The sequence below is a fragment of the Lucilia cuprina genome, chromosome 2 (genome assembly GCF_022045245.1).
Source record: "Lucilia cuprina isolate Lc7/37 chromosome 2, ASM2204524v1, whole genome shotgun sequence".
Classification (NCBI taxonomy): Eukaryota; Metazoa; Arthropoda; class Insecta; order Diptera; family Calliphoridae; genus Lucilia; species Lucilia cuprina.
Genome location: NC_060950.1, coordinates 22,263,241 through 22,335,329, shown reverse-complemented (window position 1 = coordinate 22,335,329; position 72,089 = coordinate 22,263,241). Strand labels below are relative to the sequence as shown.

The window sequence follows — 72,089 nt, the reverse complement described above, 5'->3', positions numbered from 1 at the left end:
TAACATCGAGCAAAGCTATAAGGGCATTAAATTAATAATTTTATTAATTTTCAATTTATAGAAGAAGATCAATTTGTTGCCGATGTATATGGTGTAAAAATGCGTGGCACCAGCAACGGCGCCAGAACTCCACCTTCTAATCAAAAAACCACAACTAATGAAGAAGATGACTTACGATGGGTAGAGGAAAATATACCCGAATCAATGGCTGATGTTACACTGCCGGCACTAGATTCGGACGAAGAAATCATTAATACTAAATTTGAAGTTTCAAAAATGCAATAAAGCGAAAAACAAATTAATGTTAAATTACTAATCACATAATTCATTGTTTGCACTAACAATGACAACGACTGTATGGCTTATTTAGGAATTAATATTGTTTTGTGGCTTCTTTGTTTTTTTTTAATAAAAATTTTATTTAATTTTTAGTTCGTTATAGCAATATATTCTTTAAAAAAAAATAAAAACACTAATTAAAACTAAGTTAAATTAACTTTAACTAATCAAAAGTATTCTATTTTAATTAACAACCATTTGTTTCATTTAATTTTCTTACTATTTAGTTCTAACTTTAATTAATTCTCATTTTAATGCATATATTGCTGGTCAATCTGATACAAAAACAATCATTATTCTTATTATCTATAACGCTCTTGCTTCTTTTAAATTGTTCCTAAAACAAAACAAAATAATTTACATTAACGAATATGAAACTCAAAAAATTGAAACAAAAAACATTGAATGTAAAATATTGTAAAACATATTTTATATCGTCTACACTTAGTCATCAATATATATATTTTTTTTTAAAAAAATTATTTAATCAATCTTTCTCCTCATTCTTGCTCGTATATAAAATATAATTTAGTTTTTAAATTGTGTAGATAAATAATTGAGAAAAAAAGAGAATAGTATGCTTTTTCATATTCTTAATGATAATTAATTATTAATATACTTTGTAAATATTTATAAAATATTATTAATAAGTTTATATAAGTTTAATAAAACATTTCTTAGATGTGTAAAAAAAAGTGAAACAAATTATTATTTTCTCTTTTAAAACACACGTAGAAGTAGACGAAATTAGTTTTCAACATAAAAAGAAAATCTATTTAAAATTGTCTTTATAAACCAAAAAATATATATAAATAAAAAAGATATAATTTTATATATAACCCAAATCATTAGCTGTTTTTAATTCAACCCAGGAAAAAATGGTATTAGTTCTACAACTAGTTCTAGAACACATGATTTTAGCCTGAACTCGTTCTAGTTTGGCGTTGAGACCAATGATTTTTGTTCGAAATTGTCACCTTCGGAACTGGTACTGGGGAAGTGTTATGCAGTCGACATTCGTTCTATGGAACGCTTCTGGAACTAGTTCTTTAATCAATGATTTTTGTTTGAATTTGTCAACCTCAGAACTAGCTCTAGGGAAGCTTTAGAGAACGTATAAATAAATATTTCTTTTTTAGCGTTTTTGTTTCAAATTATTAAGTTTAGGAGCAATTTTTAGAAACTGTTGTTTACAAAACTATGTTATTTACAAAACCTACATACATATACATTTTAATAAAATTCTTCTGCACTTCTAATCTTTTAAAATATATTCTGAAAGGATAGACGTTACAAGCAGCTAACTTTCGCTTCTCTCGGTACTTTAATATCTTGTAGTTCTGTGGAATGCAAAAATATACATTTAAACGCGTTTTATATTTCGATAAAAATAAGTTTATACATTTTTAATTTTTTGACATTTTTTTCAATTGATTCCAAGAAGTTTTTTCGGAACTAGTATGCGTTTCCTTGAACTAGTGTAGTAGCAATGTATAACTAGTTTCAAAGAACTAATTCCTTAAAAACTTTTCAGAAGTATTTAAGAACCACAACAATATTCCAAAGAATGGGTTCCAGAAGTAATGGCGACACTACTAGTTCCAAGGCTGTTGTTTAAAAATCTCAAGTGGTTCTCTTTCCACTCGTTCTAGAACTAGTAGTTTTTAGAACAAGTTCTATAATTTTTCTTGGGAAGTTTATTCAAAATTTCTGAAAAAAATTATTAAGTCTTTTTTCTACATAAAAAAGTAAGAAAAATAATCCTTATTCGTATATTTTCGATTTATTAATAAAAAATAAAATTATTAAAATTCCACTCGATCGTTGACCAATTTTTCTTCTCAATTTTTCATCTGCCTTCATTTCGGAATCAATCCTAAGCAAATATCATTTTTCTTTCTTATTCCAACCTATTACTCTAGCCGCTCGACAACAAGTGTTGACTGAACGTCCTAATCGAGTCAATCAACTTTAATGAGAACTCGAAACTTGGTCTTGGTATAATCCTTTGTCACTATGCTTTTACAAAGGATGGTGAAGATTCACTAGGATCACTGGGATACAAAGCTACCAATAATTAAATTTTACGATTTCCAATCGTCTTTCTTATTCCAACCTATTGCTCTAGCCGCTCGACAACAAGTGTTGACTGAACGTCCTAATCGAGTCAATCAACTTTAATGAGAACTCGAAACTTGGTCTTGGTATAATCCTTTGTCACTATGCTTTTACAAAGGATGGTGAAGATTCACTAGGATCACTGGGATACAAAGCTACCAATAATTAAATTTTACGATTTCCAATCGATCCTACCGAGGAATCCAACTAACATTATATAATCTTTTTGTGGCGCTCTAGCAAGGAAAAGTCTGTTTACTGATGAGTAAATTATCATCCCTATAACGCAACTTATCTTCAATAAAGCAGAGTTTGTAAAGCGAATATAGTGACCCATAATGACCCTGTTATACTGTTTAATTTGTATCAATTTATGTTTCAGAGATTTGTCCGAAAACTAGGTTTGGGTTTTAGGTCCGAAAATATTCAGCAGTACTGTCTCTGCTCAAATCAATATACTTTCTTTACCATAATTTCCAAATTCTAACCTTATCACTTCTTCCCGGGTCCATTTCACCTGCACTATTTCTCTACCACCAACTGAACTTTTTGCAGCATCAAACAGATCTTCTAATCCTCCAGAACGCCAAAAAGCATCTTTAACTATCTGTAAAAATCACTGCCTTATCAATCCTTTGAGCTTCAATAGATTTGTGTACACCGATCTTGGATAAAAGACAGCAGCTGTGGAAAGGAGTTCCTTTACAGGACCAAAATGAACTGTCGTATAGTGATAAAATAAAAGTGGACTCACAAAGATAAATAGATCGATCATTCAACGATCCAATCAATCAGGTTGTCAATGCAATCTATTCTCCTAAGTCGAATCTTAAATTTATTGTCAAAATCATTAACTTTACTAATATCTAAGCCACTACTACTATTAGAGGTTAGCCGCATCTGTGCTATTGTACAATATTGAATAAACAGTTTCCTTTAAGGAAATTCTGCTTTTTCAAAAGTTTAATACAATCTTGCACTCTTATGTCGGCTTTCACAGTCCTGGAGAAATTTTCAAAAGTCTTAAATCTATTGTATTTGAGTATAGCCGCATGGTCAATTCTATAAAGTTTCGTGGACTCCCCAATCTTGCATTTTTGGCCGAATTGTTGCGCCCCGATTGCATTTTCTGTAGTCCACGATTTTCTATCGAAAACTGACATTGGCTTTGAAGTAATGGTCAGAAGCTGATTTAGTGTTATCCGAAGTTGTTAACAATGTCGTCAACTGGATACGATGTTCGAGTCGATGACAGACTACATGTTGTTGATGTATTGAATTTTTGCATCTTCAGAAAAAGAAATAAAATCAATTTTAGTTTTAAAGTGGAATTGAAAATTGTACATACATGCAATTAAAGTTTCAATAACAAGAACTTTTAAATACAATGATTTTTAAATAAAACTTAATTCGGAGTTTGAAGACGCTTAAACAAAATCGATCGGAATAATAGTACGAAACTAAAACTATTCCGATTAAAATGTGTGTCATACCTGTATGTACGTGTAATCTTGGTGTGGCTGCTACAATAGGCATTTCTTATGGTGAGTATTATCGTGATTCACGATATATACACGATTATATTATATTCTTTTATTTAGCAGTATTGTTGTACTACCACCAGTGCCAGAAGATTACTAATAAAATTTACAACAACACACAACACCTTACGAAGCAAGATAGGTAACATTAATTGCTAGTAAATTATAAACCAGAAACATCCCATGAATTAAAAAATAAATAATGCGACTGTACCGAATTTTATACACCCAACACATAACACCTATATATACCTCCCGACTTGGGCTTTTTATAATTACATCAAATATTCTATTATCTCTCTAAAAATTGGCACAAATAAGTTTTATATAGATTTTCGTAATGATCGGCCCTTATTTGACCCGAGCCCCCATACAAACCCCCCTTCAAAAAATGCCTTAAACGTCTGAAATTGACTTGTAACCATTTGTATCGCAATGAAACTTAACAAAACTAATTGTTATTTAAAAATATATCCTTTTCACAAATTTACCGAGGAGCGGCCATGTTTGACATATACTCCTATATAAAGCCTCATTTAGAAAATTTTGTTTTTATCTATAAATTGCTAAAATACTTTGGAATTTATGTAAAATTCAACATAAAAGTTTCTTTATGAAAAATAAAAATTTTAAAAATATACTCAATATATAGTCGACCATGCCCGACTATACTTTCCTACTTGTTTATTCCACCTTGATTCAAAGAGAACTTTTTATACCATTCACACGAAGGTGAAGGGTATAAAAAAATTAACGGTATAACATTGTTTTTGAACAATTTAAATCAATAGAGAAAATTGTATCCCCCAGAATCCTCGCATTAATGATCAATATTATAAACAACTGAACAGATTTTCTTGAAATTTTCACTCTGTGTTCCTCTATATCTGGAGGGGACAGCAGGCTACTTTTTGTTTTGAAATTTCAAGTTGGCGAGATGCCAAGCCCATATTAAGAAAATATTAAATCCGTATATTTGAGATAATATATGATCAATATGATTATTTAGGACAAAAAGTGGGCGAATTAATATTAGGGGGCGTGGCACCTCCCATATAAATGAAATACAAAAATTCGTTAATCTTGGAAACTATTACAGTTAGAATCTTAAAAATTTACACGATTAAGTTTAACATCCATATTAACATTTTAGGAAAACGGCACATCCCATATTAGTAAAATACAATAATTCGTTTATCTGGGAAACTAATTAAACTAAATTCTTGGAATTTTGCACCAAGAACATCGGCGGACTATCAAAGGGGGGGGGGGGCTTTACCCCTCCCATATGTATTAAATACAAAATTTCGTTTATCTGGGAAACTATAAAACAAGATTCTTCAAATTTTGCAAGAACTTCGGACTTTCAATAGGGTCTTTGCACCTTTCTATATGAATTAAATACAAAATTTCGTTTATCTGTGAAACTATAAGATTTTGTTAAAATTTTCATCGATTACATTAAAATCTTCATAAACATCCTGAAAAATTTGCGAATTGTTACAAATGATACATCTGGAAAACTATTACAGTTAGAATCTGGGTATAGCTAGTCTAATATATAATTCAAGGGTGACTGAAAATCGAATTCAATGGAACTGTTCGTGATGTTCTTTTCCATTGCGTGCAAAATTCTTTTACACAATTCATAAATTACCATAATATTGATTTTTATTAATTTTTTATAATTTTAATTGGAATTATATAGGTATATAAAAAATGTATTATAATTTTCTGTGCTGTATCAAAAAGAAAAGGACACAAAATGGATATTAAAGGAAAACTTCGATCATCTTTCCAAAAATGTTGGAAATGGTTTAATAAAGAACATATATATTATAGGTAAGACATATCTGGTGGATTATTTTATAATTTGTTGCAAGAGAAGTTATTTAAATTATTAATTGTTCTTTCCACAACAAAATTTAGATTATTTTGGGGCGTTGTAATTATCATTTCGGCATGGAATATAATATGGATATTTTTGTTGACTCTAACACGTTTCTTTTCGGATTCAATAAGTATTGGCATTGAGACAACCTATCTACGTTGGAACAATACATTTCCGGCCGTCAGTTTTTGTTTGACCAAAAATCGTTCCAGTAGTCGTGTTATGGAATTTGTAAAAACGGAAAATATAACACATAAAGTGTCGGCAACAAATTATGTTAAAAATCTTCACGATTATATGTTTACAAATCCGAATCATATACATTTTAAGGAAGATTATTGTGATGGTTTGAATAGTACTTGTGGTGTGGATATATTAAGAGTGAGAAAAGAGGTAATTTTGAAGTGGGTAGATTTATAGACCCACTAGATTTATCTATATAATATAAATATAATATTATTATTAGTTTTTCTAATTAAAACAAAAACAAATTTTATACATTTCAGCTTTTACCCAAATCGTGTGAGGATTTTATGACAAATATTTCATTTCGAGGAATGTTGTACGAAAATTGTACGGATATTTTTACATTTCATGAATTGGAGATGGGTTACTGTTATTTATCTAATAATTTAATTGACTAGTAAGTGTGCAAGACAAAACTTAATCATATATTGAAAATAGATCAGACTTTGTAATTCGATCAATAGCATTAGTCCATACCATAGCTGTAAAATTTCAATTACTATTTGTAAGGAAATATCTGGTTTATAAAAGTGAAAAGTATGTTATCACATTTTTAGATGTGATTAAGATGTAGTTTGTAAAGTATGAAATCAGGTTACACACTATTCGACATATTGAAAACAATATATTTATCAAGTTTATACCGATCGAAAATATTGATCTCAGTACAACTTACATATTAAAAAAAAAAATACTGCAATCTTTTCGAAAAGGATCTCAAAAAATCCGAAATTCCGTAAAACCCCTACCTTTATTATTGGAAAGACTAGGGATACTTTTCAACAAGTTCTTTAGGGTGCTAACACATTGGTGAGATGCTCATCAACATCGCCACTATGCACTATATTATTGTTCACCAGATTTTCTACCTTACTCTGTTGGTCTATTGCAATCTTGCCTGTCGGATTGCCGGCATCGTATATTGCATAGCCAGAGATCGTCCCTGTGTCTTCTTCTAGCAACTTTGGCATATGATGACGGCTCTTTACCTTTTCCACTGCCTTGTCTCTATTTTCTCGCCTGTCGGGGATTCTTTTGAGATACCCGTACCTTCAAGGTTGATTGGCATTGTCACCCTTACTCGCAGGATTCTGACGTCAGTTTTCTATGAGTGAAGTATGACTTGGCATCGACTGTATATTATAAGACAGGAAGCTCTTTTTCTTCTTAGGTTTATTCTCAGTTATCAACTCTTCTGGAGACCTGATCCTCTTTGCCTCTGATCTTGTGAGAGAGTCCGATTTTGGAGTGTCTTTGGGTTGACTAACTATGATTCCCTGAAGCATCTTTTTCAACTTCCTCCCCTGTACTACAGATAGTAATTTCTTAGTAAAAGGTAGTTTAGCTACGCTATCACTCATCTGTATCACCATTTGCTCTACTACATCCTTTTTGGGATTTGCTATAATGGTGTTGTTAATATCATATGAGGATTCAAAGTCGGAACCAACATTTAAAGGCTGAGGTAGCTTAAAGCTCTTTCCGAGTACACCATTCTCTTTCTCCCCTGTGTTTTTGCCAATGGCATGCTGTACACACGGACGCATTGTCCGCCACGGAGGCCAAGGTAGTATTTTGCTCACGATTGCATGACGACGACACGTAACTGGCGAGTGGATCAACACTTTTACCTTCTGTGGAAGTGGTGTTTATTGACTTCCAAAGAAGAGAAAGGAATCTATTTATTTTAAATTGACGTTATTTTATACCCTTCACCTTCGTGAGAAGGGTATATATAAGTTTGTCATTCCGTTTGTAATTTCTATAATATAATTTTCCAACCCTATAAAGTATATATATTCTGGATCCTTATAGATAGCGGAGTCGATTAAGCAATGTCCGTTTGTCTGCCTGTTGAAATCAATTTTCTGAAGACTCCAGATATCTTCGAGATCCAAATCTTCAATAATTCTGTCAGACATGCTTTCGAGAAGTTTCCTATTGAAAATCAGCTAAATCGGTCCATAAATAACTGTGATATGGGTAAAAATCTGAGACTACCTCTGAAAATTTCCTCAACAAATTATAAATAAAAGCATAAAAACAACAAGGAGATAAAGCAGAATTATGTTGGTAATATAGCTCATATTTGATTGAGGGCGGTAATACAGTTTGACTGTGGTAGTACAGTACAACGGTTAATATTTCTTTCTGCTACAGTTTATATTTGTTTGTGTGTATGTTATGTGTGACATGTGTGCAGAGATACAAAATAAATAAAAATTGTTTTTTAAAATATACTTGGTGAAGGGTATATAAGATTCGGCACAGCCGAATATAGAAATCTGACTTGTTTTTACTGAAATTGTTTGAATTGATTGAATTGGTAGTAGATTTTATAATGAACCCAGCAAAAAAAAGTGTGGAAAAGATAAAGTATTTCCATCACAACTAGTAACCAGAATGTGCTCTAAAGTCGGGTGAAAAACTTTGTCATTGGAGGAATGTTGATCATTTTTGGCAACTCTGAACTACATCTAATCTCAGCTATAGAAGCGGTAAAAATCCGATATTTGTATGTCAAAAATAAAACTCATTCTCTTAATGACACGCTTTTGTGAAAATCATGTTCTCTGCTTTTGTTCGACTTTATAAAACGAAGTTCGAGATATGGATCCCGATACGGAAATATGACTCAAGATCCAATAAGGTCTAAGCGATTTTGTTTCAGAATACAATTATAGCTTGTCTTTATTTCTCGAATCGTTTTTGTTTGCCTTTAAAAGCTTTGATTTGAATTTATCTGTTTGTATAAAACGTGTTCAGAATGTAATTTAAAATATCCAAAATATACTTTGTTTTGATTCAAATATTTTATTTGTTAGCTGCTTGTAAGTCGATTATTATATTTTAACTAAAATACTTATTAATTTCAGTGAATCAGTTAACAATTTACCTTTAAAATTTGATATATCACATACCGACAAGAGCATGAAAATATATTTAAGAGGTGGTTTCTTATGGAAATATGAAGTAATTATAATAATTTATATGTATATGTTTTAGACTGACTCACAGAAAAGGATTAACTTATGCTAATCCTGCCAAATAAAGCAATAAAAGATTTGGTCTAATGTGTATATGTATTTGATTAACTGATTAATACCAATTATTTAAAATATAATTTAACATTAGATGTACGTACATAGTCCCGAGGATTTGCCTTATTTCAATTCAATTACATATGATTCGTTTTCGGATCCTACCGTATATAGATTCAATGTTGAGGAATATGATAATAATCCAGATGTTAAACATGAATCGATAAAACAGAGATCATGTAAATTTCCAGATGAACGAGATCCTGGATCACCATGGCATTATAGGTAAGTTTTTAATTATTATTAACGAAAGGAAGAAATGCCTAAAGTACAAACGGTTCTTAATTAATTATTTGGTTTTGCAGTTTCTCAAATTGTATGTCTTATTTAAGAATACAATTCGAATTGGAGAAATGTAATTGCACTCACTATACTTCACCCAAAATATGTAAGTTTATTTCACAATTTTAAACAAAGTTTGTAAATTAGCTATTAAAATTAAGATTTATAATTTTAGTTTTAAATCAAATGAGATTTATCATTTGAAATTTCTGATTCGGAAAACAAAAGCACAGTCCAACGAAAGAAACATTTGAAAAAACTTTTTAATTCAATTTGACTTGAGGTATTTTTAGTTGCTGAAACCGAATCTCATAAAAAGAATATAATATTGAGAATTTAGCACATATATTTAGGACATTTTATATAATTACAAATACATACAATATATTTACGTTTAAGGGTTAATATAGAAAATTTTCGTTGTCGTTAAAAATATCTGTCTTTATTATATATTTATTTCAAGTTAAATTAAGTTTTCAATATTACGTTATGAAGGTAAAAACTCAAATATTTTGGTTTAGGTTAAGTGTTATACACCTTTAAAAACGGTGTATATCCACTAAGAGACCATAAGGTCTATTGTGATTCCCGTCAAGGAATAAAGATTCAAAACAAAGAAAGAAAGAACACTACAACAAGACAAGAAGATAAATAAAGAGGATATATTAATAGAAAACGGGTCTATTCAAAAGGTAATACAACTTAGAATATTTGTGAAGTTCTTACCCTAAGAATCGACTCGTTTTCTGAGTCGATTTAGCTATGACCGTCCGTCGTCTGAGTGGCTGGTTGTCCATGTAAAACTTGTGCTCAAGGTACAGGTTGCAATTTTCAAGATAATTAAATGAATTTTGGCCCAAGATTTATTATTTCGCCTAGTCCTCATACAAGCGTACCCCCCAAATTGGGCATTTCTGCTCATAATTAAGATTAATGTCGGCAAAACTTAGTTTTATAGAACTTTTAATGACACTACTGGTTTTTGTAATGATCGGGCCTCATTTGACCCATACAAACTCCCCTTTAGAAGTGTGTCTTGAAGCTTAAGATTCACTCATAATAATAATAATAACACTTTTAAATTCTACATTAATAACTTCGAAGTAGACGTGAATTCCTCTAGGAACATTTTTTTAGGATAGGCCATATTTTGCCCAACTCCCCTATGAGCTCTCTTTTAAAAAATCCCTTTTTTTAAATAAGTTAAAATATTCCCGAATAAAGATAAAAAACAAATCAAATGCTTTATTATACCCTTCACCTTCGTGAGAAGGGTATATATAAGTAGTTATTCTGTTTGTAATTTCTATAATATAATTTTCCGACCCCATAAAGTATGTTTATTCTAGATCCTTATAGGTAGCTGAGTTGATTAAGTTATGTCCGTCTATCGTCTCTCTGTCCGTCTGTGTGCTGTTGAGATCAGTTTTTAGAAAACCCCAGATATCGGCAAGATCCGAATCTTTAATAACTCTGTTAGACATGCTTTCGAGAAGATCGCTATTTAAAATTAGCAAAATCGGCTCATAAATACCGGAGATATCAGCAAAAATCCGAGACAACCTCTGAAAATTTCATAAAAAATTTAGATTTTTTATTCATGCACAAACAGAAATTGCAAAAAACAAAATACATAATCATACGGTAAATTTTGTTATTGTACTCTTGTTTATAAAAACAAGGCAGACCGAGAGCAGCAGAACAAGAGTAGGAGAGCGAGAGCACTAGTGACTAGTGTGTTGTTATTGGCTAGAAACATGAAATTAAGTTTGTGGAGCCTGGCTTAAGTTAGAAGCCATAAAAAAGGGAACTTTTTTGTACTTTTTCGTTTTTCAAAAGGTACTTTTTGAATATTCTATAATATTTAACATAGGAACATGAAATTAAGTATGTAGATTCAGAATTTGGAGAGAACACATAAAAGGGTACTTTTTAGTTTTTCAAAAGGTACTTTTTGAGATTTCTATAATAATGAAGAAACATGAAATTATGTATTAGACGAGAGGAAATCATTGGGATTTTTTGGTACTTTTTCGTTCCGCAAAAGGTACTTTTTGAATTTTCTATAATATTGAACCTAGAAACATGAAATAAAGTATTTAAAATCGCAATTATGTGAGAACCGTAAAAAGTGAACTTTTGGTTACTTTTTTGGTTTTTCAAAAGGTACTCTTTTAAATTTTCCATAATATTGAATCTATAAATATGATATTAAGCCTGTTGAGCCCAAAAAATGTTATGTATAAGAGGACTTTTTGGTACTGACTGCCGTTTTTAATACACCTTGGTGAAGGGTATATAAAATTCGGCACAGCCGAATATAGATTTCCTACTTGTTTTTTAATAATCCCTATTTTTAACATAATGACTGGTGTAGGGTATCATATGGTCGGCTATGTCCGGCTATTCGTTCATAATTGTTCTTTTTTAACAGATAAATCACAATATTGCGATATTAAGGGTTTAAAATGTATTGAAGAAGGTAAGCAATTGTAAATTCTTTTTTTTCTCAAATCTTTTTCTAATTTGTTATACTAATACTTTTAATAAAGCTCAAATATCTACTCAAACAAAGGAATATGTGGTTAAAAATAATGCATGTTATCCGTCTTGTTTGGAACAGCAAGTTACATTAGTTGGGTAAGATTAAACTACATCATCTACAACAACATATTCATAAGAAAACATTAACTACTTTAATCTGTTACTCATTTTTTGCTATAAATATTTTAAAGTTTAACAAATTGTATTTTTTTAGCTCTAATGAAATTGGAAACATGGAAATTCCCAATATGTTTTATGTTGAAGTAAGTATAACAAATTTACCCACTGTACGTTATAATCGTGTTGTTACACAAACATATTTGGATTTAGTAGGTAAATATTTTAATCTTTAGACTTATTGTATGGAATGTTTACAATTTTATGTTAACACTATTAATTTGTTTTAGTTTCAGTTGGAGGCGTTATTGGACTATTTGCGGGAGCATCAGCTTTAAATATTTTTGAAATATTTTATGTAATATTACGAAGAAATTAATGGTATTGTGTATTTGAAAGAGTTTTATGACAATAAATTAAGTTAATAATTATAATACTTTACTCACCTATGTCCATGTTTTAGTTTGCTTTAGTAGTTTCAATATAGTTTTCCACTTGATCACAAAACTGCAGTAAAAAATTATAAATTGCAATTGAATGTTTTGTTTTTTGTCTCAATTCAATTAACATGTATGTACTTTTTATTTTCTCTCTCATTAAACTTTACAACTTGAAGTTTAAAGTGTTTTTTGTTTTTTTACTTTGTTTTTGTTTTATTATTTAAATATTACGTCTATACTATTTATGTTTTAAATAACTAGGCCTATATAATTTTGTTTTTGTGTTTTTTGTTCATGTAATTGATTGATTTCCTAAACAAATAAAATACATATAAAAAGGTGATTTTTTATAACATCTTAATGCCCAGTCATGTTGAATAATTTAATACTTTCGCTTACTTTCAACATGCATAAACTTTGTTTTCTTCTTGTACAACTTCTCGTCTCGCCGTTCCCAACCATTATCATCATCTAAATTGCTGTGTGTGGGTGGCTCTATGAGCCTTTTTAATTTCAGTTAGAATCAGGTTTAACATTGCGTCTTAAAATAGCCGCAGCTAAATCTTGTTTCATGGCTACTTGTTGTCGTTGATCGGCCAAAGGTTGGGTGCTACGCAAACCATTAACGATATCTTTGGTCTTACCAAAATAGATTTCGTTTAATGTGTTGCGTATTTTATTTTCCATTTCCTCGACCATTCGTCCAATGTTAGCAATGTGTGGTGAAGACTCACTAACATTGGCATCCTGTTCAGTTTGCCGGGTTAAAGAGCCACCCAAGTTCATTGTGCCAGAACCTTGTTTGTTCGTTTGCAACCATAACATAGCGGTGGATGTAAGTTTATAGTGTGCTGTACGACCGGTAGGTTTTTCTTGGACTTCCACAACATGTATAGAATCCCAACAGCCACGAATTTTTTTACTGCCATCGCCCGCTTTTTTAATAAGTATAACAGCAGCAAATCCATGATCTAAATCCCATAGATAGACTGAAGACACACCACCCTCATAGTACATTTCGCGATATTGATCGAAGGCATAGTTGGCTTCAATTTCCAATTTACGCAAACGTTCCGAGGGCATTTGACCATCTTCTAAGGGGGGATAATAGGTATTAGACCAGGGAGATCTATATGAATCACCATCACGATTATAGTCACACAATAAATAATCCTTGCCATGTTCCTTATCTTTGGCAATTTTCAATGGTTGATCTACGGAGGAGAGTAAATCTTCACATAGATCGGGTGCCAAGTCAATAAGATCACTTAAATTCTTTTCGATTTGTTGAGGCGGCAAACGACGCATTAAATCTAAAGCACAATCCATTTGTAATTCAGACTAAAAATATAGAAAAATTACTTTATAAGGTAAATAAAAACAAGATAAAAATTGTTATCATTTATATTTTTTTTTTGTTCTCAAAACTAAAAATTGACTCATCGTTTATTTTGAAGGCCTCTTCAAGCAGACCGGTAGTACTCCTCCCTCATAAACAAAAGACTTTTAATACCATTAAGCACTTATAAAAATCCATATAATTAGCCTTTTATTTATGCATTTGTGATTTTTATTTATCATTTTCATTGTACTAAACTCTATTTGCATTTTTGAACTCCATAACATTGTCTTCCTATTACTCACCATTTTTTTGTATTTCTTCTTTCTACACTTTATAGGTTGAAGTAAGTTTTATATAGCTTTTCTTTGTGGATATTGTAGTGTTTGTTTTTCTAAAAGTTATTAACAATTTTGATAATTTTTAAAGTATAATACTTTATTTTAAAACGTTTTAAAGGTTTTCCCGAATTTTGGGGTCAGGAAAATTGCTGATGAATCGGGAATGGCTTTTTTTCTGCAGCTAAGAAATTTTTTCTATTTTCTTTATTTTGACAGTTCGTACTATATGATGATGACAAATATTTACAGGGTGTATCAAAAAAAAAATAGTGTTTGTAAAAAAACTGGGCAGCACTAAACATTCAAACATAATACAGGAAAAGGCTTTTTCAATAATTTTCACTAATTCCAGTATTATTTTGTTTTCTGATAACAAAAATTAAAATCAAAAGGCATCACCCACCCATTTTACACATTTTGATCTCCTATATATTAATTTTGTATAATTTTACAGAATTTATTAATATTTTCTCTTGTCTTATATTATATTAGTTTTTATCATAATTAACGTAAACCGTATATAGTGACAAAGTCGGACGGCAGTTTAAAAATTAAAATTTTTGACTTTTAAAATTGTATTAATCATAGAGAAAATAGTTTAGTAACCGATTTAAATGGAACTTGAGAAATGTATATAATAAAGATCCATTTTAATGATATAAAAAGAATTGCACAGAAAATAAAAATGTATCCTCCTTATTTTGTAAAACACCTTGCGTTGAAAATATTTTCATATAAATTTTTGAAAATACAAAAACTATTTATATGAAAGATGAAGTGAAGTGAGGGAAATATATTTACAATATAATGCCCTTAATTAAAATATATTTTGTATATCTTTTGCCGCAAGTGTAAATTGTTGGTGATACCAAGTTTGCTCTTGTTATTGATTTCACATCAGTCAGCTTTTATATATGAGCAATTTAGTACAATATTTTACACAGCAAAGAAGTGATGGTAACTTAAAATTTTTCCTATAAACTAAATTTTTTAATATTTCTTATGAACAATCGTTTGCAGTGCTACTTTGTCATTTAATTCAAAGCTTTTCCATTTTCTTTGTTATTAAGATAAGCTATTTGTTGTTATTAATAAAAAAATATTTAATCGCTAATATGAGTTGTAAAATAGTTTTATTTTTGTAGCGTTTTTAGCACACGATAAGTGTTTTTATATTGAAACAGTTGTCAACACTAGCTGAGAGCAAAAGACGTCGTCTTTTTTTACATTTCATTCGTTGCAGTGCAATAAAAAATTTCACTTCTTAAAATTTTTTTTAAATTAGTTTTTAAACCTTAAAAAACTTCCATTTATTAACAAAATCTATATAAAATGATACAAAAATAAATAAGCTTTAAAATTATATAAAAATTACGTGGTTAAAAATAAATTTATAGCAAGAAAAATGCATTTGAAAATTGTGAAAAAGTGTTGATCAAAGATGAAAAAATGTATGACGGGTTAAAAAAATTGAGAAAAGTGTAGAAAAAAAAGAAAAGAAAAAGTATTAAAGAATGAAAAAATAGATGAATGAATTAGAAAAAAATAAAATAACAGTAAATGGAGACGTAAAACGTCAGTTGCTGGCTGGTGGATGTCATTGTGGGTTTCTTTTGTATCGGAATTTTTGTTGTAAATAGTAGAAAGCCAAAAAAAGAATGTGAACATGAAAAATGTACAATATTTTTAGTGCGGTTTTTCTTAATTAATTGTGTTAATTAATATCAAAGTTGTTATCATATATTTTTTTTTATTGATAAGACTGAATATTGTTGTTCAGTGAAAATACAATCTACTGGACTGATTGTGTTAAAGTGCGTGTACCTAAAAAAAAAGAAAAGTGCGAAAAGAGAAACATAAAAACAAACGTCATTAAATTCGCCTGTTGCTTTACATATTTGTCACCTGTTCTATTGAAGGAGGTGTTAAACAAAGTTATTTTGCTACACTTACCTATAATCATCACATCCGCAACTACATCTTATAATAATTAGGAAACCAACTTTACTTTCTTGTTCGTTTAAAAAATAACCTTCGAATCGTTATTGTTTTTTTTAATTTTTGTCAGTCTTTGCCGCTTTCTTGACAGGTTTTTAAAAGAAACAACAAAAAAAATATAAATTAAACTTCAACTCTTTTTTTGAAACAACAAACAAGTATTTTTTGATAAAAATACATATTTTGTGTTTTGTGTACCTATATGATCATTTTTTATTAGTTTATTCTTTTTGGCAAGACCTTACCAAGTTTCCCACTGTTTTTTTCGGGGTTTCTATGGTTTTTGTGTTTGTGTGTGAGAAGGTCTTGAAAGCGGTTTACACATAAAGTTAAAAGCTGCTTGTTTACTGGCAGAGCCAAAGTGCTTAATTTTCACGCATTTAATTGGATTTTAGTATAAGAGGTAAATACATATTTTTTCATTATTTCATTACAATTTTAATTATGTATATATGTATGTAGTTTATTGCCTATTTTATTTCTAAGTATTCTAATGTGTATGTAGGTAGCTATGTATGCAAGATTTTCTGTACATATTTTGAATTGGTGAAACTGATTTTTAGGAACTTGTTTCGGCATCAATGCGATATGGTTCAGTGCAAATACACAAAATGAATAAAAAACATATTATTATTAGTTTTATAAAATGTAGAAGAATTATCTTCGTTTTTTATTATTTTACCTTAAGAAGTTGTATACAACAAGAATTACTCATTAAGCTCTAAATGACAAGTGTTATTAACTACTTATTTCTAAGTATATGGAGGCAAAAACAGTTTAAATACTGTAAGCTGTTTACTCTAGTTGAATTAATATGTAATAGGTTTCCCGTTCCCACGACAATTGGATCTTCGCTCCGGAACGACCCGAGTCATACTCGGCCAAAGATTGTCAACCCAGCGACAGCTGTATCAACCGAGAGTTTTTTCCCCAGAAAAGAACTATCGGCCACAGTCGAGCTGTTACAACAACAACAACAACATAATAGGTTTCCATCTAAGATGCAATATAATAGTTGTAGATCATTTGAACTTAGACTCAGAATGATTCGATTTCTAAAAGGATTGGTATACTTTAAGGTTAAAATTTGTTTACCCTACACCACTTCTTTTGGCCCAAGGACGAATCCTATTGTAAATGGTTAAAATCGGTCCATTATTTCGAATTTCCTTCATAGAACCGTACTACCAAATAGGGCCTTTGGGCTTATAATTAATTTAAATGATCTAGGGTAAATGCACCTAATGTCGGCATGACCCAGTAGTCGACATTTTTTAAATAAAATTGTAAATAAATACGAGCAACAGTACAAATTTATTAAGATTCCAATTATATTTGATAGAAAATATGGTGTTTTTGCTCCATGAAATGAGTAAATTTGGGTAGGATGAATAATTTCGTCTCTATTTGACGTTATTTAGTGACACCTTTTCAGCTTTTTTCAGCACTGTCAGTTTTCTTAAAAAATTAGTTTTAGTGCCACCTTAAACAACTAAATATTAAGATTAAATTAAATGATTTATTTGACAAAAATTGGTTTTAATGAAAGAAAACAGTTGAAATATTTATTTTAAAGTGAAAAAGTTATTTAAAAAATACATTTTTTTTGTAATTTTAATCCCTGCCGCCATTACGGACAAAATTTTAAGTTTGAACATACGTATTCTATAGTCTGCACTTTAAAATTTCTAATTTCTTCATAGAAAATTGAGTATATTATTATGGAAAATTTGTATAAAACTATTTTTTTTCAAAAATTATATGTATAAGAGTTATTTTTGTAAAGAAAATTTATGTATAACACTTTTATCTATAAAAAATTATGTGTATTACAATTTCCTGTATAGAAAATTGATTGTACAACATTTGTTTCTATAGGGAATTATGTGTATGCATTTTTTTCTATAGAAAATTTTATGTATAACAATTTTTGATACAAAAATTTTTGTGTATTACAGTTTTTCTATTAAAAATTATGTGTATACCCTATTCTTTATATAGAAAATTTCTTCAAAAATAGCTTTTTCTATAGAAGATTAACATTTTCTCTACAGAATATAATTTTCTATACAAAAAATATGTGCATAACAGTTTTTTTTCAATTAAAACTTTTGCATATTGAAATTTTGTTACCAAAAATTGCTTCTCAACTGTTTTCCTACAAAAAAACATTGAGTATAACAGTTTTTTTCTATAGTAAATTTCTAATATGACAATTTTTCTATAGAAAAGTGTTCTTATTATAATATCCTCTACGAAACTTATGTTTAATTTTTCTTCCTATAAAAAATTTCATATTTTTATACCAGATTTCCTTTAAAAACAGTACATATAAGACTTTTCCCTATAAAAATTTACTTATAAAGATACAGACACTTTTTTCCCTGTTTGGGGTTACCAAAATCAGCATAAACTGATAATACCCTCCCCATTATAGTGCTGTAGTGTATAAAATTAGTATTGTAGAGTATGGGACAAATTTCAACAGTATTAGACCACAGATATTTTACCACAAAACCTATCTTTTGGTTTGCAAGTTAATATATTTTATTATTGCAATATACATACACATACACATACACATTATACACATTTTAATTTCACTAGTCTAATGCAGTTTTCCGCAAATTTTTTTTATTAATATTATTTTGATTTGTTAATTAGCGAAAGTGCACAGGGAGTCTAATTTAAGTTTGTGTCTGTCTCAATTGTGCAGACAGTGAAAATTTAATTATTTTTCACATGAAATGATTATTTTCTTAACCAGGTCATGAGAAAAGCTGTGATTGATGAATATACACATAAGGCCAATGTTCATTAAATTAATACAATTACATTTAAAAAGCAATAAACATACAATTTAGAATGTTAAATGAGAAATTTGTTAATTAGACATTAGTGAAATATGTTGAAGGTTAAATTGGATATGGTAACTAGTTGGTAATGTATTTTGTATGTAAATCTATAAGAAAAATGTTAGAATGAAATTTTCAAATTAACATAAAGTGTGTTTGAAAAATTACTAATACAATTAGTTCTAGACTTATACTAGTACATACTCTTATTCCCAATTGGATTCTTTAGAACCAGTTTATTACTAGTACTAACATTCACAGAACGTTCCCATATTTTTTTTGTTCCTTTGTAATAGAGACAGAAAAAGTGAGAAAAGTAAAAAATTAACCCAAAGAGAAAAATCTACATTGTTCGTTAACTGATTACCCAATATATTCGCCTGATGAAACCTAAAATATTGCCTAAGTAACATCTAGCTACAAGATTCCAAGATGAACTGGGAGTTTATCTTGGAATCTTTTAGCTAGCCATTTCAGTTTTAGACTCTGTGCTCTTGGACTTCTGCATAAACTATGACCTACTGTTTTCAATTAATCTTCGTCCTCACATAATCTACAAAAATCATTCGACTTACCGACCCTATTACCCCTAAATACTTCAATTATACTCTTCTTATTAAAGTCCTGAAACTCTACCTGTACATTCTTAATAGCATTATGGTTACTTTTAGATCTAATTTTGTTTATAAAGCCCTAGATACCCGCCAATCCCAACTACTACGTCAGGATTGGGTGGTAGAGTTTTTGAATTTTTCAGAGAATATAATAATAGATAGGTGGTTTCACAGAACTTCCTCCAATATTTAGGTCATGCTCCGAAGCCTGTCTGGTCAATTCATGTGCGATCTCATTTCCCTGAATATCATAATATCTCTCACTATGTAGAACGTTTCTTCTGCTGCCAGTTTATTAGTTTTATTAAATAATAAAAGGTTTTTCAATGCAATTTTGAGAATCTATGTTCTTAAATTTTTTTTTTCAAATCCGTCAAAAACTTCTTTACTCTGACTTCGACCGGGGGTTTCAGATAAAGATAATCTACATTCCTTGTTTAAAACTAGTTTAATATATGTTTTGTGTTTTATTAAACAGTAACGTTACTTATTATTTTAGTTTAACTGAGGGCGAGTTTTTCTGATAAAGATAATCTTCTTTCTTTGGTTAAACATGGTTTAATATATATTACTTATTATCTTAATTTAACTGAGTGTAATTGGCCAATTAAACTCTAGTTATAAGTGAGAAAACACAATTAACAAAAACAATAAAACTATGATTTTGGAAGAACAAAAACTTAATATTTTAAGTAAATTGCATTTTTCGAATTTGTTTTGTTTTATTTATTATTGTTTTAAATGTTTATTTGACATTTTTTTCAAAATTTTCCATTTTACAAAAGTATTTTTTGCAAAAAAACATCTATTCTTTGTTTATGTTTTTGAGTGAAAACTTGGCAATACTAACAAAGTTAACTGAGCTTAAATCTAAAACTGAAAAACACAATCATCGGTTAAAGTCCGTCTAAATTTGTTCCGAGTTTAATCTAACAGCAAGTTAAGCCTAGTTTAACTGAGTAGTAAGAAACCCGCCCTGAGTGTTATTCGCCAATTAAACTTCAGTTATAAGTGAGAAAACACATTTAACAAAAACAATAAAACAATGATTTCGAAAGAACAAAAACTTAATATTTTAAGTAAATTGCATATTTCGAATTTGTTTTATTTTATTTATTATTGTTTTAAATTTTTATTTAACATTTTTCCAAAATGTTCCATTTTACAAAAGTATTGTTTGCAAAAAACAGCTGTTCTTTGTTTATGTTTTTGAGTGAAAACTTGGCAATACTAACAAAGTTATCTGAGCTTAAATCTAAAACTGAAAAACACAATCATCGGTTAAAGTTCGCCTAAATTTGTTCCGAGTTTAATCTAACAGCAAATTAAGCTTAGTTTAACACAAAGGTATTATTTGCAAAATACAGCTGTTCCATGTTTATGTTTTTGAATGAAAAGTTGACAATACTAACAAAGATAACTGATTCTAGATCCATAACTGAAAAACACAATCATCGGTTAAAGTCCGCCTAAATTTGTTTTAAGTTTAATTTAACAGAATGTTAACCATAGTTTAACTAAGGGCGGGTTTTTTCCGATATTCTCTCTAAAGATTATTATTCAATGAATACTCCAGTTGTAGGGTATTTGCAAAGAAATATATTTATATTTGTTTTAATACTTAAACTTAACCAATACAGTTTGCTTTAATAATTTTTGTTCACCCAACTAACACAAATATTGCAATAGTATAAAAACATTATTTTTTATATATATTTTTTTTACAAATAAAACAAAAAAATTAAGTAAGAAACAAAATTAAAAAAACAACATATTTATTATTGCCAACAATTAGTTTGTTCAGTGATGTTTAAAATAAACTTTAACTAATGCTACGCATAGCTTTATTTAATTAGTTATTTTTTTTTATTTTATATGTTTTATTTCTTCTATTTTTAAACATGATTTGATTTTTATTTCTTAAACAAAATAAGAAATGTTAGTAATAATTGTTTGCTATTATGGTTTAACGTTTTTTTTATTTTTACAAAACTAAGTCACCCGGATTTAAAAAAAAAAAAAATAACAAATAAATAATTATAATATTAAATACATATACAAATATGTATACAATTTGGGATTTTCCCTTTGCAGATATTTAGTTTTGGATACCTTTGAATGTAAAAGTTTAAATAAATAATGCAGTAAAATAAATAATATATTTTATAAATTACATAAAAAAAACGTCTACATCTAAAAACTCTAAAAACAGCTGAAACAAGTAATTTAAAACTTTGAATGATGACCTTGTCATAATACTTGGTTGATCTGTTGTATGTACGAGTGTTAGTTTTTATTTCAAAAAACTCTCTGCCAATAAATAATATATAATAAAATTTTGTTAATTAATTATTGATGTTTATTATTTATATTTTATTTTCTTATTTGTATGAAAAAGAGTTAATTTTAAAATATTTTGAGTTATAGCCAAGTTATTATTAGAATTCGTTTACTTCGGAAATGGCTCAAAAAGTAAGAAAATTAAAAAAAATATGTTTTCTTTAAAAATATCTGATTAAAAGGTAATGTAGATCTAATTTTTGCGGCGTGTTTTTCTGATAAAGATAATCTACATTCTTCATTTAAACCTAGTTTAAAATATATTTTGTGTTTTTAGTAAACAGTAACGTTACTCATTATTTTAGTTTAACTGAGTGCGAGTTTTTCTGATAAAGATAATCTTCATTCTTTGGTTAAACCTGGTTTAATATATGTTTCGTGTTTTTCAGTTATAAGTAAAGATACTAATTATCTTAGTTTAACTGAGTGTAATTGGTCAATTAAACTCAAGTTATAAGTGAGAAAATACAATTAACAAAAACAAAAAAACAATGATTTCGGAAGAACAAAAACGAAATATTTTAAGTAAATTGAAATTTTTTGATTTGTTTTGTTTTATTTATTATTGTTTTAAATGTTTATTTAACATTTTTTTCAAAATTTTCCATTTTACAAAAGTATTGTTTGCAAAAAACAGCTGTTCATTGTTTATGTTTTTGAGTGAAAACTTGGTAATACTAACATTGTTAACTGAGCTTAAATCTAAAACTGAACAACACAATCATCGGTTAAAATCCGCCTAAATTTATTCCGAGTTTAATCTAACAGCAAGTTAAGCCTAGTTTAACTGATGAGTGTTATTGGCCAATTAAACTTAAGTTATTAGTGAGAAAATACAATTAACAAAAACAATGAAACAATAATTTTGGAAAAACAAAACCTTAATATTTTAAGTAAACTACAATTTTCTAATTTCTTTTATTTTATTTATTATTGTTTTAAATATTTATTTAACATTTTTCCAAAATTTTTCATTTTACAAAAGTATTATTTGCAAAAACAAACAGCTGTTCATTGTGAAAAGTTAACAATACTTTTCAAAATACCTATTTAAGAGTTATGGTTTCATGCGTACTAGGTGAAATAAAATAACGATTTTAACCGTTTTAAAAAGGCTTTGTCCTTGGGTCAAAAGAAGTGATAATGTCAAGTTGCATCAAATTGCGATCTGTAGTTTGCAATAAGTGGACAGGCAGACATACAAATAGACAGACTGAGAGACGAATATAGCTAATGCGATTCATAAAATGATTCTTAGCCGATTAGTATACTTTAACAATCAATACTTCATTGTGTTACATATATCAGCACAAACCCAACATACCCTCCCCAGTAAAGTGATGTTGGGTATAAAAACACAATCATCGATTAAAGTCCGAGTTTAATCTAACAGCAAGTTAAGCCTAGTTAAACTGAATAATAAGAAACTTGCTGTTTGTCCTGGAATCTTTTAAAAGTGCTTCATAGTAGATCATGTACTGATTTATGCCTGGTTGTTCCAAAAACTTATCACACTTTATAATAAAAGTTTGTTTTTATACTTTACTTAAGATATGACGAAGGGGCTATCGTACGAAATGCATTAATCTAGCTACAATAGCATTGTTGTTTCATTGTCATAAAATGTGTCCTGTAGATCTTCTTTTACATGAGTTTGCATTAGCTTTAGTTAGTAAAAACATAACTTTTGGAACCTTTTTGTTTAAATATCGTTTATTCGTTAAAATACTCTTTATATACATATTCTAGAGATAGTTTTGAGAATAATAAAGTCTGCGCATTTGCAGAATGGTAGCAGACATTTTTCGATGGTGATCTTACCGAGACTTTGCTTGTAATCGTTAGTGTATTCTAAGATCGAGCTACAATAGGATTGTTGTTTCATTGTCATAAAATGTGTCCTGTAGATCTTCTTTTACATGAGCTTGCATTAGCTTTAGTTAGTAAAAACATAACTTTTGAAACCTTTTTGTTTAAATATCGTTTATTCTTTAAAATACACTTTATATACATATTCTAGAGATAGTTTTGAGAATAATAAAGTCTGCGCATTTGCAGAATGGTGGCAGACATATTTCGATGGTGATCTTACCGAGACTGTGCTTGTAATCGTTAGTGTATTCTAAGATCGAGTTTTAAACTGGAGCAGCAGCGAAGGACTGCTGCCCCAGTTTAGATTCATCTACACTCAGCTTTATGTTTTCATAATAGTTTATTGTCCAACTTTACTCTACATACGCCAACCACGTAGATTTTGTCAAAAAAAAGATAAAATAGTGTATTTTTATTTAACAAGTTACACACTTTAGTTACTAAAGTGTAGATATATGTATATCTCCTCAAAACCACTGAAAACTAATAGGGTATACGTGTTGTGGCGCTCAAAAGTTATTTGGAGGAATAATTGTTCGGACATGGAAATACGGTTATCACCTAATTTTGTCTCTATATACTTAATTTTATGTTTCTAGGTTCAACATTATAGAAAATTCAAAAAGTACCTTTTGAAAAACGAAAAACTAGTGCTGCTCTCGCTCTGCCTTGTTTTTATAAAAAAGAGTACAATAACAAAATTAACCGTATGATTATGTAATTTGTTTTTTTTTATTACAATTTCTGTTTGAGCATGAATAAAGTATCTCAATTTTTGATGAAATTTTCAATTGTTTATAGATCGATTTTGCTGAATTTAAATAGCGATCTTTCCGAAAGCATGCCTACGGAATTATTGAAGATTCGGATCTCTCCCTCTAAAAACAGATTTCAAGAAACATACAAATAGACAGACAGACAGACAGACAGACATGGCTTAATCGACTCCGCTTTCCATAAGGATCCAGAATATATATACTATATAGTGTCGGAAAATTATATTATAGAAATTATAAACGGAATGACAAACTTATATATACCCTTCTCACGTCCCCCCGGGGGCATGTTACCTTGGCGAGACCTCCGCCATGGTGTTATTGCAATCCCGGGGTATAAATAGGTGGCCAATACCTCCAGTCTGGCCGGGACTGAAAAATTGGTTACAGTCTACTGCTTGGCTTAGTCCTTGCTGTGTGATGTGGCTGTGGTTTAAACCCAATTTCAAAGTCAATATTTCGGTATAAGTTCGGTGCTGTTGCCGAAAACAACAGATACCCTACAGAGGAGTGACTGTGGGACTAAGCGTTGGAAATGCGTTGGTATTAATTGTATATGATACGGGATGAATGTGGGGTACGGCGGGCCTAACCCACCCGTCTACCTATAATAAATGTGTCGTATGTTTTTCTCTTATGAATGTGTCGTATGAATGAGATGTGTGCTGGGTTAAATGATGATGTTCAGAGTATACTCTGTTCATATCAGAATTACCACAGTGTGAATGTCTGAGTAAGAACAAAATCTTCGGCTTATTGATGTATCGTACTTCGGTCCATCGGCTAGTTACCGAATCAACAATGGTCATAGATTATATAGCTCGAGTTCTCCAGCATTGAAAAACAAAGGGGTGCTCACGTTAAAACTCTCGACAGTCATACCCTTCTCACAAAGGTGAAGGGTATAAAAATATGTATATATTTTTATTTTTACTCTCACTTCTATAATTACTATAATTTTCTTCAACACTGTTTTACCCATTACGTATACTATTATGTATATCTGTTGTTGTTTCATTATTTAGGCCATTGCTTCCTTATCATATCTTTCAATGTTCTTGCATATAATACTTTTAAAATTTATCTAATTCAATTATACAATTTAACAGAATTTTTAATACTGGTTTCTAATTACATTTGATTATGTCACTTATTTTTTTTTTGTTTTTACAGATTTCTTTGTTCGAGTGGATTGTTAATATAAAATAAATGATGTGATGGCTAAAATGGCTTCAGGAGATCTCTCTTTAACCAGTACTAGTAGTCAAGAAGGTAAGTAATGTTTTTATAAAGCACACAGTCATACATAAATATATATGTATAATGTGTTATAAAGTAGGTTAACAAATTTGTGATAGAGAATAGGGTAATGTTTATCAGAATAGATTTAGTTTCTGTAAATTGCACAGTACCCAGCATTTCGACAAAGAGTCAATGCATACGAAAAAGACAGTAATTTCCACTAATAGTTAACCACCTGGATGATCGTAATTCATATGTTTTGGGTCATTCGTCCGAATGTACCCTTTGTAATCGAGAATGAAGACAGTCGTCACTTTAGTGTCCCCTTTGTAAGCGGGAGCGGAGACAGTCGTTTCTTTACTGTCCTCAAGTATACTCTTAAAAGTTGTTTTTTTTTGTTGTACTTCCGAAAGTAGTTATTTTACCCATCTTTTGGAGAAATGATTATTACTTTCTACTAATATGCCACCATCTGGTGGACACAAATTTATATCTTTTGGGTCAATTGTCACACTTGAAATTTTTAAATTTTAGTTCCATTAATATCTTACCACCTGGCAGAATCCAATTCGTATGTTTTTGTCTTTCGTCACAAATAAACACTTTGTAATCGAGAATGAAGACAGTCGTCACTTTAGTGTCCCCTTTGTAAGCGAGAGCGGAGGCAATCGTCTCTTTACTGTCTCTTTGAAGGGTGTAAAGTGACGATTGACTTCCTCGTAGGACAAGCCCATGTTAAAATGGTCGGCCACCTGGGTAGTCAGGTGGCTAGGGGCCACCACAAGTGGTAGGTTATGTGGTCAGTTCGGGACTGTCCCGTCGAACTGCTGGGCAAGTAAAAGATAACAATCTTTGTATTAAATTAGTCTTTTTAAATTATGTTGTCTTTTTTAATTCTAAATCAAGAATTCATTCATTCTGTAATATAGATTAACTTGATTAAATAACCTTCTTACGTTTTTCAGAAGAAAGTCCTGAATATGCCGATTATGATCGTACACTACGGCCACCATCGAACTCTAGTGGCAGTACAACAGCAGGCAACATGAATAATAATGCCAATAATGGCAACGGTAGTGGCGGTGTTGGATCTGGTAATCCAAAAATTTATGACACCATTAAAATACAATATGATTCCGCACTAATGGAACTAAAAACACTGAGGCATCAACATGCTGATACGGTGCGAAAATGTGATAATCTAGAAAATCAATTGGCATTTTATCAAGAGCAATATAATGCAGCTATGAATCAAATAAAAAGTTCCGAACGCAACAAACTAACAGATGTGGCTGCGGAGAATGTACGATTGAAGCAACAAAACACAATGTTGGAACGTAAATTAATGCGTTTGGAAAATGAGAGTGCTAATCCGCAAGCGGAGAGAAATGCCAATTCATATTATTGTGATTATAATGATGGCAGTAGGGGAGGTCCTGGGGGTAATGGAACGGCGGGGGGCAAATGTGATGGCACTTGTCCGAAAAATGATCAACTCAAGGAAGAGCTTATCCTCAGCACGGAGAGAAATAATGATTTGATGAAGGAGAAGGAAAAATATAAAAAGAATTATAATGCTGCTTTAATGGATTTCGATAAGGAGAGGAAATTCTTTTGTGATGCACGCGATCAATTCAATATGCAAAGAGAACGCTTCCAGTTGCAGCGTGAAATTATGGAAAAAGAAAATCAAAAGTTGAAAAGTTTATTAGAAGCAGAATCCAATAAAATATTAGTGATTACAATGCAGAAGGGTCGCATTGAGGAAGAGCTAAATCAATTATTGTCGGAGAAAGATAATGTATTGCAAGAACATCAGAAAATGTCCGATGATTTGGCTGCGGCCAATAAGGAGCTGGAGCAGTATAAAAAGGATGAAATTATGTATAAAAACGAACTGAAAGCTTTACAACAATCCATAGCTGATTTAAAGAAAAGAGATTTGCTAAAATCACGTGAAAGTACTTGGTCCAAGGAATTCTCTGACAGCAAAGATGATTTCAAAGAAATCGAAAAATTGCGTAAAAGTTTAGAAAAAGCTCATGCTGAAGTAGAAAGAGCTGCCCAAGACACCGAAGAAGCGAAGAGAGTTAGAGATTGGGCCATTTCACAGAGAGAGAAAATTGTACAAGAAAGAGATTCGGTTAAAACATTGTGCGATAATTTACGTAAAGAACGTGACAAAGCCATTTCAGATTTACTCTCAGCCATAAGGGATAGTGAGAAAATTAAGAAACAAAAAGATGAAGCTCAAAGAAAAATTGATGTTCTCAAAGAACAACTGGAGCAGAACCAAAATAATGATTCATCTTCGCGGCGTAGTTTCCGCATGAGCACTTATGAGGCTGAAGATATAATGGAGATTGAGTTGACCAATTATCATGCAGATTGTGATATTGGCATTATCATAGATGACAGCCAGCAAAGGCAATTGGTGTGTGGCGTTACAAATGTTTCACCAGCCTTTGGCAAATTAAAAATCAATGATGTTATAGTTAAAGTCAATAATTTAGACTGCCAGGGTCTCAGTAAACGCATGTTAATAGATGAAATACGCTCTTCAGCTCCTCGCTGTAATCTTTTGGTGTCACGTACTCGCCAGAGTAAGAGGCATTTCTATACAGTGCATTTGAATTTGCAACAAAATCCGAATCATGGTCTGCACTTAGACACAGGGGTGTTTATTTCCAAAATTGAACCCAATTCGTTGGCAGCATTTGAACCGGAACTGGAGGCCGGTGATAGAATACTATCGATCAATAACAAATCCATGGAGGGTATACAATCTGTGGAAGATGTTATGTCCATTCTAAACGATGATCGAAATGAATCAATAACGATATTTGCTTTGAAAAATGTACAGGATTCTAGTAATTCCGAAACCCAAAGAAGAATGACTACGTCGGCCGCACAAACAGACTCAATAGACTCGATGCATCGCGTAACTGGCACAAAACATCCTTCAAAAATAGCCGAAATGTTAAGTAAATTTAAGGAGAAGATACACATTTCCAAACCAGGTTCCGATGGTGATCATTTTGCCCAAGAACATGATGCATTAGCAGCCTTGGATTCAGTATTAAGTGAGAATTCTTCAGAGAAAAGTAAAGAAAATCTCTTTAAACGCAATAAGAGCAAAAAGAAGGAAAAAGAAGCGGCTGCCAAAAGCATGGGTACTTGGCCCAGAACTAATATACTGCAAGCTTCACAAGAAAATCCCACAGGCACTATCGTACAGAGGGAAAAGAAACGTGCACCTTTATCTTTGTTTACGGCAGGACCCATTAATGTAGACAAAGACGATGAACATGTTGATTCAGACGAGGCACCGCCTCCTCCCCTACCACCTGTGCAAAATAAACCTCAAGCACATATACGCAATGGTGTAGTGGGTTCTAATGTTAAGCACAATCCTAATAGAAATTCAAATCCTATACCCGCTTCTGTATTGTTTCAAAATTCAAATTCTTCCTCGGGAAATGGCAACAATAACTATACAGTAAATAATTATATGAGACATTCGGTTTATGCCACACCTTCTGGTATGGAGTCGGAACCTCTAGTTATGGAACAGTCGAAACCATTGCAAAGACCTAATCCCATAATGGCAGCTGCTCCCAATATGAGAGCAAAGCAGACCGACAAATACGGTAATCCTAGAATACAAAATCACAACTATCAAAACCGTTACTCGTTAAACATCACCCCCACAGAACTGTATAAGACCACAGGACAACAGGCCCAGCAGCAGGTTATCAATAATGGTGGTCAACATAATTCACAGCAACAGCAAATTATTGTAGGTGGTGATTTAATATCACGTAAACAACATTTATTTGACATGTTCCATAACAATCCGTCTGCGAACAGCAAATCTGCTCCACATCCAGCGCTGTTTGTGCCTTTACAACCACCCCAACCACCGCCCCATTCAACGAATTTCATGCGATCAAATTCTTCGAATCAACAGCAACAAAACTCTTTAGATATGATATCGATGAAATCTCAAAATTCAATAGACTCTATACTCTCCACTAAAAGTCCGCCAATAAGCGAATATGCTGTACTTGCCAACTATCCTAAACGTGGCATTCCCATGCCACAATCGGCTCCCGGCTCGGCCTCGAAAAATGTGTCAAAATATCCCAGCGATAGCGAAAGTATTGCCTCTGGCATAACAAGCGGCGCTGGACTCTTTCACTCGTCCAACAATGGTCCACCCTCTAGACACATGCCCCTCTTTCCCTCCTTTACCCAGTCCACACATTCGGCTATGAGACCTTTACGCCACTCTAGTCCTTTAACATTGCCCTCCCCACCACCTCTGCATCCGGGAAGCGGTGGTTCAACATCCAATGCTCATCCTCATCACTTAGACTCGTCCATTGGTATACCCACTTCATCGGTGGACAAATTCGATATGGACTATATGAATTCTTCTACCCATAGCCAACATCATCAACAAACACATCCCCATTATTTGAATGACTACCCACCTAATATACCCAACCACAATGCCTATCATCCTCTGCCCAGTATTCCGTCGTCGGGACAAGGCGTCATCTATGAAGGCGGTACTTTTCCTCGCAAAAAAGATCATCAGCGTTTACGCATACCCTCCAATCCAAGTGTAGCTAGTAAAAATAGCGGTGTTAAAAATAGTTCTGGTTCCATTGATCATCATTATGCCTCGGGTAATAATCCTTCAGGCCTAATGTCAACATCTGTAGCCGGGTATCCAAGTGTTGGCGGTGGTGGTGGTATTATGACGCATCATCATCATACGGCTTTGGCAAATGTGGCCGCCAATGGTGGAAATAGTGGTCGCGGTTCACCCATGCCACAGGTTCATGTTGAGGTGTTGTCGCACGGCGGCAGTAAACGCAATTCGAATGTGCCGTCGGATTTTTTATGCCCTGGAGATCTTAGAAGAGTCACGATAGAAAAGAGCGATAAATCGCTTGGTATTACAATCCAATGTAATAATAATGGTGGTGGTATTTTTGTATCAACTGTAGCCGACAAAAGTATTGCCACTCGTGCTGGTCTTCAGGTGGGCGATCAACTCTTAGAAGTATGCGGTTTGAATATGCGTTCGGCTACAAATGATATAGCAGCTAATGTCTTGCGTCAATGTGGTAACTCGATAACTATGTTGGTGCAGTACAATCCAGAAAGTTAGTATTTAAAATAGAAATTAGTCTGAATTAATTGATTGATTTCTTTATTTCTTTACAGAATTTCACTCAACTGAATATGAAGGCACTCATAATTTAGAACCTGAATCTCCGGTCAATCATTCGGGATCACCTACGCCACGTAATTCTCCCCGACCACCTATACGTCCCATGATGGCCTCCTTGCCACCGATGCCAATGCCAACATCCCCTCCCTCTTCCAATTCAATGACTCAAAGTGCAATAATGCCTCAATCATCTTCAATGATTTCACAAAAATCCATTAAAGATCAGAGTTTTGCCGATAGTTTGGAAAATCAATCCGATATAAGCAGCAGTCAAGATATACCCTCATCAAATGCCACAACAACAACTACGGCCTCCACCACCTCTACGCTGCCATACGAAGAGGAGCCCCGTTATGTTACACTCCATATGGATAAGTCAAAAAATCCGGGTATAAAACTATTTGGTGGCAATAAAGTGGGTATATTTGTACATGACGTTCATCCGGGATCACCTTCTGATCGTGCTGGCGTACGTAAAGGTGATCAAATATTAGAGTATAATGGTGTAGATTTACGTTGTGTTACGGCGGAACAGGCTGCTAATGAGATCTCGAAATTAACCGATACTGTTACTATGCTGGTGCAAAATAAGTTAAAAAGTTAGTTTAGCTACTTTATTACTTCTTTAATTATATTTATTACTACAGTTAACTTTCTTCTGTTTTGTTAAAATAATTAGAATTGAAGCAAATCAAAGATAAATCGGGTGATTCTTTTTATATACGTGTGGGGTTTGATCGAACTGGCGATTTAAATGAAGGCGATTTACGTTTTGTTAAAGATGAAGTTCTTTATGTGGATAATACGGTTTTTAATGGAACTTTTGGTTTATGGCGTGCTTGGAAATTAGATGGCAAAGGTTATCGCAAAGAATGCGGCATCATACCCTCACAAATGAAGTGAGTTTTAAGATGTGATGTATGCTGTTGATATTAATCTTAAATTTAAATTTATTTTTTTTTAGAGTGGAAGAGGAATTGCGAGCCGCAGAAATGGTAGAGTGTGAAAGTGGTAGCACGGCTCGTCGTGGGAGTACCTCTACCCGTCGTTCGTTTTTTCGTCGCAAAAAACATCAACGTAGCTCATCCAGAGATTCAACCGAAATCGCTAGTTTTAGCAACACACAATTGAGTTACTTTCCTGACTCAGGCATCCTCAATGATGATGGTGGTATTTTGAGCTATCAACGCGTTGAACGATTGGATTGTAAGTATTGAATTATTAACTATTTTGTGGTAAAATTAGCTTAAGTTCGTGTTCCTTAATTGAATAATTGAGGGATTCATTAGAAATTAGAAATAATGTTTAATCATAGATAGATTTGACCTGCTCTTTATCAAAACTTTCTTACAGACGATATACTCTGTGTTAGAATTTGATACTTTCCCTCTTGTACGTAGTTAGGTTAAGAACTTTCATGCACCAAAGAAACGTGTAACATAGAAAAGTTTTTTTTGTTTCCCGAAGTAAACATTGTTGATTTGCTCCACGATTCAAGTCATATTTTCAACTCAGCGACAGCTGTACCTACCGAACGCTTTTCCCCCAGAAAATAACTGTCTATAGGCCACAGTCGAATTGTTTCATATAAAACGATTGGTAGGTCAGTGGTTAATTCGCTGATGCAGTGATACATATAAAGCTGACAAAACGCTGCACTAAGGACTGTGGCGGGCTGTTTAAAACTTACATCGGATCATCTACACGAGAAAAAAAGTTCCTCCCAGTTAAGAAACACATTGTCATATTGACTAAACAGTTATTTCTGGAGTTTTACCGGTCATCCTAACTTTAACATTACTCATCCAAGGCATGTCAGGAAAGACCTTCGTATGTACGAGGAGAGCATACACATTTATGTGTAGGATCCCATTGATCAATCAAACAAATACGGCAGCTTAGAACGATATTCATAGAGACGTCATCATCACCTACATCAGGCACAAAAAACATGCCTACGAAAACAAGAGTATTTATATCCCCCCGGGGGCATGTTACCTTGGTGAAGCCTCCGCCTTGGTGTTGTTGCAATCATGGGGTATAAAGAAGTGGCCAATACCTCTAGTCTGACCGGGACTAAAAAATTGTTTACAGTCTACTGTTTGGCTTAGTCCTTGCATAGATTGAAAGTGGTCAGACCAGAGCACCGCATAATCTGTTACTACGGGTGGCCAGTTGCCCGCAGGACTATGTCCTAGCCGGTCAGTTGATTGAGGTTATTTCGGGATCCACGGTAGTGGCTGTGGTTTAAACCCAAATTCGCGGGGAGATTAAGTGGCGGTTAAAAAACTGATGTAAGGTAAAGTCAATATTTCGGGATAAGTTTGGTGCTGTTGCCGAAACAACAGATACCCCACAGAGGAGTGACTGTGGGACTTAGCATTGGAAATGAGTTGGTATTAATTGTATATGGTACGGGATGAATGTGGGGTACGGTGGGCCTCACCCACCCGTCTAACTATAATAAATGTGTCGTATGAATGAGATGTGTGCCGGGCTGAATGATGATGGATGAAATGTATCATATACGTATGATACCATTGAATTTTCCTTCCTTGTCCAGATATGTTCAAAGTATACTCTGTTCATATCAGAATTACCACAGAGTATGTCTGTGAGTAAGAAAAATGTCTTCGGCTTATTTGATGGATCCGTACTTCGGTCCACCGGATTAGAGAGCTCGAGTACTTCAGCAAAGTACTTGTGCATGGACCGGTCAAAGCCAATGTACAAAAATTGACACCTGAGTTCTTCATTGAAGAATAAAGGGACGATGGTAGACCGTTCTCAACTCTACCCAGTGGATGAACAAGACCACCGTGAGATAAGGCCGTCGAGGCAGGTGCTCACGTTAAAACTCTCGACATTCATGTCACAATTATGATCGTGATCGGTACGGTCACGCATAGAACGTACCGTCCCCAATGAATGTCTAGCATGTGATCAAGGTCCCCTCGATAAAAACCACATATTCAACTGATCAGTAAAACTTATTTCACTTTGTCCAATCGATTTATGGGCACATCGAGTTGAAGTAGCATGATTGATGTAGAATCCTTCATATAGATAATTGTAAAGTTTTTACTGTAACAACAATAACATTCGAATTGTGTTTGAATACACTATCGTTCTTGCGACACTCTTTTGTGGAGAAACGAATACTACTGCTGCAGAATTCTCCATCTCCGGTTATAGTTTAACTATTAAAAATCTTTATCACGAAAAAAAGAGAATTTAAAAAAAAGTGGATTGCTAACAAATTTTATTTTATTTACAGCTCCCGTTCGCCGACCTGTTTTAATAATAGGACCACTATCGGAATGTGTTATGGAACGTTTGACGAATGATTTTTCAAATCTTTTTAAATTTTGTGAAGTAACTGCCATGGATTGTTCCCAGGATGCCATGGAAGAGGGACTACAACAAAATATATTTGTTGATTATCGCAGGCGAGGCAATAAGTTTGAATGTACGACCGTGGAGACGATTAACAATGCTTGCAAAAATGTAAGAATTGTAAAAAGCATAAAAATTCCCAAAAAAAATGTTAACAATTTCTTTTTTTTTTTCTTCTTCTTGTAAAACAAAGGATCGTCGTCACTGTATACTCGATATATCCATATCAGCTGTAGAACGTTTGCAGCGTTTACAGATCTATCCAATTGTTTTACTTTTACGTTTTAAATCGGCTAAACAAATACGAGAAATTCGTGACTTTGGCACTGAAAAAATCTCAGCCAAGGCAGCTAAAGAAATGTACGAGCGGGCACTCAAATTAGAAAGTGATTATAAGCAGTATATATCGGGTAAGTTTAAGGACAAACAAAACTGTTTTTATTTGAAAATATATATTTATAACCATAATTTACAGCCGTTATTCCAGGTGTTAGCATTAAACACATGTGTACCCAAATTAAAGATGCTGTTGACAAGGAACAGGATAAAATTTTATGGGTGCCTGTTTCTAATCTTTGATAAGACAAAAACTGAATAACAAACAACGAAGCGACAATATACAATATATGAATATATCATATATAAATATCTTCTTAAACATAAATGGAATATAAATAGTATTCTTTTTTTTAATTATTATTTTTTGTCTTCTGTGCGCACATTAAACTATATTGTAATTTATTTTATTTTTTTTTAATATATACATTGAGTTGTATGTTTATTTTGTTTAACTTTAAATTGCTGTCTAACACAAGCTTAAGAAGTATTTTATTTTTTTTTATAATTTTTTTGTTTTGCTTTTTTTTAGGAAACGTAAAATGTGTTTGTTTAAGCTACTTAGCCTTACTTTAATTTTATATAGAAAACAAAAACTTGAATTTTTCTACTATTAGTATTCTTTTTTTTTTTCTTTTTTTTTGTGTCGTTTTATTTGTTTTTTTTTTCTCTCTTCTACTAAGCGCTTTAATCGAAAAGTATTTTCATTTTATTATTTTTAAATAAACACTCTATGCTTTAATATATTTTTGAATATTTTCTCTTTATTGTTTAACAGCTTAAGTTGCATTTTTTTCTTTATACATACAAAAGTGTCTTATTAATCTTTAACTTATAAAATATGTTTGCTTTGCCTTTTTTTCTCTCTTTTTCTTTTGTTGTATTTATTAAAATTTTTATTATTTTAAGTGATTTTTATTTTCTATTATAACAACAACTACTACTACTTATTAAATGTATTTTCATAATGATGAATACTTCTTTTATAATTATTTTCTTTAAAAACAAACAAAAAAAAACTTATGTAAATTAAGTGCCTTTTAAGTGTTTAATTTTCCAATTAACAATTGAAAATTGTTAAAATCATTTTTGTAAAATCTTTTATAATAGACAATAATAATAAAAATTTTATATTAATATATATTTTCTTTATATATATCCTATATACACACACACAACACATATAATCTGGGTTACAGGGTTCTATTTAAATAAAAAATTTTTCATATTTTTAATTATTTACATTTTATATACAAAACTATAAATATATATTTGATGTTTTTATATATATATTGAAATAAACAAATTGTAACCTAATATTTATACAATTACAAGAAATACATTTTTTTAAATAAACATTTTTAAATATAAATAAAAAAGTATTTTATGTGTTTTTTTAATGAAATATTTATATTTAACTAGCATACCCTGGGTGCTTAGTTACCCTAACTTAAATTAAATACATTCAAAATTTTGTTTACTTTTATAGAAAATTAAAATTGATAAAAAAATTTTGTTTAATGTTTCAATTTTATACGTTCAATATCACGTGATTAAACTCGCATTTAGTAAGAAGCTTGTATTTTTTGTTTCATTCATTTAGCTTTCACATTATAGAAAATTTCGAAATTACTATTTGAAAAAAATATCTCTAATAGATTATAATTTAATCAAAAATTTTATGTTTCTGTGTATAATATTATATACAATTCAAACAACATAATTTTTATGAATGAAAAAGTACCAAAAGTCCCTTTTAGTAGATTCTCATTCACTAAGGTCCCTACATTTTAAATTCTATTTTCAATATTTATGTTCAATATCGTAAAAATATCAAAAAAGTACCATAGGAAAAACGAAAAAGTACAAAAATCTCTCTTAATAAATTCTTATTTAATAAGGACCGTGTGTTCCGGTTAACCATTGTAAAGAATCTAAAAGGTACCATTTGAAGAATAGAAAAGTACCAAATAGTTTCCACTTACAGAATATTATTCAGTTAAGATGCTCCTAGGTTGAATATTTTAGAAAATTAAAAAAAAGTAGGTACAATTTATGAGATAAAAAGAACTAAAAAGTTCTAAAAAAGTACCAAACAATTTATTCGAATTTGGTCCTATATAGGCCTTAGTACTCGAATTCCAAAATAATATACCAACAGCTTATTTTGTGTGAGTAAGTAAACTACTTTTTCAAATTGACTGAATGAGTTTGAATATAAAAATAAATTTCCCGTTTTTTCCCTTTTTGGTACTTTTTTCCCCAGTGAAATAGCAAACATTTTATTACAATAAATATTACAGAGTTAGTCCTTAATTTAATAGGAATAATTCAATAAACCGAAAAAGTTTTCTTAATGTGCTAAAAAAAGTACCATAAATACAGTTTTCTCCTTTTTACAACCAAAAGGACTGAATTTTAAAAAAGTACGAAACAGGTGTCTCATAATTTTTGGGTGATGTATCCAAAATATTTATAAAAATTTGATTATGTTAATTATTTCAAAAGTTATAAAGGGACAAAAAAGGTACCAAAATCACCTTTGTTACACATTTTTACCCCTTAAAGGTACGAATTTCAAAAAAGTGCCAGACACCCATCTGCTCATTTTAAGAGTAGATACAGGTGCATTTAAAATTTGTCTTGTATCACTAATATTGTGTAAGATAATTAAGAAAACCTGTTTTACCCGTTTTCCCCTTTTTACCCGTAAATGTACAAATTTCCAAAAATGCCTCCTTAGTGGATCTACATAACCAAAAACACATTTTCTGTCAAAATTTCATTTGGGCTGTGCGATGATGAATCAGTCAGTCAGTAACGCTACTCTTTTATATACATATAGATTATACACCACTACACCACTTTAGTGGGGAGGCTTTATTGGGTTTCTTCTAATGTTTGTAACGCAAAATAATATTGGCTCTATAACCACTTTGAAGTATACCAATCGGTTTAGAATCATTTGAATCAGAATCAGTATGAATGTATAGTCGGGCACGACCGACCACATGATACCCTAGCCCAGTCAGCATGTTTAAAATGTTTTTTGTAATCATAGTACCAATGTAGTGCTTTATCCTTAAAAGGCCATAGCTCCCACTTAAATGAACATTCATGAGTGATTCAAGCTTGTAAGAAGGAAAACAATATTGTGCGACTGGCCGTCCACCTCTAGAATTGTTCTTTGGGTTGTTGTTGTTGTAACAGCTAAAACTATACAGTAATCTAATTGGGGTGGGGGCTTCTACATGAATGTCCAGGGCTACTTTATTTGGATGTGTCAATAAATCCATTGGACAGAGTGAAGGTAGTGTTGGCTGAACAGTTGAATATGTGGTGGGTGTCATGAGGGCCCTGACCAAATGCAGGACGTTCGTTGTGGACAGCACGGTCTATACGTGACCAGTAGGCATAGAGACTGTTGCTTCATCCCGATCTTAGTTGTGCTAGAACTACTCTTGTTTTCCGCGGTAGGTTTTCTTCCGTGTCTGCTATGGGACCGCGGAATTTATGGCATCTCTATGAATGTAGTTCAAAGCTGCCAAATACGAGGACTGATCCAGTGGATCCTGCACATATCTACATATGTTTTCCTTGTATATACAAAGATCCTTCCTGACATTCCTTCGGGGAGTATCCAACAAGTGCTGCCGGCTAGCGCTTTAAGGACCTTGTTTCTACTTCGCAACTTGTGCGTGATTGCAGTGGCGTGAGCTGAGGAAGTAAAGAGGCTTTCAAATGTGATCCCCAATATTTTTGGGTGGTGCACGTTCGGAATTTGAGCTCCATCGACCACGATGCCAAGGTTTAGGTTTACTTCCTTCGTCCAGGTGGTAAAAAGTGTTGTTGACGACTTCGCTGGTGATAATTGCAGGTTTCGCGCAGTATAGAACGGATGTATTTCATGGAGATAACCATTCACCAGAACGCATAATTCACCAATGTTGTGTCCCGTCGCCATAATAGTACAATCACTTCCACGCCTTGTGGAAGTGTGGGGAGTTTAGAGAGGTAGTTACTCTACGGGGTTTGGAGTACCAGTCTTTAAACTCCACGAACGACTGACGGACGCTCAGATAATTTACGATATATCTCTTCGTGTTGTTGGGAATTGTGGATTGCAGGATATCATCGAAGAGTGTGGCGTGAGTGAGAGTGTCGAAAGCCTTCGACAGGTCAAGAGCTACTAGGACCGTCCTTTCACAATGCCTCTGCTGATTTAAGCCTTGTGAGATCTGAGTGGCAATGGCGGTTAATGTTGTGGTGGTGCTGTGTATTTTGCGGAAGCCATGCTGGTGACGAGCTGCTGGGGAGGAAAAGCGCCTCAAGAGTCTTCGCGACTGGTGATAGGAGTGAAATCGGCCTGTATGATTTTCCCTCAGTCGAGTCTTTCTGTATAATAGTCCAGATAATGTAAAATATAAATCGGACATTCTAAACCCATAAACTCTGGAGTTCAAAAGTAAAATTTTGCAATATTTGTGAATTCTCAAAATAATATTTACTTGTCGTCGATATTTAAAAAAGTGAATTATTTTTAATATAATAAAGAATTTAATTTGTTTTTAAACATATATTCGCAATATTTTGCGGATTGTATGGGGTCTAGGCATTTGGGGTCATTAGACATTGTACCAAAAGAAGAACATGTGCAAATTTTCTTAAATTATCTTGGAAATTGTGACCTGTTGCATGTACACAAGGTTTACATGAACACACAGACAGGCGGACGTAGATAAATCGAATCAAAAAGTGAATCTGAGTAGATCATCACAAACGCATAATACCCTCTTTACAATAGGGTACAACTACGTTTAAAGATGTTAAAAATATAAAATACAAGAAAAGTGATGAAGTTTTTTGATTCTCCTGAAAAATTTACAAAAAAGGACTTGATACGTTTGCGTATTAAGCAAACGATATCTCCATTATTTACTGACCGATTTGCTAATTTAAAATAGGATACTTTTTAAAAGCATGTTTGACTATTTTAATAAAGGGGACCGATGTACTTAACAGGATTAGAAAATTACAAAATTTACAATCAGAATGACAAGCTTATAAATTTGAATGCGGCGAATACGTATCAACCATTTTAGCGATAACCGAATATTGAGATTAGGAATCTAACAATATATCCGATATATGTATCGATCTAACGGCTACCATGGAAAAAGGTAGGTCATAATCAACATGACCTACACTTTAAATAATCAGCTAATGAGTAAGTCTATTCGAGAGAAAAATATCAGAGTCCACCACCCCATACTTATGAATTACTGGTTCCTCAATAAAAAGCAAAAAATATTTATATATTTAGAATAATTATATTCAAAATTTTATTTAGAAAAAAATTAACATTTAAAATAATAATAGAGAATAATTATTTGCATATTAAATATAAGTAAATATATAAATAATATTTAAAATGAAAAAAACTATGTAATAAATACAAATTAAAAGAATATATCATTAAAAAGCTTATAAAACAAAATTTCATTATCACTAGCCTTATAAAGTAAAAAAAGTTTACAAAATATGTATTTACAAGAAATTATTACTAAAAGTTATAAAAATATAAAAAAAAAAAAAATTGTATAAATTTATTTTTAAAAAACTAACTTGAAAATGCGTTAAATAATTTAATAAAAATGCATAATTATAAATAAATTGTTATGGCAATTTAATGTGTGAGAATAACTTTAATAAAAAAACGTGAAAAAAATTATGCTAAACAATTTAAAACTTAAGCTCCTTCTGTAAGGAGGGAGGCTTTCGCACAAAGTTTTAAAATATTTTCAAGGTACAAACGCTCTGTAATTATGTATTTTCTTGGCTAAAGAAAACATTATGTTCAACTATATTTACAAAAACATAATGTCGATATTTAAATATAACTTAATATTATAAAAAATAATCATAATAAATAACAACAAATTTTGCGACTAGTTTACAAAAAAACAAAGAAAAAAAATAAAATTTAAATAAAAAAAGTTTAACACAACAATTGCATAAAACATAATAATTATTTTAATTAAAATAATACAATTTACTTATTAAAACATTTAGAATTCTAATTCATCCTTCATAAAAATCAAATTCATCTTTTGGCCGATACCATTCTTCGGTGGCATGTTCATAAATTGCATTTTTCACTTGTTCTTCGGCCACTTCTATGGGATGCCGATAATCACTAGTACCGCTTTCCGAACGTGGCGATCTGGAAGTGGCCCTAAAGTCTAGCGGTATATTATAACACTTACAGATACAGCATGAGGGAAATCTAAACCAATCCGAAAATATACCACGACATTCGTTATGAGGATCGTAGGCCAATAGACGATGTAGTCGATATTGTTGCTCGCAGCGACATCCTTCACGACAGTACATTTGTTTGTGTTCGTGGGTGCATTTTTCCCAGTGAACATACTGTTCGAATGGATAAAGATTGAGTAGAGCCAAAACTTCGCCTCGTGTATTGTTGGCCCAAAAGGGAGCGACCACTTCTTCTTTTACTGGGCAGGCATTACTGTAAGTAAAGAGAATGGGTTGAAAAAATACAAATAAGCAATTGGAAAAATTATAAAAAATAGTACTTTGAAGTAAACTTCAAAAAGTAATTGAAAAAAATAAAATAATTAAAAAAATTTCGACTGTAGTCATGGTACAATATGTTCTGTAATTGAGAAAGTCGGCCGATTTACTTGGGCCTTTGAATGGTTCCTTTGATTATTAATTCCGATACGTGTTATTCATCGAGCCACTACTTTGTATAACATGTTCGATGTTAAAACGAATGCTAATGCACTAATTAATCTTCCAAATATCGAAATGTTTATTCACACGCGATAATTTTCGAGAATATGTATATCAAGCCTTTTGGATATCATTCACAAACCCATCCCCCAGAGAAATTATAGAATTATTTATATAATCAATACTTCATTTCAGGCCGAGATATAAGGAATAAAGAGAACAGCAAACTGCCTCTGGTATGATAAGATAGAGATGTCCTTATTTTTACCAAAAAAAAAAAAAAAAAAATTCCTGACATTTTTATAAGCTACATCAAGATTAGTCCAGGAATGCTGGACATCTTTAAATATGATGGCGAGACATTAAAACATTAGTTGCTAACAAGCTTCCGACAACTAAGATTAAGCCGATCCCTGAATTTGGGATTAGGATACTACTTAGGATACAGAATATGTATAGTCCACCACAGGCTGAACTATCAGCTATGAAAAGAGCAGCAAATCAGCTATGGTATTGAAGTATATCATACAGAGATATTGAAATTTGTACTGATACCCAAACTGCTATCAAATCCCTGATTGGTGTATATACTACATCCAAACTAGTCCAGGAATGACAGGCATCCTTAAACAGGATGGCGAGACATTAAAAAATCGTGCTCAATGCCCTCAAGGCCCAATAGGGACATAGAAATCTTTTGCGGTATACCGCTAAAAGCTTGCAAAAATAAAATAGATGAAAAGTTATTTGAACTCTCTCAGACATGAATGAACTAACTTGTGTCAACACCAGGACTGTACATGGACTGTAATCGCACGTCATATCTTCTGCAACTAAACCTTCCTCACATCAGCAATCTTGTCGCTGCCATCACGGGACATAGCTCATTTGGTAACCATTAAACAAAGACTTTTGTAGAAGTTGTCAAGACGAGAAAGAATTTATCGAACATCTACTCTGTCAATGTCATGCGCTAGCAGACATTCGAACTATCCAGACAAAGACTGGGAATTGGCGTTTAAGACCACCAAGCCATACTTGACCAAGGCAATTATATCTCCCCCTTTACTTTTAACTCAATTCTTCATCACTCTCAGTATTTCATTCTATACTCACTCTACACCTCTCTTATGGCTCAGCCCTAAAACTATCCCTTTTCTTTCCTTTCTATCTCTACTATCTTCAGTTATCACAAAGGGACCAACAGGATCCAAGTTTACGTCTTTGCAGTCTAAATACCTAACTTAAGATTAAGCCGAATTTATTAGGCACATGATAGTCCAAAAGGAAAAAATCTTCCATCTCTTTCTCTACTTCTATTTCAATTCTTCATTACTCTCAGTATTTTATACTATACTCACTCTTCACCTCTCTTATGGCCTAAAACTATCCTTTTTCTTTCCATTCTATCTCTACTATCTTTACAGGTATCAGAAAGGGACCAACAGGACTGAAGTGTGAGTCTTTGCAGCCTTAATACATAACCTATGAGCCGATCGGGAATTCATTAGGCATTGCAGTTGGTTTGATAATGAAATCCTCGACTGCCCTAATAATACTATTTGAGTCTAAGACTCTAATTTGTTTCTCTCTTTCTTATTACTTTTGTTTTCCAACTATGAGATTTCTCAGAATCCGCGTGTAATAACCAAGCAATATGAGTATTTGATGTAAGAGGTCTTAGGTGACCGGTCTGAACAGATCCACATACATAGTTCCCGTTCTACAACGGATTTTCTATTAATATAAGCGAAAACTATTATTATTATTAGGTTTATCAGACTAAACTGGAACTAAGTGTAACTTCTGGTTCGCAATTTTGCTTTAAAATCATAAGCGTACAATTTGCAATTCCTTCAATAAATCTTCTTCAAAGTGGGAGAGTAATATTATTAATATATTGAGAGGACATATTGTTGAGATACTATAAACTTTCCTACTATCAGAATACCTATTTTAGCAAATTTCGGAAATGACGAATGAGTTTTGTGTTATAGATAGATCTTAACTTGAAATATATTTATGTGTTAAAGAAAATACTTACACTCCTCTTGCATTGACTGCCGAAGCAGGTGCTTCTTGTTTCATAGTATCCTGGAATAACTGACTATCCTTTAGTACCGGCTTATTAGAGGCCAAGCCACCAGCTGCACTTACCGATGGTGTGGCACTTGCAACAGGTTTTCGTATCTTTTCACCCAATAAGAGTTCTGGATTCGATTTAAACGGTTGTACAGTAGGTGTTAATAATTGGGGACCGGGCGGGGATGTAGTGGGTAAAGCATAACGATTGTTATGAGTAGTATAGCGATTATAGTTTTTATTAAGATGACTTTTAAATGGAGACGTTTTGGTAGAGGTAAGAGGTGTAGTAGAGGATGAGGTTTCTGCAGTTTTAGTCTCATTATTAGAGGTGCTGGCTGAAGTTGTGGTAGTTAGTCTAGAAGGTGAGGCTGATGTGGGATTTGTTTTTAATTTCAACTTAGCCGATATGGTAGAATCGACTTTGTGTAATTGTTGTGAAGGTCTCTGACGTTGCGAAGAGGGTATAAAAGGTTTTCTTTGTTTGAACGGAGCTCTCTCGGCTACAGTTTCGGGTTTAATAGTAGTAGTTGTGGTTTTAGCAGTTGTCGTTGTAGTGGGCGAAGATGTAGAGCTTTCAGTTTTTGTAGTTGTTGTTAAATGTACGCTGGGATCGATTGTTATATTAGTTAAACCCAATTGTGGAGAATCCACTATTTCTATATTATCGCCTGAAGTTTTTTCTGGAGCTGTAGTTTCATTGGGGGTTTCATACACACTATTAAATTCAATATTAACATCCTCGTCTTCTTCATCCTCAACTGTGGTGTCACTACCTTCTAGCTCTTTTTCCAAGTCGGTTTTTGTAGTTAATTCTGAATCTGGATCTTCATCAATTTGCAATAATTTCGATTTGAAATTATTTTCCACTTTCTGATTTAACTCATTGTTAGTGGTGGCATTCACATTGCTTGGGTTTAATTTTGTTTCTGCCTCAGAGTTGGTAGTCTTTTCCAATTCACTGTTATCGGTTGTAGTCTCTAGTTTTTCAGTTGTGCTTATTGGCGTTTTCGTAGTTGTTGTTGTAGTGGTGGTAGTTGTAGTGACTGGTCTAAAGTGTGGTTCCCTTAGCACATCATTCGTTTTAAAATTATCAAAATCTTCTCGATTATGCATAAACTTTGAAGCTCTGCGATTATAACCATCTCGGGAATATCGTTCCGCAGCCAACTCTATATCTTCAACATCGATTTCGTTATTTATGATTTCATCTCGTAGTACTGATATATGACGGACATCGCCATACATTCGTTTCATTAGACCCTGATTTTCGTGAACGAATCGTCGTACTGCGTGCCATGGATAAGCTGCACCTGGTAGATTACAATAAGCTTGTGTTGTAAGATCACAGGGTATGGCGGCTAACATTTGAGCACGTCCTCTTCTGGATTGTTTTGCATTCGGGCTACATGATGTTGCCGAATCGAAACCAAACGAAGAAGTCTCATCGATCGTGTGAGCAAAAAGTAGAAGAAATATTAAATTTCCCTGAAACGAAATAAAGAGACAAATATTTGAATTTAAAATGTTGGAAATTATATTGAACTTTCTCAAATTTTGTTAATATTAAACCAAATTTCCTTCTTAAAAATTTCATTCATTGTATTCAAAAATCGAAAGTATTTATTTAGGAAAATATATTTGTAATTTAATTAAATTAATCCACATCCGATTAATCATTAACTCTCTAACAATCACTCCCACTTTCATATCAATATTTTGTTTAACATCTAACTATTATCTAACTGCTTTAGGAAAATTTACTTTAAACGTAAATAATCTCTTTTTTTATAATCTCATTAAATTTCCATTAAACATTTGCAGACACATGTTGAAAAATAAAAAAAATATTAATAATTTCAACATTCAGTTAAAGATTTGAAGCCAAAAATTGGGTAATACCCGTAACCATTCACATTCATATGCCGGTACAGCCCCAAACATAACGCAACAATAAATTCAAACTACATTTAGCTTAAATATACTTTTTTTACTCGTAAATCCATACGTAGATGGTAGATAAAAGTAATTCAACCGGTTTATAAAATGCATTAAATTTTATTTATTTTTTTTTTTTTCACAAAATTTTCGTAATAGTTAAAATATAATCGTAATATTTAAACATAAATGCAAATAATATTTGTATCTATTTACATAAGTATTTTATAAATCAGCTATTTTTAATGTGACGTCTGAATCTAATGTCTAAAATTTGAGCAGATTTTTATGCTCCAACATCAAACTTATATTTGCCACTAATATTTGTTTTATAATGAAGCATTTCTGACATTTTTTAAATCCATTTTATCTGATTCAACTTCTATTAGGTTACTTATAATATATTTGCTATAATGCAATTCAATGCTTAAGTGACGTTTTCTTATAGCAAAGACTATTTACAGTGAATCAACTAAGTTTTTTGCCTACCTTTTTTTTAAAGAATTTTGTTTTTTATTCATACATAAAATTCGAAAAAAAACAGGTAAAAAGTAAATTTATGTTTTCCAATTAAAAATAGAGATTGTGTAAAATGGTAAAACCAAGAAAAAATATTAAAATACAAATTTTGTTGCATTTATTGTTGCATTTTATTATTTTCCATCATAATTTTCACTTCAATAAAGTATTTTGCATATAAAGAATTCCGGTTAAATTCGTTGGGGTTTTCAAATTATTTTTAATTACTTTTTGGAATTTATTCCTTCTTTGTTAAAAGGACGAGAGTTAAGTATTTTTCAATTGTAATTTGCAAAAATTATATCCTCTTTGTGTGAAAATATGATGCTATTTGCCTTAAAAATGTTTAAAGGATAATAATGAGACAATTTCTATATAAAAAATTAGTTTTGATTTCTAAAAAATATAAAACAATGAAATATAATTATGAGATGTTTAATCAATAACATTAAAAATTATAAAATAGAATAATCCAAGAAAAATCATTGGACTCTTAATTTAGCTTCTCCAAAATCCATATACGAACTAGGAGGAACACTATGTTTAAATTTAGACCTCTAAACAGACCTTAGAATGCATGGAACCAATGTAAAGTAAACGGTCGTGTAGTACAGGAAAAATACCTAATTTAGATATTTTAAAATATAGGTGGTTATCATACCCCAAAGGTCAACAAAAGCAATATTTTTCAGCTAATACATACACTTATAAATATTTAGAACCCAAATCAAGAATAACTATCCAGATCCTAATATGCCTACTGTATCTTATTCATAAAATAAAGCATTTAAAATATGAGGTTGAAAATCAGGATTTTATCATATAATAGTTCTATAGTGATATATGGTGATGTCCCCATACTTAGAGTGGCTAGGATGGTACTTAGTGTTAGATTTATTGAATAAGAGTCAAAATTCTACAATTCTAAATGAAATTTACACAGAACTCCCCAAATAGATGGTGTTTCCGTAATGTAGTTTTTGTTTATCAATACAAAATGACCAAACACCTAGATTATTTTTCAGGATTTTACTTTTAATGGTAGAAAATTAATATATAAAATATTCTTTAAAAAATACAACAAACAAATTGCTTAATTTTGCTATAAATAACTGTTCCGATAAAGTTTTTTCTTAAAATTTATAAAATTTTACATAGACAAATTACTTAATTGATTCACTGTATATACAAAAAGTTTACGTTCAGATATATAAAATCTATGCTGAAGTTAAGTCTGAGTTATTATAAAAACTTACGCTATTACTCCCGATTTGTTTGATTTTCATGATGTTTTTATATCAACTATCAAAGAAATATGGACATATTATAGACCTACAAAAGTATACATAATCTGGTTCCATATTATGGGGACTTAAAACAATATATATTTTCGTTTTAAATTTAAGTTTTCATTTATTTTTTATATTACATGTACAATTGTATTCTTTTTTTTTATAAAACATGCATTGTTTTGATAACAAACAGTGATGTTTTCTGTTGTTTTGTATGGCAACACTGCAAAGTTTAATCTTGTATCCAAAAAATATCAAAGGGGATTAACATCAGAATCAACTTATTTTTAGATTAACTAATCTAATTATTAATTGGCATTTGATTGCCAGCTCAAAAACCCGATCTTACTGCTTAGAAAAAAATTTTTTAAGCCGGCTTTACACGATCACACAAGATCTGACACAATTTTGTGTAGAAGAGTACGGATGGGATCTTCTAAACGCAATATGTAATAAAACCGTCACACATTGAGATAGAATATTGATGGAAAATTTGACAGTCGTATGTCTTTTTTCATTAGATAAGGGATGTATTTTTATTTTATTCATAAAATGTGAAACAGCTGTTTCCGTCTTACTTTGTTATTGTTTTATATCAATCGTTTAAACACAAAAATTATAAATCATACGACTTTTATACTCTTTTTCGTTATACGCATGAAATTTTATTTTACTTCCGAGCTGCCAATGAACTTTTTACTGGAGGTATGTCTGAAAAATCAGGCTTGATAGAGCGATGGAAGTAAAGGGGTTCAATATGTTGTTTTATTTTAAAAAAAGCTTATTATTTCATCATTAAACTCATTTTAATTTATTAAAACTGGTAAATATGCATTAAGTCAAATCAGCTGACATGTTCGTGCGCCGTTTAAAGTACTTTTACACGATCACAAAAGGAGTATGTATATATAAAATCCGAAGAAATACACCTAGGAGTCTTTTGGGCCTTTTCTGCGCTCCTCCGGTCTATCAGCCTAGAACATTAGCCACTAACCTACCGGAGTCCACAAGACTTATGTAAAGTCTTATGAAAAAGTAAAATGAAATTCCATCCTTATAAAAAAGAGAATATAAGTAGTACGATTTATATTTTTTGTGTTTAAACAATTGGTATAAAACATGATACATGTTTTATTATGGTATAAAACAAAAAAATAGTAAGATGAAAACAGCTGTTTCGCTTTTTTGTATGTGTTAAAATAAAAATACAACCCTGATCTAATGCGACTTTCTAGTTTTTTGAATCATTATAAAAGATGAAGAGAGCTATACGACTGTCAAATTTCCCATCCATATTTTCTCGCAATGTGTAATGGTTTCATTAGATATTGTGTTTAGACGATCCCATCTGTACTAGGGTTCTATAGTTGAAACGAAAAGTCGACTTTTTGCATTTTATAAAAAGTCGACTTTTCGACTTTTTGCATTTAATGAAAAGTCGACTTTTCGATTTTTTGCATTTTATGAAAAGTCGACTTTTCGACTTTTTGCATTTAGTTAAAAGTCGATTTTTCGACTTTTTTCATTTAATTAAAAGTCGATTTTTCGACTTTTAATATTTTATAAATAGTCGACTTTTCGACTTTTTTCTACTTTTTCCGACTTTTTTCGACTTTTTCCGACTTTTTTCGACTTCTTCCGACTATTTTCGACTTTTTCCGACCAGAGTTAAAAATTTATAAAGTTGCCAGTAGCGTAAATTTATAATGTTGCCATTTAACATTATATTATTATTATTATTTATTATTATTAATAAACAAATTTTATTTATATTTTTTCTATTTGTTGCAATTTTTTGAGTTTTTTTCGACTTCTTTCTATTTTCGACTTTTTCCGACTTTTCGACTATTTTCGACTTTTTCCGACTATTTTCGACTTTTTCCGATTTTTTTCGACTTCTTTCGACTTTTTGCGACTTTTTTCGACTTTTCGACTTTTTTCGACAAAAAGTCGATTGTTCAATTATTCGCAAGTCGATTTATAGAACCCTAATCTGTACTCTTTTACACATAATTTGGACAGATCATATCACATGTGTGTTCGTGTAATGACGGCTTTATTAAAGTAGAAATTAGTTCTACTTTAAGCATTCTACGCGTCAAGGAATTCTTTTAGCATAAAAATACATTGATTCCACTTTTTTGACAGACGCGTAGACTGCGAAAAAGCGTAGAACGCATGGTGTGGACCTCCAACCTATGTGATCAGAACAACACCAACGTTGTAAAAATATAAACTATAGTTTGCATTATTAAAGTAATTTCTATATATATTAATGATTAAAAACTTGATTTGTTTTTATCTATTTCTGCAATTTAAAACTTAATTATCTACATTTTTATAGTTATATATTAACGAACATTTATTGCTTAAAATCAATCGAAAAAATTGTGCAATTAAACTATAAATATTGAGTAACCGATATAAAAACTTACAATAACGTTTATCAGACAAACTGACAGACAAACGGAAATTTTTATTAGGCATAAATATTTTTTCACTTTTATTGGCTAATAACTCAACCATAAACATATTGGGTTGTGTTTTTGTTTTATTAAACCAATTTAATTTTGTAATGAAATGGAAAGTTTTCCATTTTAATATTTCCTCTGTAAAGGGTTTAAATTCATTGATTCTTATTTTTTTCAACATTTTACTTTTAAACATTTTTTTCTATACACTTTGGATAAAAGTGAAAGAAAGATGGACGGACAGACACAAGAAAAAAAAAGAAACAGTAATAATAATTATAATGAAAAATAGTTTTTTTTTGTTTGGCATACAACTTTTACTTTGTCTTGTAGGTTGTTGCTGTTGTTGTGGCTTATTGTATGTATATTTTATATTCTTCTTTTTTTGTATTTATTTTTATGCATCTACATATTGAAATTTTTCTTTAGACATTGTTTTGTTTTTTTTTAATATTTCTGTTCAGTTTTGGTTGAACTGTTTTTTTATAGTTTTGCTTGACCAGACTGTCAACGTTGATTGAATTTGTGCGTGTGTCTTTTTTATTTTCGCCACAATATGTTGTAAATATTTTTAAAACAAAATTTTCTTTTGGTTGGCAAAAACGAAAAAAAAATTGAAATTAAAAACGTTTTTACTTTCTTTTCTAAAAGTGTATGTGAGTGTATAACAATTTTTTTTAATATATTTGAGTTGATTGAATTTGCATTTCACCTGATAGTGACATGATTTATTGTAGTTGATATTTAATGGTTGGAGAAAAATTGATTGAAAAACTGCAACCAATTTATTTTGAAATAATTGTTTGGTTATTTGAACGGTGCATGTTGCTTAAGTCTTTCGTTTTTATTCATGTTTCATGGTTTGTTATTGAAAGTGACTGTGTGTATAAAATTGAATTGAAATAGTTGCGTGGTTATTAATAATAAACTGGAACATTTTGAATAACATTTTTAAAATTTTATTATTAAAATAAAAAAATCAGAAAAGCTCTTAAGACTATAGAATAGGCTATAGTCCGGACTATAGAATGGTCTATAGTCTGGACTATAGAATAGTCAATTGACTTGAACATTTAATTTTCTATAGTCCAGACTGTAGACTATTCTATAGTCCAGACTATAGCCTATTCTATAGTCCAGACTATAGCCTATTCTATAGTCTGATATAGAATAGTCTATAGTGTAGATGATAAAATAGTCTATAGTCTGGACTATAGAATAGTCTATAGTCTGGATATTCTATAGTCTGATATAGAATAGTCTATAGTCTGGACTATAGAATAGTCTATAGTCTGGACTATAGAATAGTCTATAGAGTGGACTATAGAATAGTCTATAGACTGGACTATAGAATAGTCTGGACGAAAATTAGTTATAAGTTAATGGAAAAGTAAAGAAATTAAAACTTCCAAAAAAACATTTAAAACAGCTGTGTTTAACATCAAGAAATTAAAAAAAGGTGTGTATAATATTTCTTTTAAATAAAACATATTTTTAGCTTGTGGTAACATCATTAATTATAAATTTCTTTAATGTTTATTTATTTTTTTATTTGTTTAGAAATCTATTCAGTTAATTCAACTATCAAGTTCTCATTATTAAATCTACTGCATTAACATATTATTAAGAAATTTCATCTTCGATTCAAAACTAAATTTTCTTCTAATTGCCGTTAACATTTTTTAACAAAATTCACGCTTAATTATCATCAAGTAAGTTTTTTTCTTTTTATGTTAATTTTTTGCATTTCTTTTTTATTTTGCCTTAAACCATTTATTTACAAACATAAGCTTGTGCTAATGTTCTAAAACCGGTTCTAATGGACATACTCAAGAGGTTATGAACTCTTAGGTTTGTGTTTATAAATTAATTTTGTTTTGGACATTTAGAATAATATAACATATATGTTGGCCAATGATTTTTACACACAAACTTACACTATGCAAATAAATTTTAGTTGTGTGTGTTGATAAAAATTGTTATAAATTTTTTAACAGTTGAAGAGCGCAAAATCGGAGAGATCACAACACTGAAACAGTTAATGAAATTTTATCTCTTTATACCCTAACCACTATAGTGGGAAGGGTATTATGTGTTTGTGCTGATGTTTGTAACAAAAATGATTGGTCCTAGATCCACATTAAAGTATACTAACCCCTATTCTGTATTTCGATTACGTTTACACATTCAGTTACGCAAAAACGATCGAAAAAAGGTATTCCAACAAAAAACTGAATCATAAGTAAAAGAAGAAGCAATTCCAGTTCGTTTCAATGCTTTACGAACGTGTGTATTCTGCGTTACGATCGATCGTACCTACGTTTTTGTAAGTTGTCGAATCGAAAAGCGGAATACTAAAGTTGATAAACCAGTTGTAATTACTATAAAATAGTCTATAGTCTGGACTATATAATAGCCTATAGTCTGGACTATAGAATAGTCTATAATCTGGACTATAGAATAGTCTATAATCTGGACTATAGAATAGTCTATAGTCTGGACTATTGAATAGTCTATAGTATGTACAATAGAATAGTCTATAGTTTGGACTACAGGATAGTCTATAGTCTGGACTGTAGAATAGTCGATAGTCTGGACTATAGAATAGTCTATAGTCTGGACTATAGAATAGTCTATAGTCTGGACTATAAAATAGTCTATAGTCTGGACTATGAAATAGTCTATAGTCTGGACTATAAAATAGTCTATAGTCTGGACTATAGAATAGTCTATAGTCTGGACTATAGAATAGTCTATAGTTTGGACTATAGGATAGTCTATAGTCTGGACTGTAGAATAGTCGATAGTCTGGACTATAAAATAGTCTATAGTCTGGACTACAGAATAGTCTTTAGTTTGTAAACTGGACTATACATAGAAAAGTCTATAGTCTGGACTGTAGAATAATCTATAGACTGGACTAAAATTTTTAAAAAGTTCAACTCAAAATTCCAAAAAAATGTGTCTAAAACGAAAAACTTAAACGACAAACTTTACCACAACAATAGTACTACAAACGAAAGACTTAAGCAACAAAAATAAATAAGATATTGACTTTCTGTCAAATAAATTGTAAAATAATTATAAAAACCCTAAAGCCAACGATTTACTAAAACACTCTTAAGGTCATCATTGTTTTAATTTCAATAATTTAAACTCACAAAAAATGACTCACGAACCCAGTTATTTACATATGTATGTATGTCGCTGTATTTAAAAATAATAATAATTTGTTTTTAATAATTTCACCGATTACATAAAATCTTTTAACACCTTTTTTAATAACTTCTTTGTAACTTTGTATTTAAACAAACTAAAAAGAAATTTCATAATCGACCTAGATTAAAAAAAACGCACTAAAACTAACAACACAGTTTCAGTGTCCATGTGAGTGTGTTTAAAATCCCATAACAAATTTTTTTCGAAACTGCAAAACAGCTGAAATAGTAAGAAAGTAGAAGATGCTGAGATGGAAGCAAAAAAGCAGAAAAGAAATGTCTGTGACAACTTAATGCCAATTAAATTAACAAATAAAAAAGCAGTTAGTGGCACCACAACAAATGGACAGATATAAAATTGTACTAGAAAAAAAGCCAACAACTTCAAACATAAATAGTGTTGAAAATCAAATAAACATGATAATGATGATGACGCTGTGAGAAGAAGTCTTAGTTTTTTTTTTCTTAAATTGAAAAGAGATGAAGTGAGATAAAGATGAGCCATAAACTGCTTTCAAATGCGTATTAGTTTTAGTCGTAGACATACATTAATTTTTAGACAAACTATGCAGCTAACTAACTATTTATTTATGTATAATAACATTGTATTAAGTCAAATCTCATCATTATAAACATTTGTCAACTGCTTCTTTTTAACAATAATACTCTACGCATCTACTGGTTGATCATGCTTAATACAAGAAAATATGAGTGCTTGAAATGTCCATGGGGATTAGAGCGAAACTTGCTGATATTTTTTTGTCACTTTTTTCAAAATTTACCATTATTTTCGCTTCTGTTGGAAACTTGTTGTGTTGAAATTTTTGGCAAATAAATACATTGCATTGTATTACAATTGAGAAATAGTAAATAAAATTTTTTGCAATTACTTAAATAAATGTGTTTGTTTTCAATGTGGCGTAATAAATTTTGTCAAAATTACTGGAATGAATTCAAGCATTAATTTTTTAGTACATATTTATTTCTCGTGATAAAAATACAATAGTTTTATAGCAAAATTGTCAGACCAAAGCCGGTGAATAGTGAGCATTTTGAATATTATACTCAAACATCGGACGTATCTGATCGCATACCAGTCATACCATAATATGTTGAGAACTTTTAAATTCTGATCCCTGATATAATATCATGGAACCTTAGAGAAAATATCCGTTAGAGAAAATATCGGGTAGAAGTCTGAGCAATAACGAAATTGTATATGGCTCCAAATATGGCTCCAACACGACAGGATTCGATAATATTAAATCTAATACCATATAGGATTGTAAGTAAACTTTAACCGATTACTTATTAAGAGGAATATATATTGCCAGGTCAACGGTGGGTAGAATCACAATATGAGCTTTAGGATACCCTAAGGAGAGGTGGACTTAAGCCTTGTCATAATGAGTAATTGTAAGGGTAATATGATTGAACATATTTTGCGTGCATACATAGGATTAAGGCTATACAATGTGGAGCATGTGAAGAGGACAGTGAAACTATAGAGGACTTGACTTGTCATTGTCAGGTTTTCATCGAAATTATATAAAAATATCATGAAAGTGATGTTAATCTAGATATAACATCCCTCATAAACACCGCTTTGAGTTTCTGAACATCAGAGTCTGAAACCGCTATCTAACATAGAGTTTCTACACCTCCAGCTAAGGTAACAGGTTATGGTGAGTCGATTACAACTGTAAACCAGGTAAGTTCCGCAATAGGCCGGACCGTACTAATCTGTATGCTATTGATTCCAAAGCGTCTGCAGATAAGATTTAAACTGTCTCGACTTGTACCTCTGCTGCAGATCTAGGAAAGCCTGAACGAAGGCTAAAAGATTATAAGGTAAAGTCATTTCATTGCGATTTCAATCTTTATCAGCGTCTACGATTAAGAAGGAGTAAGCTTTTGAGCCAAAAGAAGTGGGCGGGCGGCTTGGCTTGCAAAATATTACTGGCGGGCAGCCGCCGCCCATTTGAACTGTCTCGACTTGTACTTATGTTGAAGAACTGGGAAAGCCTGGACCAAGTCGAATAGATTATAAGGTAAAGTCATTTCATTATGCGGCGAATTCATTAAATTTTCCGTATATGGAGTTTGAAAGCGTCGCTTTTGGGAGAGATTGTTTTATATAGAGTTTGACAGCGTGGAGTCGAGTTAAATTTGCATGGACAAAAAGACACTAATATCGGGGTGCTTAACGCCTGCCTTGACGGCTTTATTTCACTGTGGTCTTTTTCACCCACTGGGTAGACTGACAACGGTCTACCATCACCCCTGAATCCTTCAATGAAGAACTCAGGTGTTAATTTCTGTACATAGATATACCGGTCCATGAACAAGTACTTTGCTATCTAATCTCTGACTATTGCTGCCCGTTGCTTAACTTCCGAGATGTAAAACATCACTTTCATTTACAACCACATAGATGGCAGCTCTAAAGTTGAATGCAGCAAATTGGCTGTAAGGCTAAAAAAACCCCTGTTTTTGTTATTACTAATACCTCACAAGCCAAGCAGTGGGAACTGCAAATAAGATTTTTGGGTGAAACTTGATTCTGGAACCAGGATCTAAAATGACTCACTTTCCACTAATTTCGAACAAATTTTAAAAATTTACCTGCGTAGGGTAGAAGGGGGACCACATGCCACTTTTTTGAGGTGGCCTCAAATTAAAACCATAATACATATTCTTAATTTTTTTCTTGGTTCGGATACTTAGATATGTTGGCTTTAGTTTTATTCCATTCAATTTTTCTTAAGTCATCCTCATGTACATATTTTTTTAACTTTTCCGCACTGTCCAAAAACGGCGATACCGCCCCATCCATGGGGTAAATACGCCAAAGGGATAGGGCAGATTTGTCATTAGTAAAATAAAAGAAAAAATTACAAAAATAAAAACTTATTTTGCTGTTTTATACTTTAATTCATTAAACAAAGTATTATAAATCAGATATTTATTGTTTATTTCACAAAACTTAACAAAAAAAATTAAAACAAATTATTACTGATTTTTTCTATATTTTAACCAAATTTTGTTCTACATCACAAGCATTACATATATTTGGCGCATGTGCCCCACGGGCAGTTCTGGGGTTTAGTTTCAATTTTTTTCGGGCTTCAAATTATATTATCGAAAATTTTATTATGTCTTATTGTTCACTATTATTGACATCCTAATACTGACCAATATATTTTTTTTATCACAAAAACTAAAAAAGTTAGCACAAAAAGTTCACACAGTGAAATATTTTCACAGCCCTTCGAAAAACAATTAATCATGTCTGCCTCCCATCATATGTAAAGTTAATATTTAAAATTTTCAGGGATGATAGATAATCGATAAACAAAAACAAAATTTAATAATGCAATAAAATCGATTACTCTGTTTTCAAGTTATTCGCATTGACATATGTGCCCCTATGGCGAATGATCCCCCTTCTACCCTAATTTATATATGTAAATTAAAGTATAAGTGGAAATATATAATATAAAACTTTACCTCATTATTGTTACCTACATTTACTAGTAATCAAGTGCAAGTACATTTTAGTTCAACATTTAAAAGAAAAAGGTCTATAAAAAACAATTTTAATGAAACTGTTCTACATTTAAATTATTGTAGTAGGGAATTTTATAAAATAGCAACTAAATACTTAGAAGTTTCTTTTACTACTAATTTTTTTTCTTTTTTTCATACGATTGACTAGTTTTTAAACAAGAAACAAAATGTGTCGCAACACCTTAAACTTTTCTTTGTTGTCATGCATCATTTATGATGCCACCACATCCATCGAATGAAGAAAACTTTCTATGAAAAATCGAATACAAATAAATAAATACGAGTACAAGTGGTAAAAAGAGAAAAAAAGAACAAATAAATAAACAAACAACACATTTATTACTTAAAAAGAAAATTGTCAATACTATTACAATGTAGTAGTAAATAGTACTTTTGTTGATTTTGTTTTTTTTTCTTAATTTATTTTAACCACAAATAGACAAGTTTTTATGTCTTTATATACAAATTTGGTTTGTTCTAAAGAAAAGAAAAAAAAAACAAGTAGGAAAGTATAGTCGGGCATGACCGACCATATAATACCCTATACCATGAGTATATTTTTAAAATTTTTATTTTTTTTTAAAGAAACTTTTACGTTGAATATTACCATAATTCCAAAATATTTAAGCAATTTATTGATAAAAAAAACTAAAATTTATAAATGAGGCTTTATATAGGTTAAAAATGGGCCGAACCTCGGTAAATTTGGGAAAAGGATATATTTTTAAATAACTGTTAGTTTTGTTGAGTTTCATTGCAATACAAATGGTTACAAGTCAATTTTAGACGTTTAAGACATTTTTTGAAGGGGGGTTCCTATGGGGGCTAGGGTCAAATAAGGGTCGATCCTTACGAAAATCTGCAGTGTCATTTATACTTATATAGAACTTATTTGTGCCAATTTTCAGAGAGATAATAGAATATTTGACGTAATTATGGCATAAAAAGATCAAATCGGGAGGTACGGTTACATGGGGGCTAGGTGAAATAATGGACCGATTTCAACCATTTTCAAAAGGCTTCGTCCCTGTGCCAAAAAACATGCTTGGTCCAAATTATCTGGAAAATTGCGGCCTGTACCTTGCGCACAAGGTTTACATGGACAGGCAGCCAGCCGGACAGACGGACGGACATGTCTTAATCGACTCAAAAAATAATTCTGAATCGCTTGGTATACTTTAAGGTGGGTATTGAACCAATATTTTTGTATGTTACAAACATCAGCACAAACGTATAATACCCTCCCCACTATAGTGGTGTAGGGTATAAAAAAAATGTTACAAAAATAAGCTAGACAGATGGATAGCTAGACAGACATAAGAGTTAATAAAGAGTATGATTTCTGTGTTATTGAAAAGTGTCTTGTAGAAGACAGCCTTTCAGTCACTTAGACAGTCTGTTTGACAGTCGGTTTTACAACAAGTATTTAAAAATAAAGTTGTTTGTTACATTTATCCGTTTTTGGTGGACTTGTTGTTGCAACTTTTAAGTTGCAAGTAGTTTAGTTGTTGTTGTTGTTATTTTTTTAGTATTACCTATAATTGTTGTCGTTGTTGCATTAAATTTTATTTGCTTGATGTCTACTTTAAAATTCTTTTTCAAACATCTGATTATATTAGAAAATTTCACATAAACACCTTAACATGACTAAATTTGGTGTGAAATTAAACATTATAAATGGTTTAAAAAATAAGTCACACAAAAAATGCATTATTTTGAAAAAAAAAATGACAAAGGAAAAGTTGGAAAATTAGTTCTATTTTTTTGGAAGTAAAGTTTTAAAAAAAAATTATAGGATTTTTAATAAACTACTACATAATAACAGGAGTGCTTCTCTACCCCAATATAAAAAGCATCCTTATGAAGAAAATGCCTTCAAAAAGTACCATTTAAAGAATGAAACAGTATCAACCATTTCTTTTATTTTCTTTTAATGCATGAGTTTTGGTGCCATATTATGCATGATGCAACAAGTAGGAAAGTATAGTCGGGCATGGCCGACCATATAGGGTAGAAGGGGGGCCATACGCCACTTTTTTTTGAGGCGGCCACAAATTAAAACCACAATACATATTCTTATTTTTTTTTCTTGGTTCGGATACTTAGATATGTTGGATTTAGTTTTATTCATGTACATATTTTTTTAACTTTTCCGCACTGACCAAAAACGGCGATACCGCCCATCCATGGGGTAAATGCGCCAAGGGGATGGGGCAGATTTTCATTAGTAAAATAAAAGAAAAAATGCAAAAATAAAAGCTTATTTTGCTCTTTTGTACTTTAATTCATTAAACAGAGCGTAAAAAAGCAGATAATTATTGTTCATTGCACAGAACTTAAATTTTTTTCGGGCTTCAAATTATATTATCGAAATTATTATTATTTCTTATAGTTCACTATTATTGACGTTCTAATACTGACCAATATATTTTTTCTATCACAAAAACTAAAAAAGTTAGCATAAAAAGTTCACACAGTGAAATATTTTCACATCCCTTTGAAAAACAATTAAAAATGTCTGCCTCCCATCATATGTAAAGTTAATGTTTCAAATTTTCAGGAATGATAGATAATCGATAAACGAAAACAAAATTTGATAATGCGATAAAATCGATTACTCAGTTTTCAAGTTATTCGCATTGACAGATGTGCCCATATGGCGAATGATCCCCTTCTACCCTAATACCCTACACCATGAGTATATTTTTAAAATTTTTACTTTTTATAAAGAAACTTTTACGTTGAATATTACCATAATTTCAAAGTATTTAAGCAATTTATTGATAAAAAACTAAAATTTCTAAATGAGGCTTTATATAGGTTAAAAATGGGCCGAACCTCGGTAAATTTGGGAAAAGGATATATTTTTAAATAACTGTTAGTTTTGTTGAGTTTCATTGCAATACAAATGGTTACAAGTCAATTTTAGACGATTAAAATATTTTTTGAAGGGGTGTTTGTATGGGGGGTATGGTCAAATAAGGGTCGGTCCTTACGAAAATCTGCAGTGTCATTTGTACTTATATAAAACTTATTTGTGCCAATTTTTTGGGAGATAATAGAATATTTGACGTAGTTATGACATAAAAAGTTCAAATCCGGAGGTACGATTGTGTGGGGGCTAGGTGAAATATTGGACCGATTTCAACCATTTTCAATAGGCTTCGTCCCTGTGCCAAAAAACATGCTTGGTCTAAATTTCATCAAATTATCTTGAAAATTGCGGCCTGTACCTTGCGCACAAGGTTTACATGGGCAGCCAGCCAGCCGGACAGACGGACGGATGGACGGACATGTCTTAATCGAATCAAAAAATGATTCTGTCGAATGTTCCATCCGTATTTTCTCTTAATGTGTAATAGTTTCGTGAAATATTGAGTTTAGACGATTCGTACTCTTTTACACAAAATTTTGACATATTATACTACTTGTGCGCTGCAGGAACAGAACAAATACTCATAAACGATACAAATCTGTAAAAAAGTACCAAGCTATTATTATAAAAAATTTAAAAATCAACCAGTTGTAAAACAAAAAGTCCCCTTTTATTGTAAGAACCCAATATGGGCTGTACATCTTCAATTTTATGTTTCTAGGTTAAATGTTATAGAATTATAGAATAAACCTTTTAGAGAATGAAAAAGTACCAAAAAGCAGCAAAGGTACCAAAAGGGTTCTCACTTCATCCGGGCTCTACCTTTGAAGAACGAAAAAGTACCAAAAAGTTCCCATTTATGGTTGTTCACTTAATTCATGCTTTACAAATCTAATATTATAGAAATTTCAAAAAAAATACCTTTTGAAAAACTAAAAAGTACCAAAAAGTCCCCTTTTATGTTCCGCACATGTTTAATTGTATGTTTGTAGGTTCAATATTATAGAAAATTGAAAAAGTACTTTATAAAGAACGAACAAGTACAAAAAGTCCCATTTTATGGATTCTCATTTAATCCGGGCTCTACATGCCTAATTTCATATTTCTTGGTTTAATACTGTATGTACAAAATTAAAAAAGTAGTTTTTTAAAAATCAAAAAAGTACTAAGAGAAGAGAAGAGTACTAAAGAGAATCTCTTATTTCGTCAACAAATTTTTAAAGTATTCCAAAATTAAGACAAAAAGTACTTAAAAACCTTATTAAAATAATATAGTTTTTATACCCTACACCACCACAGAATCATTTTCTGAGTCGATTTAGCTATGTCCGTCCGTCCTTGTAATCAAACGCAATTTTGAAGATAATTTAATGAAATTTGGTACATGATATTCTATTGTCCCAGGGACGAAGCTTATCGAAAATTGTTAGGATCGGTCATTATTTCACCTGGCCCCCATACAACTGTACCCCCGAATAGGGCTTGTAAACCTTGTAATCAAACTACAGGTAGCAATTGTAAAGATAATTCAATGAAATATGGCACAAGATCTTTTGTGGTACCGTAGACGAAATCCATTGAAAATTGATTACATCGGTCCGTAATTTCACCTAGGCCCCATACAACTAATCTCGCAAATAGGGATTTTAAGTTCATAATTATGTTTAACATACTCGTATCTCGACTGCAAAATAAAGTTCTATACTAGTCTTGATGACACCGATGAACTTTATAATTACAGGGCCTCATTTGACCCTAGCCCCTATAAAAAGCCTCCATTAAAATTTTACTTAAATATCCATAGTTTTATTAAACAATAAATGGCTTATGTACATATATCTGAGGCAAGGTACAATTTAACTTAAATCCTCTATTGTGAAAACTAAATTACATTTTATTCGTATACAGGTGAAGGGTATTATATGGTCGGCCTCGCTCGACTATAACTTCTTACTTGTTTTTTACATACATACTACTCTTTGTTGTATCATTGGTATCATATGGTAGGCCACGCCAAACTATACCTTTTTTAAGGAGACTCAAATCATTAAAAAATTAGTTATTGCGTTAATGGAATGGTTTAGATTCGTCTTCTTTTTAAAAATGAGTAAAAAGGTAAATTTTGATCACACCCATATGATAACGCTATAATTATCCAATAAAAATTGAAAGTATTTTACTTTTATAAATGAACTACATCCAAATGCTCTTAATCTACTTTAACAATTATAATAATATTCACTTCATTACAAAATGCATAAAATAAGCTTTCAATTTCAGCTTTAAACATTTTAAAAATTATTGCATTCATTGAAATTTGATTAAATGCCAACAGACTTCTTAAAGAAAACTCAAAGAAAAAAAACTTAAACATTTAGAAAAGAAAAATTCGACAAAAATGAATAAAGAGGAAAAATTTGCATATCATGAATATTAATTAAAAACAAACAATTCCATACAAATACAATCACAAAGAGATAATAATTTGTTTAAAGAAAATTAGTTGTCAAACCACTTGACTACTTAATCACAAAAAAAAATGAACGTAATCATCGATAAAACTAATAAAGTAGTTAAAAATTTATTAACATCCATTCAAAACATATGAATAATAAATGAATATTATTCATTAAATTGCAAGTTATGATTATGGTAACCAACAGTGGACAGACAAACATAATAAAACAATTTACTTTGAAAAAAATAAAAAAAAACATTAACATGTTTTATAATTATGCATAAACACACATACGCATACATTTACTAAATGTATAGCTTATTTAAATATGGAAAAAAAATAAGAAAGACAAAATACGAAAAATTTCACTTTCTTTAAGTTATTTACTTTTTTTATTATTTTTTCAAATTTGTAAATATAAATAACTAACATACAACAAAAAAACTTAAAAGTATAAAAAAAAACTTATAAGGTGTTATTGACACACTCATACTTTGGAACATTAATACATACAACAACATTAGTACTGTTAGTTGCATACCACGAGAAATACAAGTACATGTATGTTTTTCGTTTTGAAATTTTTTTAAATTCAAGGTAAAAAAATTATTAAAAAAAAACCCTACAGAAAGCATTCAACCACGGTTCTTGCTATTGGTGGAAGTTTTTTGTTATTGTTAACACCAACAATTTATAACGGCTTTTACCAAACTCTTAACACAAATACAATTACTTGCTGTGTGTTAACACAGTTGTTTCTTTTTCTGGAAATAAAAGGAAATTATTTTCAAGGTTATAGTTTATAGGCAACAAATAAGTGCTTGGTAGATATGGAGGAAGATGATCCGGAAGGATCAGCGAAACGTAAAGCGCTAACAAAAGATGGGGAAAACAAGGCTTTGAAGAACATACATGGTGATGCGGTAAGGAACTTTGGGGAACCCAATGCATCCACCAGTTCTGATCGGTCAGGTGGGTTAGCAGAAGATTCAAGTATGGATGGAAATTCACACGAAGGTAAGAAATTGTTGGATTCAAAATCGAGTTCTAATATGAATGTGAACAATCTCTACCCCGAAAATCATCCTGGTCCTTTCCACGTATTGGTGACCTCAGATATCGAGATAAGTTCCAGAAGGAAAAACTCTGAATTGTATATGTTCGAAAAGCTACAAAAATTCGGTTTTAAAAGGAACTACACCTGTAAAAATGTAGGTTATAATACATTCCGGTTCTCATTTAATAATTTCTCTTCTGCAAACAATTTTGTCACAAATCCAATTCTAAGGACTGCCCAACTTAAGGCATTCATCCCAGACCGTTTCATTGCTAAGTTTATTGTAATCAGAAACGTTCCTATCTCCTTCACGGATGAGTTGATAAGAGAAGAACTACAATTTGAATGTAATGATTTTGAGGTATTCTCCGTTTTTCGCTTTACGCGACGTGAAATTAAGGAGGATAAGGTAATGTTTTTACCCACTCAAACAGTGAAGATTGGCTTCATAGGCGAGAATATCCCCAAGAGAGTTAGAATGTGTGGTACAATGGCGGAGGCGGAATTGTATATTCCTCCACTACGACAATGCAAAAACTGTGGCCGGCTAGGTCACATTGCTGACAGGTGTAAATCCTTAAAAAGATGTCTCATATGTGGTGAACAGATTCCATGCCCGGATAACTGCAAGGAAAAGAAATGTGAAAACTGTAGGAAAACTACAAAATGTGTCCCCGAATGCAACTCCCCCAAATGTATTCTATGTAACTCTAAGGATCACATATCATCAGATTCACATAAATGCAAAAAGTGGACTTCTGAAAAATCAATTAGGGAGATTATGACAATATCTAATCTGTCCAGGAAAGAGGTTATGGAGAAATATCCTTCCCACAATTATTATGAAATCTTAGGTGAAGAAGGCTATGAGAATGCATTTCCTCCTCTAACAAGACATAATCCGGATTCGTTGGATGTAAATCGCGAAATTAATAAAAGACTAACTAAAATCCGATATAGCAAAGTGGCCGCCTCGATTCCCAAACGCATCCATGAACTAGCTAACCCTATTACCATAAACCCTTCACAACCCACGTATGATTACCCTAAGTATCACAAAGTATCTGATTTTGAAAAGCTAGTGAACATCTTTTCTTATAAAATGGCTACCGTATTAAAATCCATCAATTGTACTGAGGGACTAGACATCCTTAACAACTTTCAAGTAAGCATACAATCAGAACCTTCAGCAAGAATTCGTCAAGACAGCAACAAAACTAATGAAAGCAGTTTTATACCTGCGCCCAACTATTAACAGTCAACTTCCAACAAGTAAAACCAACCAGAACAAACAAGCAATCTCAATTCTACACATTTTATTTTCGTCCTCAAGCAGCCAAAATTATGAACATTCTACAATATAACATACAAAGTATAAACAAAAACAAGAACTTTTTAGAAATCTCACTTAACAAACTTCAAATTGATATTTGTATTCTTTCAGAAATCTTTAACTTCGATGAACGCAACAGTTTTACCTTTTTACAAAATTATAACCTATATGTAAGGAAAAGGAGTGACAACTACGGTGGTGTTGCCATTGCATTCACGAAAAATATTAAGGTCAAACAAATTCCGTTTAATACCCCACTGGATATACTAATCTGTAAGACTCTAAATCTAAAAAACAACCTCACCATCGTCTCATCATATTTCCCTCATTCTATTAGAACACACCAATTCAAGACAGAAATGGAGAGACTACTAACATTTTTGGAAAATAGACAGGACGTTCTCCTTTGTGGCGATTTTAATGCTCGATCTCGACATTTTAATGATCCCAATGACTCCTCACGTGGTACGATTTTAAGTGAATTACTATTATCTTCTTCTTTCCGACTACTTAATGATGGAAGTGTCACTTTCAGGAAATCTAAATTTGACCTATCCAATGGATCGGTACTTGACTTGTCGTTCACATCATCACCTATGCCTTTTTCATGGAAAACAATAAACTCACATATCGGTGGGAGTCACCACTACCCGATTTTAATTTCACTACAAAACAATATACTGGACTTCCCAAAATTTCTCTCTAAACGTAAACTAGCAGAAAACCTAAACAATACTAATTTCATGCCAAATTTTGAAGATATTAATAAAAAAATATCCGAAGCTATCAAAAAGTCTACATATAAAACCAAACCCAACAAGACCCCAAAAGTATGGTGGGATGAGAAAGTGGAGAAACTATATCGGCTAAAACAAGCAGCTCAAGGATCTTTTAATTCATGCAAGTCCGCTACAAATGCGGAAAACTTAATTCTGGCAATCAAAAACTTTAAAAATGGAGTAAAAAAGGCAAAACAAGAATCTTTTTCAAATAAAATCAGTACTCTCTGTGAATCTCCCAACTCTAAATCTTTGTACAAATTTTTGAAAGGGTGTACAAATTATTCAGCGAATATGTCTACTACCAAATGGTCCAGGGAAAACGATGGGAAATTTCTGGAACATCTCAAAGCTCAAGTTACTAATATCTCCACCATCCCATTTATTCCGATCACCACCTCCCCAGCCCCCAAATTTTCTATGGATGAATTTCTCAACACCCTGGAGGCTAAGAAAAAACCATCTGCGGCAGGTTTAGACAACATATCATACGAAATGTTAAGAAAACTCCCGATTACGGCAAAATCTGTGATTTTAAATGCACTTAACCTTCAATGGGAAAAATGCCATCTAGTTGAAGAGTGGAGATCTATCAAAATTGTCCCTATACCCAAAAGGGACAAGGACCTAAACAATTTCACCAATTTTAGACCAATTGCTTTACTATCGGTATTTTTGAAGGTAATTAACTTAATGATTAAATCTCGCCTTGAAGAGTTTCTGAATGCTAACAACATTCTACCTTTAAGAACATATGCGTACAGGAAGGGGCGGTCTGCGTCGACTTGTATTAATGATTTACTGCACACGATAACTTCCGCAAAGGAAAGGGGGGAAAAGGTAATTGTTTTATCTCTGGATATTTCGAAGGCATATGATTGTGTTGATATAAACCGTCTTAGCAAAATTCTGATGAATGATAACTTTCCAATTCACATGACTAATTGGATCATAAAATTTTTGGAACGGCGATATCTTGTACTGGGTGATGAAAAAATTGAAATTTCTAATGGGATACCCCAAGGAAGCTGTTTAAGTCCGACTCTATTTAATATTTACACCAAGGAGTTACATAACATCACTAATAATAACACACATCTCTTTCAATTTGCCGATGATTTCATAATGGTTTCAAACAATAAGGAATTTAGTGCAGCTTGTGATAATTTGCAGAATAAAGCCAATCAGTTTTATTCTATGCTTAAACAACTCAATCTTACATACAACTCGGAAAAAACCATGGTCATGTATGTGGCCAAGGGAGCTAGACTAGAACCAAAGATAAAGATTCAAAACACACCAGTTGCTAATGTCAAATCCCTAAAATTTCTAGGCAGACATATTAAGAACAGTCTATCTCTAAAGGAACACTACCAGGAAGTATTAATAAAATGTAAACCGGCAATAAATGCGGTCAAAATGGCCTCATCAGCAAAATCCTCGATGACTCCTCAAACTGCCATCAAACTAACCAAAACGTTGGTATTTTCAAAAGCTCAATACGCAATATCCTCAATGGCACATGCGCCCAACTACATAAATGCCAAATTAATCTCATTTCAGAATCAGCTCCTACGAACTTGTTTAGGTTTAACAAGAACAACTCCGGTTCAGGCAATCTATGCCTTATCTGCGATTATGCCTCCTAAACAACGTGCCCAATATTTGGCTGCCAAGGAACTTCTCCGTGTTAAGGTAACGTCCTGTACATTATATAATCAGATCACAAAACACCCATCACGAAAATCCAGCTGGGGATTCATATATACGAAATTTAAGGACATCTTTGACTCACTGAATCCACTCTCCAGAAATAATTCCTCTTCCAAAATTAATATTAAAGTTGACTTACTTCAAGCCGGAAAAAATGATACACCAAAAGAGGTACTAAATGCTATATACACTGAATGTATAGATCAATTAAAGGGTGAAGGTTTCTGTATCTGGGCTACTGATGCCTCGGTTGGCTCAAACACTACAGGTTGTGCTGCGTGCAACATTTCTTGCAATCACAATTTTCTGTTTACAATTGGAGGAAAAGTTTCATCACTGACAGGTGAACTTCACGCTATTGATAAAGCCATAGACATTATAATTGAGGAAGGTATGGAAAAAGCTGCCATTCTTACTGACAGCCGCAATGCTTGCTTATTACTTAAAAAAAATACGTCCCAAAATGACTTAGTAAACACAATTCTCAATAAAGTCGATAAGTCCTTAATTTCGGAAATCTGTTTAATATGGACCCCCTCACATGTGGGCATTAAACCTAATGAAACAGCTGACTACTTCGCAAAAGCTGCCACCAATGCCGGTATGGATATAACAACAATTCCCTCCTTAAAGGATTGCTCAAGATCAATTTACAACATCTTATGGGAAGAATGGATTGATGACTACAGAAAAATGTCGCGGAAAACGGGTAATTTTTTTGCTAGCATTTTCCCTACTCCACCCAGGAAACCATGGTTTCATAATGTGCACCTACCCCCTCACAAGATCAAACTGCTAAACCGTCTACTAACTGGACACACGAAATCCAAAGTTTTTCTTAAACGCATGTCAATAGAATCATCGGACATCTGTGATTCATGCAATGTAATTGAAGATACAGGCCATCTTATTTTTACATGTACCAAGTACAACGACATCAGACTACAATTTAAATTATTCCAAAAATTCAACAACATGCACCAAATTCTATCGAAATTTGAAATAAATGACTTGATGGAGCTTCTAAAGTTTATTGATGTTGCCAACATAAAACTATAACACTTGTCACTCAAACAAAGAAAACATACACACAGAAACAACTGCCTCTTAAAATACACGCAATCGTGAGAAAACTAGCCCTGGTATATGAGTAGAACAATATACTCGACCAACCCTGTCATTAATGACAGACATCGAAAAAAAAAAAAAAAAAACCCTAAATATTTCCCTTTAAAATTGCATAAATAAGTTTTCTATGTATGTATAAGTGTTACAATAGTTTTTAGAAATATTCATACACTCATACATAGTATTAAGAAAATCGTGTTTGTTTCTTAAGTCTTTTGTTTGATGAGTATAAGTATCGTTTGTATATCTAAACAGTTTTTCAAAAACCTATGTATTTATGTTAAGAAATAATAAATCTTTGTTGCAGTTATAGTCATAAATATGTCTTATATATGTATGTGTATTAGACGTACATTTGTAGCACAATTTCTAATAACTTGATAAGTCACAATAAGTCAAAAATAAGTATTCGCATCGGGCACATCGGACCTATTGTATGTATCTTTTCGTATCCAGCGTATCTGCTGGGAATCGAACACAAAGCCTTTGGTCTAATAGACTACAATTTGTTGGCAAAAAAGTGATTTTTATAGAAGAAATATGAAATAAGAAATATGGGCCTATATTTATAAATTTGCACAGACGAGAGATTTATGTTAACATTAAAGTTAATTATGCAGAATTTCATAGTAATGCTAGTGTTTATAAGTTAATCATTTTCTGAAGAAAACTATGACTTTGAGTCGAATGACACAAACAGGCGAACGAACATAGCTAAATCAATACAGAAAATGGTATCAGCACAAACCCAATATACCCTTCACACTAAAGATGTGTAGGGTATAAAAAGGCTATAAAAAGTGGACTTAATATAGGAAGTAGTTTCAGTAATGAAATTTGGAAGATAGATTTTGGTTTTTTTCTACCAAATTTCATAGCTATAGAGTAATGTTCTATAGTTGAAACGAAAAGTCAACTTCTCGACTTTTTGCATTTTATGAAAAGTTGATTTTTCGACTTTTTTTATTTAATTAAAAGTCGACTTTTAGACTTTAAGTATTTTATAAATAGTCAACCTTTTGACTTTTTTCCACTTTTCGACTTTTTTTGATTTCGACTTTTTACGACTTTTTTTGACTTTTCGACTTTTATTTACAAAGTCGACTTTTTTTACAGACGATAGTCGAATATCGACTTTTGGAACAAAATAGTCGACTTTTTTCCACTTAGCTTTTTAATTTTTCGACTATTTTCAAGTTTTCGACTTTTTCCCACTTTTTCCGATTTTTTTGACTTTTTCCGACTTTTTCCGACTTTTTGACTTTTTACTACTTTTTTCGACTTTTATTTACAAAGTCGACTTTTCGAATTTTTTCACAGATGACTTTTTTGGAACAAAATAGTCGACTTCGACTTTTTTCGACAAAAAGTCGATTGTTCGATTATTCGAAAGTCGATTTATAGAATCCATTTTAAACCAGTATAAACATAATAGTTAGTTTCTAAAGATAGACTTATATGGGGTATAGGGATAATTTCGAACATATCTTCATAAAATTTGGCAGTTAGATTTTAGTTCCTACAAAATTCTTTTTTTTTCGACCGATAAATACATTTGATGAATATTTTCCCATATGGGGAGTAGATTTAATTATGAACCTGGGTTGGCAAAATTGGTACAATTGTACTATTTTGGTACAATTCGATCTAGAAAAGTCCAATGGTGAACCAACGACCCATTTTGTACACATATTGTACACAAAGTCGGTAGAACTTCGGTGAAATGTTTAATAAAATTTCGAAGAGGACATAAACAATTATTGTTTATATTTTCTTGTATGGATTTTAATGAATCATAGAAGATATTAAAACCAGACAACTTTTAACAAAGAGTTTACTTTTTAAGTTAATTTTTTTCTGATAGATTTTCTATTCTATGAATTAGTCATTAGACTAGTATAGTCTACTGTAGACTAGTCTATTGTCCAGTTTATAGACTACTTTAATATCTAGTCCATAATGACACAATAGACTTTCTATTGACTAGTATAGTTAGTACAAACAAGTTTAAATGTATAGTCGGGCATAGCACACCATGTGATACCCTACACCAATCAGTATATTAAAAATTTGGATTATTTAAAAACAAACATTTAATTTGTTTTTTTTTACTTTATTCCGGAATATCCTTATAAATGTTTTTAGAAGAATTCATGCCTACTTCAAGTTATTTCTGTAGAATTTAAAAGTGTTTATAAGCGAATTTTGACATGCAAGTAATTTTCTGAGGGGGAGTTTGTATGGGAGCAAGGGTCATATTAGGATTATTAGATTATTACAAAAATGGGTAGTGTCATTAAAAATTCTATAAAATTACGTTTTGTCGACTTCTGTTAACATAATAGAACACTTAACTTCATTACGAGCCCAAAGGGCCCATTCAGGGGGTACAATTGTATGGCGGCTAGGCGAAATAATGGGCCGATTTTATCAATTTCAATAGGCTTCGTCCTTGGGCCAAGCGTGTGAGCAAAATATCAACCAATTATTTTAAAAAGGTAACAAAAGGTTTACATGGACAGCCAGCCAGACGGACAGACGGACATAGTTTAATCTACTCAGAAAACGATTCTAAGCTGATTGGTGTACTTTAAGATGGGTATTAGACGAATATTTTTGTATGTTATAAACATTAGCACAAACCCAATATACCCTCCCTACTAACGTGGTGTAGGGTATAAAAATTCACATGCAAATAAAATTTGATAATGTGATAAAATAGATTATTAGCTTTTCAAGTTATTCGCTATTGGCAGATGTGCCCCTATGCCGTATGAACCCCCCATCTACCCTACATTTATTGGAGTATAAGTTTTTTTTTTTAAACTCTTGGTAAAATACTTTAATTTTAAAGTATTTGGCTACAATCTAACGACATACTAACAATTTTCTATCAGTTTTTCTTCACAAATAAAAACTCAAATAAGATTTAACAAAATGTTAATATCTTAAATAATTTTTAAAATATATTCAAACAAAACACAGCCTAATTAGTTATTATATAATTTAATAACATATTTAAATTTTTATTGATTATGTAAATAATCGTCAGCGAGTGTGTATGTGTTTATTGGTTGTATAAATACAAAACAAATCCATAGTGTGGGAAAATGAAAATTGATCTAGACAATGCTAAGACAAGTTCATGCTGTTATCAGAGCGATAAAAATTTTAAACAAACCGAAATAAATTTACAAAAAAAAAATAAATTAAATGAAACTATCTTGATGGGGAAAAACATTTACAGGAAACAAAAGACTTAAGACACAAGCATAGTGGTAAGAGATTTAAACAAATTTGTGAATAAAGTAAAGAAAAATTAATACTATTACTTACAATTAATATTTTTGATATTTTAAAACGTTTATCCATATTTATATAATCCATTGTGTTAAGAATATTTTAATAATTTATTAAAAGACGAACAAAAAATTACACAGGTAACACTTTTTATTATTGTTGTATTTTTTGTATTGTTTTGTAATAATTATTTAAAATTGTTGTAATATTATTAAAATGATTAAAAAACTTTTTCAAATAAACACACATACAAAATACATTCACTTAATTATCAAATTAATTTGTTGATAAATTAAACAAAAAGTTGTCATCGCTTATTAGAGAAGCCTTGTGTCTGACAAATTTGTATTAAATTTCTTTTTTTCTCTCTTTTTAAACGTTATTTTATTTTTATATTTTATTCTTTGAAATTAAACTAAAAATATAACGTTTTTTATTTATATATTTTTTTCGTTTATTTGAGGTGTTTATTAATTTCCACAGCACGTATTTTAACACTGAACTAAAAAAAAAACTCAAAACGTTTTTATTATTTGATATGAAATGATTTTGTTAAACTTTTTTTTAGTTTCGTTTGTTTCAAACTTTCACAAAAATTATTTAGAAAATTTTAAATATAATTTT

At 31.4% G+C, this 72,089-nt stretch overlaps 5 protein-coding genes across 6 annotated transcripts in view; 3 read left to right on the top strand and 2 right to left on the bottom strand.

The window, feature by feature from the left end:
* The window catches only part of LOC111680793 (transmembrane protein 87A), a 7,458-nt gene extending 6,829 nt beyond the window's left edge, over nucleotides 1-629 (top strand). Inside the window, exon 10 of the mRNA XM_023442500.2 lies at nucleotides 62-629. Coding sequence (XP_023298268.2) covers nucleotides 62-285 — 224 coding nt within the window. The 3' untranslated portion in view covers nucleotides 286-629. The remainder of the gene's footprint in view (nucleotides 1-61) is intronic.
* Nucleotides 630-5,763: 5,134 nt separating this feature from the next.
* Nucleotides 5,764-12,615, top strand: LOC111680786. Its single transcript, XM_046949068.1, has 11 exons — nucleotides 5,764-5,840; nucleotides 5,928-6,282; nucleotides 6,396-6,532; nucleotides 9,012-9,108; nucleotides 9,271-9,461; nucleotides 9,542-9,624; nucleotides 9,982-10,013; nucleotides 11,853-12,000; nucleotides 12,071-12,158; nucleotides 12,277-12,395; nucleotides 12,470-12,615. The coding sequence occupies exons 1-11, from the start codon at nucleotides 5,764-5,766 to the stop codon at nucleotides 12,556-12,558; spliced, it is 1,416 nt and encodes a 471-aa protein (XP_046805024.1). The 3' UTR covers nucleotides 12,559-12,615.
* A 104-nt stretch (nucleotides 12,616-12,719) lies between these two features.
* Nucleotides 12,720-14,513, bottom strand: LOC111680790 (F-actin-capping protein subunit beta). Its single transcript, XM_023442495.2, has 2 exons — nucleotides 14,264-14,513; nucleotides 12,720-13,960 (listed from the first exon to the last, which is right to left on the bottom strand). The coding sequence occupies exons 1-2, from the start codon at nucleotides 14,264-14,266 to the stop codon at nucleotides 13,133-13,135; spliced, it is 831 nt and encodes a 276-aa protein (XP_023298263.1). The 5' UTR covers nucleotides 14,267-14,513; the 3' UTR covers nucleotides 12,720-13,132.
* A 1,101-nt stretch (nucleotides 14,514-15,614) lies between these two features.
* On the top strand, nucleotides 15,615-35,719 carry LOC111680801 (disks large homolog 5). Of its 2 annotated transcripts, none has more exons than XM_046948030.1 (9): nucleotides 15,615-16,700; nucleotides 25,928-26,026; nucleotides 26,965-31,173; nucleotides 31,235-31,840; nucleotides 31,921-32,140; nucleotides 32,206-32,447; nucleotides 34,519-34,748; nucleotides 34,831-35,047; nucleotides 35,113-35,719. In XM_046948030.1, the coding sequence occupies exons 2-9, from the start codon at nucleotides 25,972-25,974 to the stop codon at nucleotides 35,214-35,216; spliced, it is 5,883 nt and encodes a 1,960-aa protein (XP_046803986.1). In that variant the 5' UTR covers nucleotides 15,615-16,700; nucleotides 25,928-25,971; the 3' UTR covers nucleotides 35,217-35,719. The 2 variants fall into 2 exon arrangements, with proteins under 2 accessions (XP_046803986.1, XP_023298279.2); XM_023442511.2 differs by having other exon boundaries at nucleotides 15,616-16,700; nucleotides 26,962-31,173.
* A 5,235-nt stretch (nucleotides 35,720-40,954) lies between these two features.
* Nucleotides 40,955-71,555, bottom strand: LOC111680798 (protein spaetzle 4). The gene is made up of 3 exons (XM_023442508.2): nucleotides 71,502-71,555; nucleotides 43,777-45,302; nucleotides 40,955-41,505 (listed from the first exon to the last, which is right to left on the bottom strand). The coding sequence occupies exons 1-3, from the start codon at nucleotides 71,550-71,552 to the stop codon at nucleotides 41,055-41,057; spliced, it is 2,028 nt and encodes a 675-aa protein (XP_023298276.2). The 5' UTR covers nucleotides 71,553-71,555; the 3' UTR covers nucleotides 40,955-41,054.
* Nucleotides 71,556-72,089: the final 534 nt, after the last annotated feature.

Coding starts and splice junctions, on each gene's coding strand:
- LOC111680786 (XM_046949068.1), top strand. CDS start 5,764: ATGGATATTAAAGGAAAACTTCGATCATCTTTCCAAAAATGTTGGAAA. Junction 6,533..9,011: donor TCTAATAATTTAATTGACTA/GTAAGTGTGCAA, acceptor TATTAATTTCAG/TGAATCAGTTAACAATTTAC. Junction 10,014..11,852: donor TTCAATATTACGTTATGAAG/GTAAAAACTCAA, acceptor AGATTTCCTACT/TGTTTTTTAATAATCCCTAT.
- LOC111680801 (XM_023442511.2), top strand. CDS start 25,972: ATGGCTAAAATGGCTTCAGGAGATCTCTCTTTAACCAGTACTAGTAGT. Junction 31,841..31,920: donor GGTGCAAAATAAGTTAAAAA/GTTAGTTTAGCT, acceptor TAAAATAATTAG/AATTGAAGCAAATCAAAGAT. Junction 34,749..34,830: donor TTAACAATGCTTGCAAAAAT/GTAAGAATTGTA, acceptor TGTAAAACAAAG/GATCGTCGTCACTGTATACT.
- LOC111680798 (XM_023442508.2), bottom strand. CDS start 71,552: ATGGATTATATAAATATGGATAAACGTTTTAAAATATCAAAAATATTA. Junction 45,303..71,501: donor AAATATCAAAAATATTAATT/GTAAGTAATAGT, acceptor ATTTCGTTTCAG/GGAAATTTAATATTTCTTCT. Junction 41,506..43,776: donor GCAGTCAATGCAAGAGGAGT/GTAAGTATTTTC, acceptor CTTTACTTACAG/TAATGCCTGCCCAGTAAAAG.